This window comes from Lactuca saligna, chromosome 5 (genome assembly GCF_052625555.1).
Source record: "Lactuca saligna cultivar CGN05327 chromosome 5, ASM5262555v1, whole genome shotgun sequence".
In the NCBI taxonomy this organism is placed as follows: domain Eukaryota; kingdom Viridiplantae; phylum Streptophyta; class Magnoliopsida; order Asterales; family Asteraceae; genus Lactuca; species Lactuca saligna.
In genome coordinates this window covers 266,711,617-266,783,705 of record NC_136421.1, presented here as the reverse complement: position 1 = coordinate 266,783,705, position 72,089 = coordinate 266,711,617, and the positions used below count along the sequence as shown (strand labels likewise).

The 72,089-nt window shown below is 36.8% G+C and overlaps 4 protein-coding genes and 2 pseudogenes across 5 annotated transcripts in view; 4 read left to right on the top strand and 2 right to left on the bottom strand.

Moving 5' to 3' along the window:
* Positions 1-18,517, top strand: part of LOC145047723 (vacuolar cation/proton exchanger 3-like) — a 24,329-nt gene extending 5,812 nt beyond the window's left edge. Inside the window, exons 6-12 of one of the 2 annotated variants that reach the window (XM_078996062.1) lie at positions 1-30; positions 108-224; positions 336-389; positions 467-583; positions 713-803; positions 911-1,014; positions 18,436-18,517. The exon at positions 1-30 is cut by the window's left edge and continues 81 nt beyond it. In XM_078996062.1, the coding sequence (XP_078852188.1) occupies positions 1-30; positions 108-224; positions 336-389; positions 467-583; positions 713-803; positions 911-975 (474 nt within the window). In that variant the 3' untranslated portion in view covers positions 976-1,014; positions 18,436-18,517. Of the gene's footprint in view, positions 31-107; positions 225-335; positions 390-466; positions 584-712; positions 804-910; positions 1,034-18,435 lie in introns of those variants that run through there. The other variant, XM_078996061.1, reaches the window with a different exon arrangement.
* Positions 18,518-35,669: 17,152 nt separating this feature from the next.
* On the bottom strand, positions 35,670-35,787 carry LOC144999360 (5S ribosomal RNA; annotated as a pseudogene).
* Positions 35,788-36,041: 254 nt separating this feature from the next.
* On the top strand, positions 36,042-36,159 carry LOC144999358 (5S ribosomal RNA; annotated as a pseudogene).
* Positions 36,160-50,392: 14,233 nt separating this feature from the next.
* On the top strand, positions 50,393-51,962 carry LOC145047722 (37S ribosomal protein S27). Its single transcript, XM_078996060.1, has 3 exons — positions 50,393-50,560; positions 51,301-51,518; positions 51,636-51,962. The coding sequence occupies exons 1-3, from the start codon at positions 50,393-50,395 to the stop codon at positions 51,724-51,726; spliced, it is 477 nt and encodes a 158-aa protein (XP_078852186.1). The 3' UTR covers positions 51,727-51,962.
* A 1,206-nt stretch (positions 51,963-53,168) lies between these two features.
* On the top strand, positions 53,169-55,460 carry LOC145047721 (uncharacterized). Its single transcript, XM_078996059.1, has 8 exons — positions 53,169-53,338; positions 53,831-53,980; positions 54,135-54,317; positions 54,412-54,500; positions 54,601-54,665; positions 54,820-54,922; positions 55,009-55,119; positions 55,194-55,460. Exons 1-8 carry the CDS (start codon positions 53,185-53,187, stop codon positions 55,317-55,319), a joined length of 981 nt encoding a protein of 326 aa, XP_078852185.1. The 5' UTR covers positions 53,169-53,184; the 3' UTR covers positions 55,320-55,460.
* Positions 55,461-60,004: 4,544 nt separating this feature from the next.
* Positions 60,005-63,472, bottom strand: LOC145047720 (wall-associated receptor kinase 2-like). The gene is made up of 4 exons (XM_078996058.1): positions 62,904-63,472; positions 62,434-62,811; positions 62,163-62,333; positions 60,005-61,399 (listed from the first exon to the last, which is right to left on the bottom strand). The coding sequence occupies exons 1-4, from the start codon at positions 63,436-63,438 to the stop codon at positions 60,174-60,176; spliced, it is 2,310 nt and encodes a 769-aa protein (XP_078852184.1). The 5' UTR covers positions 63,439-63,472; the 3' UTR covers positions 60,005-60,173.
* Positions 63,473-72,089: the final 8,617 nt, after the last annotated feature.

Sequence of the window (72,089 nt, the reverse complement as noted above, 5' to 3'; positions counted from 1 at the left end):
TTGTCTGAATATTTAGTTGACACTATTGAGGTACATTAATTTTGTGGGTCCCATTGATTTTTTTAAAAAAAAAGTTGTAAATAATTTGGATTATATTTGTTAAATAGGCGGCATCAAATTCATGGGGAATGCCATTGAGCTTCACTAGCATCATTTTGCTACCAATTGTGGGAAATGCAGCTGAGCATGCTGGAGCTGTCATCTTTGCTTTGAAGAACAAGCTGGTAGGGTTCCTTTTTTTTTTTTTTTTTTTTTTTTTTTTTTTTTTTTATCATTGTACTTTGAAACTAAGATTTTATAATAAGATTTTATAAAATTAAATGTTATGAATATAGGATATAACTCTGGGCGTGGCACTAGGTTCCGCAACTCAAATTGCTGTTTTTGTGGTAAGTGTCACGAATTTTTGAAATTGTTTTTGTTTTAGGAAATACAATTTTAATCATAATGTGTACATGTACTTTAGGTCCCACTGAGTGTAATTGTTGCATGGATAATTGGTGTGAACATGGATCTTGATTTTAGTCTTCTTCAAACCGGATCACTTTCTCTAGCAATTTTAGTCACAGCCTTCACGTTGCAGGTATTTCTTTTTAATTTGCTTTTTTAAGCAAGATAATTATTTAGTTTGTATATCAAGCTCAAAGCCTCTTCAACAAATTACACTACAATAATGTTATGAAAAATAAATATTATATGTTCTTTTTTTCAGGATGGGACTTCTCACTACCTTAAAGGGGTGGTTCTGTTGCTGTGCTACATAGTTATCGGGGCAAGTTTTTTCATCACCGATTTCCCTAATGGTAGATTTTACAATGCGTTTTTAACCTTTTTTTCTATTTATTTTTTAAATTTTAGATTAAAGAGTGTAAAAAGTTTATAACTTGTTCCTTTCATGTTTTTATAATAGAGGACATGGATAACAATATGGGTGTGGGACTTGAATCATCAAAACTACAAATCTCTAGAGTATGAAGGAACAAGGATTTGTTGTGAAAATTTTCAAATACAATGGTTAGAAAGTTAGTTTTCATTTTTTTTCTTCAAATTTACTTAGTTAGGCATGTTAACATGTATGTCATCTGATATATCCAGTAACATATAATATTAACGTATGATAAAAAAAAAGTCTGATTCTCTCTCTCTCTCTCCCTATATATATATATATATATATATATATATATATATATATATATATATATATATATATATATATATATATATATATATATATATATATATATATACGGAGAGAGAGAGAGAGAGAGAGAGAGAGAGAGAGAGAGAGAGAGAGAGAGAGAGAGAGAGAGAGAGAGAGAGAGAGAGAGAGAGAGAGAGAGAATCAGACTTTTTTTTTACCATACCTTAATATTATGGGAAAATATCACTGTAACCCAACGAACTTTCAGATTTTGGTTTAAATGGTCCATTGTGATATTTTTTTTTGCATTATAAGGGAACGAATTCATGTTTTCTAGATTTAAAATGTCATTATCAAGAATGTGAAGGGGTCACCCAGTGAACCCCTTCCTTTTAATCATGTACCATTAGACAAATCGGCCACTTCACTTGCCACTTGTCTAAATATTTAAGACGTCACAATGACCCTCTATGGGATCGATGGATTTCTCTATATTGCAACCTCTATGAATCAGATCTAGGTCAAGAAACCCTACCAAAGACGTGAATCGACTCCAATGTTTCGTTAACCTCCCGTGATTGTGATCTCGAGCGTCCTCAACCGAATTTTTTACGAGCATATGATGGATAGTTCTTACAAGCCCTCAATTCAACATTGTAGTGTTCTTCTAAGCAGGGGCGGAGACAGTACAGGGACTACCAGGTGTGCTGCCCCCTCCAACATTTTTCATTTTACTTATATACTATTAGTTATAATTATAAACCCTATTAATTACTTTTATCCAACTAATCCAAAGCCTATCGCCCCCTTAGCCCAATTTCCTTAATATTGTTGTTGGACAATTATAATTTGCATATTCAATAACAAATATATCAATTACAATTTGACCGCAGTTAAAAATCATCGGCAATTGGCAAAGGGACTATATTGCAAATTACATTGGCCTCACTTTCTTTTACAAACTTCAAAGTTCAAGAAAATATAATTTCTAATTATTACTTTACTAGTTAATACATATTTACGTTATTTTTACTTATGATTAACATTTTTTAGCAATATAATTTGTAATTAATGATAATATTATGATTAGTTGATTAGTTTCAAAATTCTTATAATAATAGGGTAAACCATGTGTAAAAAAATAATTATTGAATTTTTTTCAATCGAAAAAGAAAAATAATTCTTGAATTCTTGAAAAAAATCGATGTAGTTCCTATTTATTCTATTTTCTCTTTATCATTCTCCCTTTCAATCATACAAAGTGGATTATGTTATTTGAATAATTTTTTTAATATATATAAGCCCCTTTTATCCTAAAATCCTAACTCCGCCCCTGCTTCTAAGAACCATTGCAGGCAACATTTCACGAAATTTTGATCTTGTTTTTCGGATAGTAAATAAATTTGAAGCCACAGGAAACTCTTTCAAAAAGCGTTTATGATGGTATTCATAGATCATTAACAAGTGTAGGTCAAATTGATGAAGCCAAGAAGATGATGACAGCCATGAAAGATGCAGGATACGAACCCGATAACATAACCTACAGCCAATTAATCTTTGGTCTATGTAAAGCCCGAAGACTAGAAGACGCAGCCAAGGTGCTCGATGAAATGCAAGCAAATGGTTGCAATCCTGACATCAAGACATGGGCGATTCTAATCAAGGGACATTGTTCAGCCAATGAAGTTGACAAAGCTCTGATCATTTTCGCCAAAATGATTGAGAAAGGTTGCGAGGCTGATGCGAACCTTTTGGACGTTTTGGTAAATGGGTTCTTGAGTCAAAACAAGGCTATTGAAGCACACCAGGTGCTTGTTGAAATGATTGAGACAAGACAGGTGGGTGAAACCATGACAGGCGACCTATAAGAATTTGATCAAAAAACTGTTGTTAGAGAGGAAATTAGAGGAGGCCTTAAAGCTCGTAAGGTTGATCAAAAAACTGCTTGTAAGGACTATCCATCATATGTTCGTAAAGCTATACTGCTTCTTTCTTGAACATTCAGGACGTTGGGTTTGATTTAGGCTTAGTTTCATCTGGGTTCATTTTTAATGGTGGGGGTTTGATTTAGGCTTAATTTCATCCTCCATCCATAAACACATGATCTTCATCCCCGGATCTCTCCCAATCTTGATCTGATTTGGGCAGTGGGGAAGGGTCAACTAGTGAGTAGAAGGGAGGGGAGGGCTTTCACCGGCTGGTGGCTGAAGTAGAGATGAAGCAGAGCAACGACAAAAGGAGGCATCGTCGTTCACGATAACCAAAGCAACGATATATAGGGTTCGGTAAACAGGGCGGTCATAGGTTTCAAACCTGTGATGTTTTTTTTTCTGAAGTAATGGTGAGGTTTGATTTGGGTTTAATATTGACGGAAACATGTTCATCTTCATTTTCATACCCAAGATAAAATAAATGCTTTCATTTATCTTAGAAAGAAAACCAGGGTGGAAGGAGGTAATGAGAGGATCTGAAGAAGGAAATAAGGGAAGAAGGTGGTGGGGACCAATATTTGTTGACTAGGACCAACATAGAGGTATATAATTACAAATCAACATATTATTTCCTATGTGACACTCTTTTTGACATCAGTAACCAATTATTACAGGTAACTTGGCCAAACTAGCCGGTAAGGATTGAATTCGTTCCCTTATAATGCAAAAAAATATCACAAGGGACCATTTGAACCAAAACCTGAAAGTTCGTTGGGTTACAATGACATTTACCCTAATATATATATATATATATATATATATATATATATATATATATATATATATATATATATATATATATATATATATATAGCGTACCCGCGCGATGCGACGGTGACGATTTGTTACATTCCGGCGATTAGTTTCAGTACGAATGTTAGTGTCATTTTGGCGGTCGTCAAATTGTTTTCTTTCGATTTGTTTTATTCCAACGATTCGTTCCTTTCGGGAATCAGTTGTTTCTAGACGGGCAGCAAATAATAATTTTCGTCTATTACTCTTTATCTGGCAGCAGCGCCAGATAGTTTTTATGCGTCGATTAGTTATATTTTTGTGTTTGATAGTTCGTTTCAGCATTCTGACAAATTGTTTCTTCGGCGATTAGTTTTCTTTGGGCATGTTGTTGTTTCAGGATAAAAAAACAAAGTATGTTGTTAGTTTGCAATGTGACATCGTGCCAGGGCGGTGAATTGTTTATTTTCAGCAAATAGTTTCTTTCGATGATTATGGTTTTCGGTTTCCCATTAATTCCTTAATCAGTTTTTAGTCAGTTCAGTTCTGGTGGTGGACATAGAAAAAAAGTATGAAGGTTGCACAAATTTTTTAAGGGTGCACTGCTAAAAAAAACTTGTTTTCATCATAAAATTCGTCACTAAAAGAGTTACATCGACATATTTACATTAAATTTACATTTATTACTAATTAATTTGATAAATTTGTGACGGATTTTTGATGAATTTGTAACGGATTTGTGGTAGATTTCGACGAATTTACATTAAATTTTGCACTTACTGGTAAAATTTGAGGGTTGCCCGTGCACCCCGAGCACCATATAAATCCGCCCCTGGGTTGCAGTCCGAAATCATACATCCTAGCTCAGCGGTACCAGGTGGTGTCCTCCTTCCTTGAGCTTGAGGGTTCAAGTTGCGTCCAGGACATAGGTAGTATTAGAAGTAGTTTGGTAGAAGTAGGTTATATTTGACGTTAAAAAGCAGGTAACGTATTGTTAAATAACAATTAGTATTAAAATGTATTCATAAACAATATTGTTGTATTGATTAAAAATTTTAAATATGTATTTTTTTATAATAAATATAAATATATATTTAAATATGTATAATTAAGAAGTATATGAAAATAAGTTATTGTTTTGTTGTTCGTTAAGAGTTAGGGTGTATTCGGCACGCAGTGTTTAGGAGCTTCTAGCTTCTAGCTTTTAAGAAAACGCTAATAAAAAAAAAAGTTTCGTTCGACAACATGAGCGTTTAGCTTTTAACTTAAACAAAACGTTCTAAAATCAAAAGTTATATGGAGTAACTTTCAACAAAACGCTCTAAAATTAAACGATATCTACTACCAGCTAGTTTTATCGAACACATCATTAATTATTTATGCGGTTAACTTCTATAAATGACTAAGCATAAAAATAAAAAACTACTTTATTTTGAACGTTGATATTATAGTTTTCAAAACTAATATCTAAGTAAAAGTTTCAAATTATTATATTTAATTATGTTCGCCAATTTTTTGTGAAAACTAAAAATGAAATTAAATGCATAATTCTTGGATTCTTCCAAACACATGGCACACGTTTTCCTTTTTATGTTTAGGTGCAAATTATATATATATATATATATATATATATATATATATATATATATATATATATATATATATATATATATATATATATAGGTTCAGGTTCATTTGAGACCATTCTAATTTTGTGAGACCGTTAGACCAAATCTAAAAATAATTTTAAAATGCAAAATAAATGGAAAAATCGAAAAATTCTTTTTTTAAATATTATTTTCGAAACTTGAATTAACTAAAAAAAAATAAAAATAAAATAAAATAAAAATAAAAATAAATAAAAAAATCCCGTTTTTGTTTTTTAAAATATGTGAAATATTCTAAATAGAATATTACACTGACATATTCTAAAAAATAATTTTAAAATGCAAAATAAATGGAAAAATCTAAAAATTCTTTTTTTAAATATTATTTTCGGAACTTGAATTAACTAAAAATAAATAAATAAAATTCTATTTTTTTTGAAAAATACGTGAAATATTCTAAATAGAAAATTACACTGTATATATTCTAAAAATAATTTTAAAATGCAAAATAAATGGAAAAATCAAAAAGTTCTTTTTTTAAATATTATTTTCGGAACTTGAATTAACTAAAAAAATTTAAAATAAATAAATAAAATAAAAAAATGCGTCTCACGGTCTCACAAAATTAGGCCGTCTCACATGAACCTAACCCTCTATATATATATATATATATATATATATATATATATATATATATATATATATATATATATATATATATATATATATATATATATATATATATATATATATATATATATATATATATATAAACCTTGTTTTCAGCTCTTTACAAAAATTAATTTGCAAACATGATAATTAATAAAAAAAAAAAAGTTAAGATATGTTTATGTAGCACACCCTTTATTTCTCTTTCTGGAAATCCATACCCTACAAATCGAGACAAAACCCCATTCCCACTCCTTCTTGACATCTCCTTCCAAAACTATCATATATTCATATCTAATTTTTTTTTGACTTCCGAACCTCACTGCTTCACCGCATCAGTACCCAGTAGAAATACAAAAACCACAAATCAAATTATTTAAAATCATCAAAACTAACATGGCACAAAAAACTAATAAATGCAATTTTTCTAAACAAAATAACTTTCTAGAAATTCTGATATACAAACATCTAACCACAAATATACATATGTGCAACAACCTTTTATACATCTAGTTTATGATTCATGTTCTCAATTTGAAGTTCCAAACAAAATATAGCTTGCTCTAACTGGTTGGCTTTATATTTTCCTACGTTCATTCATTAAAATTTTAATAATATAGTATATGATTTCAGAAACATAAACATAATCCTAACCTTACATGGACACACATATCTAATAAACACATAACAGATTTAAAAAATACACACATCAAATATATATATATAAGCAAATAAACACAATCTGAAATCAGAGTAAATACACTGAGATACAGCAACATTAAAGCAACATAATAATCATAATATAAAAACAAAAACCAAGGGCAGGTCGATGCACATTGAGACCAAAATCACAACCATAATTTATAGGAAATAGAAGTGTTTTTACCGAAGAACGTAGATTAGGTTTTCATAGCCTCGCAAAGCAAGAAGAAAGCCAAGTATTTGAGATCTATTTAGAACTAAAACCTGCACATGGAAAGAGAGTTGCATGTTTGTTTAAATCTAGGTGTATGTATGTGAATTTAAACGTAAACTAGAAGGAAAGAAAGAGGGAGAGACATTGAGGTTGTACGATGGTGTGTTTGGTGGATGATGGCGGCAATGAGTGGCTTTTGGCAACGTTAATGTAGAGCATCAACGGTGAGGTTGAGGGACAACGAAAAATGGTGGATTTAAGATAGATTCAAAGAGGTAGACGGTTAGGCATGTCAGAATTAGAATTTTATGGGGGTGAAGGTAGGATGATGAAGACGGGGGTGGCTTATTAGTGGGATTTTTGTGGTGGTTGAAAGTTGTAGATGATAAATGAGATGACTAAAGGTGGCGACGATGGACAGTTTTTTGGTGGTGCATGGTTGCAACGGTATCGGTGATAATTGTCGGTGGTGGCATCTGGTGCTCGTGGTTGTAGTTAGGGTTTCTAAGAAAATGTGGTATCAACAAGAAATGGATTCAAAATGAGAAGGTACATTAGAGTATATATCAAAAATTACGCGTGTTTCTACATTAAAGCATTAAAAATTGTACTTTAGGATTTAATGATAGTACATGTGTTTTGATTGGTTTAATCTTATTCACTTGGATCACCATTCACTGAATCTATACCATTCAAACTTATTTCAAGGGATGTGATTTTTACCTCCTTGTTTTTAAGAGTTGGTCTTAAAAATTGATGGACCTTACATTATTTATGCATTATAATGTAGTATGTATGTATATATATATATATATATATATATATATATATATATATATATATATATATATAGAGAGAGAGAGAGAGAGAGAGAGATGTAGGTTCATGTTCAAAAACCTACAAAAGAGTACTTTTGTAATCTTATCCTTAATTATTAATGGTAAATTATCAAATTAATTATATCCCCTAAAATAGGAAATCGGTTTTAATCTCGCCTCATGCCTCTTCATTAACCTTACACACCCACAATCTCGCCTCAAGTATCTTCATTAACCCTACAAATAAGAAGACCAAGAGAGCAGAAGCTCGTTGGATTTCTCCTCTTCTTCCTCTAAACATTGCCGACCTTATAATTGCTTTTCCTACTCATTTTATTTCATTCCATCCACATGCATGATCCCTAGATCAATGAATCTATTTATATGTCAATAGAGAAACACAACAATTTCTAGTGTTTCAACTGTACGTTTGAATCGATTCAATCTACCATGGCCAAAAGTTTGAGCTTGATTCATTTTCCAAGAATAAAGCCAAAGTCAAGGATAGGGTCAACGTTGATCACCAGGGGTTTAATCAGAGTTATGGGTGGTTTCGTCTACACCAAGATATGATGGTATCTTCTCTGAAGATGGTGATTTTACAATCAAGGGTTTTCTTTTATCTTATGAAATCAACCTGAATCGATGATTTTACATATGTGGGTTTTGTCCAACCACATGTACATCTTGCTATATATTGGTGGTAAAGTGACTTGGGAATGTATGTTTGAAGTGCATTCCTCACATCTTCACTATGCTTCTTGTTTATAAATTTCTTCCTTTTTTTTTATCTGATGATACAATAGTGCGTCTTATTGCTCTTGTAGTCATTTCTTAATACGTATAATTAAACATGAAATTGGTTTTATCTATTAAGTCTAATGGTTTGATTTATTTTTATAACACATTATAATTAAGTTTACATTTGTAATATCCTAATGTTAAGGTACTTCTAATCTTGGGCTTTATGATTTTAGTACATTGTATTTTGGTCCATAAGTTGAGAAATGGTGAAAAGGGGCCCAATGTGGCTTTTGGTGGGTTTTGGGCCGGATGAGTACGCCATGCGTACGTGGGTGTACACTGGGCGTACGAGGGTTGATGGGTTTTGAGCATTCTAACACTTCCTAAGTGTACATGCAACCCTAATAACCTTGGATCTATGTTTGTCTAATTGTCATGCAAAGTTGAATTCCAAGGTTATATTCCTATCTAGCATACATGGGGAACAATTTTAACATAAAGTATAGATAGAATAACTTACCTTGTTGTTGTTTGTGTTCCTTGAAACCTTGTGAGCCTAGCACCCCAAGTGTGATGCCTCAAATGCTTCACACAACACCAAATGCTCTTGGAAGAACTTATGAGAGAATACTCACTTCTCAAAATCGGCCAAGCCCTCTTGATTCTTAGTGTAGCCGATTTTGGGTGGAGAACATGTTACTTATATAGTGTTGACACATCTAGGGTTAAACCCTAATGTGTCATGACTCTTCATTTCCATGACCCATGGGTTTGTAACTCCCATGGAGCATCCATGGAGCATCCTATGGGTGGAACCCAACTTGATAGTCCATGGAGCCTTTTAGCCCACTATACAAGATATGGATGATTTACATAATCAACCCATATATTTAATTAGTTATCTTTTGATCACTTAATTAATTCTAAATTAATTCTTGATCAAACTAATCAAATAATATTATTAATATATTAGAACTTATAATATATTAATAATCTCCAAGTGTTATTTCTCTCATTTAGTCTATCCAATTGCATGGTGCCATGCAACCCAAATGGACCATGCCGGGTCGGGTCAAGTACATACCAGAAATAGTTATGGACTTAGACACCTTATCCGACAGTCTCCCACTTGGATAAGTCTAATAACTATTACTGCAAGTATGACTTCAGGAACCGATCGGCAATCGTAGCTCTTTTCAAGGTTTCTCGAAACTGAGAAGATGATGGTACGCCATTTAAGATAAGTGATCATATAATCCTCTGTTCTAGATATCAGTCGGACAAATACATGGAACAATGTCTTACTTATTGTCCAACATTTGTTTCCCGATTTCCGATTTGTTTGACAAAGAACTTCATTGAACACATCAATTTAGTTCTGACCGGGCCCGGTACATAGGTCAAAACAAAATCATCGAGGGGCCCAGATATCAACTTCTAATCCAAGAAGGAACAGATAAACTTCGACTCATATGTTTGTTCTACTACTCATTGAATTACACATAAGAGCGCGATTTTATAACATCGAGTTACCAATGTGTTTTTCGTACAATCAATGCATAACCAACTTGTAAGTAACAAATCATATCTCTAGGTTTAAAGATTTATATGATATTACCGTCTCACGATCACTCGAGATAGAATTCCATGAAGTGATTCCAGTGAGCGTGGGTTGAGTCCAATGCTCAGAACTTATGAGCACTCATGATTGTTGTAGCCTTGTCCCAGACCTCTACAACCAAACATGACAGTCTTGATTCATACCTACTTCCGACATATGACCGACTGTGGAGGTTTGAATAATATGTTATACCAAACAAAATTATTCTGGAAGTCAAAACATGCAAAAGAAATATAGTAAACGATCGACAAGAGATAGCAACACTTTACTCATAAATAAAACACTTTTATTCATCATCAAATGTCAATTACACTTTACAAATTTCGAGATTATCTAACTACTAAATCTAATATCATCCTTCAGCCCTATGCTCCGAGCATGATGGAGATGCTTAATCCGAGTCAGTCCCTTCGTGAGGGGATCTGCCGGATTCTCATCTGATGATACCCTCTTTGCCACGAGGAGTCCTTCTTCGATCCGATGTCTGATGAAATGGTATTTTCTGTCGATGTGTCTGGATCTCCCGTGATCCCTTGATTCCTTGGCTAAGGCAACAACACTTTCACTATCACAGAAAATTTCCATTGGCTCTTTAATAGCTGGTACAACTCCAAGGTCTCCAATGAAGTTCCTCAGCCATAACGCCTCCTTTGCCGCTTTACTAGCTGCAATATACTCTGATTCACAAGTAGAAACTACCACTGTCTCTTGCTTGGAACTCTTCCAAGAAATTGCTCCTCCATTTAGGGTAAAGACCCATCCCGACTGAGAGCGGAAGTTATCCCTATCAGTCTGGAAGCTAGCATCACTATACCCTACAACTCTCAAGTCATCACTCCCACCGAGGGTAAGGACCCAGTCCTTAGTCCTTCGTAGGTACTTGAGAATATTCTTTACCGCAGTCCAGTGTGCCTTGCCAGGGTTCCGCTGAAACCTGCTAACCATGCTTAAGGAAAAGGCTACATCAGGTCGAGTACACGTCATAGCATACATGATCGAACCTACAGCCGAAGCATAAGGTACTCGACTCATTTCTGCTATCTCAGCCTCAGTGCTAGGGCTTTGTGTCTTACTCAACTTGGCGCTACTCTGGATGGGCAACTCTCCTTTCTTGGAGTCTTGCATTCTGAATCTCTTCAGAACCTTCTCCAAGTAGGTACTTTGACTAAGTCCAATTAGTCTTTTACTTCGATCTCTCAAGATCCTTATCCCCAAAATATAGGCAGCTTCACCAAGGTCCTTCATAGCGAAACACTTTCCAAGCCAGGACTTTACTTCCTGCAGGGTTGGAATGTCATTTCCTATGAGTAGTATGTCATCCACATACAATACCAAAAAGCTAACTATACTCCCACTATCTTTGACATATACACAAGATTCATCTTCACTCCTAGAAAAGCCAAATTCCTTGACCTTTTCATCAAAGCAAAGATTCCATCTGCGAGGTGCTTGCTTTAATCCATAAATGGATTTCTCAAGCTTACACACTTTATTAGGGTACTTGTTGCTGACAAAACCCTCTGGCTGACTCATGTAAACATCTTCAGCCAACTTCCCATTAAGGAAAGCGGTTTTGACATCCATTTGCCAAATTTCATAGTCATGAAATGCGGCTATGGCTAACAGAACCCGAATAGACTTAATCTTGGCTACCGGAGAAAAGGTCTCATCATAATCCACTCCAGGAATTTGAGAGAAGCCCTTTGCAACCAGTCTAGCCTTATAAGTGTGTACTTTACCATCCATGTCGGTCTTCTTCTTGAAGACCCATTTGCACCCTACAGTCTTTCGACCTGGTACATTCTCAACCAAGTTCCAAACTTGATTGTCATACATGGATTGTATCTCGCTATCCATAGCCTCTTTCCATTTAGCAGACTCGGGGCCTGCCATGGCTTCCTCGTAGCTGTTAGGGTCATCTTGACTTACTAGTGTCTCATCACTAATAAGTGTCTCACCTTCTGCAGTAATATTGAATCCATAGTAATACTCAGGTGCACTCCTAACTCTCGTGGAACGCCTCAGAGGTACAGATTCATCAATTGGCTCAACAGGAGTTTCCTCCTCAAGTTGAGGGCTAGAGTTTGAAGTTCCTTCACCACTTGACTCTTGAATTTCTTCAAGATCAACTTGCCTCCCACTGTCTCCTTGGCTTATAAACTCTCTTTCTCGAAAGACTCCTCTTCTTGCTACAAAGACCACATTGTCACTAGGTCTGTAGAAGAGGTAACCAAAGGATTGCTGTGGGTAGCCGATGAAAATACACCTCTCGCTTCGGGGTTCGAGCTTATCGTGAGTCTCGCGTCTCACGAAAGCCTCGCATCCCTAAATCTTGATGTGGTCTAGTTTTGGTACTTTACCAGTCCACATCTCGTGAGGAGTTTTGGCAACTTTCTTTGTAGGGACTAGATTAAGGATATGGGCGGCAGTCTCTAAGGCATACCCCCAGAATGAGATTGGTAGCGAAGCTCGACTCATCATGGAACGAACCATGTCCAACAAGGTTCGATTACGCCTCTCAGCCACACCATTCAACTGCGGTGTCCTGGGAGGTGTTAATTGTGAGACAATACCACATTCCTTTAGATAGTCGAGGAACTCTGAACTAAGATACTCACCACCTCGATCGGATCGAAGCATCTTAATGTTCCTGCCCAATTGATTCTCGACTTCCTGTTTAAATTCCTTAAACTTCTCGAAAGTCTCTGAATTATGCTTGATTAAGTAGACATATCCATATCTACTGTAATCATCAGTAAAAGTCAAATAATAACGATTAGCATCTCTTGTGGCATGTTTGAATGGTCCACACACATCCGTGTGTATAAGGTCCAACAAACCTTCACCCCTTTCACACGAGCCTGTGAAGGGTGACTTTGTCATTTTTCCAAGTAAGCATGATTCGCAACTATCATTTGACTTTAGGTCAAACGACTCCAAGACTCCATCCTTTTGGAGTTGGCCTATGCGTTTCTTGCTTATATGTCCAAGACGACAATGCCATAATGATGCTTTATCCAAGTTATTATTATTAGTAGAATCAATACACAAAACATTATTTCCTAAGTTATCTACAACAGATACAGTTTCATACACACCATCACAAGGTAATGCTTTAAAATAAAGTACATTATTAAAGAAAGCATTAATCGAACCAACTTCATTATCAAACGAAAAGGTGAAACCTTGTTTGTACAATGCATGAAAGGAAATAATATTTCTTGCCATTTCTGGCGAATAACAACATTTATTCAAATCTAAATTTAACCCACTACTTAGCGATAAAGTATAAACTCCAATCTTGGTGACAGGTGTAACTTTCCTATTCCCCATGATTAAGTTTATTCTTCCTTGCTCCACATTCTCACTTCTTCCTAGTCCCTGCAAGTCACAACAAATATGAATACCGCAACCGGTATCAAGGACCCAAGATTTCGAATGGGGTGAGTTATTAGAAATGATAGTGTAAATACCTGCATGGTTGGGTTTGACTTTCCCATCCTTCACATCTTGCTGGTACTTTGGGCAGTTTCGCTTCCAATGAGCTTTTTCATGGCAATAGAAGCATTCAGCCTCTTTTGGGTCAGAAGAAGGAGTAATGAAACCTTTCTTGGTTCCACTTGAAGAAGAGCCATTAAGGGTCCGAGCCTTGGTACCCTTTGAAGATCTCTTTCTCTTCCTCCCTCGACTTTGCCCGATTACCAAGACCGGAGTTGAGTCTGGAGTAGGAGTGATAGCAACCGACTTCCCCTTAAGACCTGTTTCTGCGGTCTTGAGAAGTCCCTGAAGTTTGCTGAGGGTGACCTCTTCCTTGTTCATGTGATATGTCATGCGGAATTGATCATAACACGATGGTAAGGAGTGCAAAATGATATCTATTGGAAGCTCCTCAGGGAAGTTCACATTAAGCTTCAGCAAACGATCCACATACCTTTGCATTTTCTGCATGTGGCTCGTGAGGGACTCTCCGTCCTTCATCATGGTTGTTATCATGGAGCAGATGACTTCGTACCTCTCTTGTCGTGCACTTTGATGGTATCTTTCCATCAAATCTTGGTGCATTTCATAAGGGTAGAAATCTTCATAAGACTTTTGGAGTTCAGCTGTCATGGTGGCCAACATGATGCAAGCCACCTTGGTTGCATCTCTTTCATGAGTATGAAAGTTAGCGATCTCCTGGGGAGTTGCAGTGGACTCGTCAATTTCCTTAAGCTCCTTGTCAAGGACATATTCTTTGTCCTCGTAGCGAGTAATCATCCTGATGTTTCTGATCCATTTATTGAAGTTGGATCCATCAAAGGTGACTTTCCCACACAGACTCATAAGAGTAAAGGAGCCATTAGGATTCAAGCCAGAAGCATTATTTGAAGACATCTGAAAAAGAAGAGCAAGTTTAGTTTAGATTTAAGAGAGTCCTTAATAAAACACCCAAATGTAATATTAAGGCTAGGATCCAATCACAATATAATATAACTTAGAAGAGGTATGCCGTAATCTAAGCTATACCATATTTGAAAGGTAGGTGAATGACGATTCACCAATTTCCACCACGAAAACCGAAATATTAGATATTTATTTTTTATTGGTTTTAGAAATTCCTAGATTCTTTGAGATCCAATGAACTTTTCAAAGGCATGTTTCAATCTCGGGAGTGCCCTCCAGGTTTTGTGACTGGGATGCCGAGGATCACAAAACGAGGTGTGAAGTAACCATGCAAATCACTTGGTACCCTTAAAGTTTATCACTCAATCGATATGCCGGTAAACCACACACGCTCCACCGATACTATAATAAACCTTAAGTCACCCTTTACCTACCTTGTTAAGTCCAAGTTAGTGTGCCGGTTAACCACACACGCTCCACCAACGACTTAGACAAAGTGTAAAGTGTAATTTCATGGATTAGCACCTTATTCACATTTTTCCTAAAGTAACTAAGATTGGGAATTTAATAAACATTTAGTTACTTTATTATATTCATCATACTTTGAATGAGAATTTATAAGTCCTTGTCTTACCCGTTCGGCTAACGACCCTCCACCAGTCAAGCAAGCGGTGGGTGAGAATATTCACCCATTAAGTCACCATTTTATAGGCAACAACCTTATACCCACCTTATAGACCGGCTTCGTGAATGAGGCGTACTAGCGGTAAGACGACTTTATTCTTATACATATATATATATATATATATATATATATATATATATATATATATATATATATATATAATTATTAAATTATCATAATATAAGTATAAGGGTTGAATTTTAACTTTTAAAATTCTAGGGGTTGGAACTTAAAGTTTTAACTTAACTTTACTTGTTCCAAAACTTGAGGGCAAGTTTTGTAACTTTCAAAACTTTTCATTTCTTGTAACTTATGAGTTTAATAGAGTAATAAAATGAAGACTCTTCATTTTTCTAACTCTTGTGTTTTCTTAATGGTTTTAACTCAAGTGACTCTTGGTTTTCCATAACTTAAGGATAAGTTATGGACTCCATTAAAACACATTATGATCAAGAATTAAACTACCAAATAGGTTACAAATAATTCATATGATCATCTAAAACATCATAAGAACAAGAACATGAATATGAACACAATCAAAAATTACATAAAACTTTGTAATTTTGATAACTAGTTGTTGTAAATGAATTAGCAAAGCAATTACACCACCAAAAACAAGTTTTTCAATTACCAAAACAGTTTAGGGTAATGTTTCTAATTCATTTTCAGCAACTGAATCGAAAATCTGCACTCAGTCGACCCTACTCGCCGAGTGCATAAACTAACTCGCCGAGTTGGTTGAGGATACTCATGGACTCGACGAGTCCCCCCTATGGACTCGACGAGTCCATTCGCAGACAGCAAGATTTCCAATTCTATTTTCAACTTTTAAGCACAAATAAGAGCAAACAAGCCTAGGCTCTGATACCACTGATGGGTTTTGAGCATTCTAACACTTCCTAAGTGTACATGCAACCCTAATAACCTTGGATCTATGTTTGTCTAATTGTCATGCAAAGTTGAATTCCAAGGTTATATTCCTATCTAGCATACATGGGGAACAATTTTAACATAAAGTATAGATAGAATAACTTACCTTGTTGTTGTTTGTGTTCCTTGAAACCTTATGAGCCTAGCACCCCAAGTGTGATGCCTCAAATGCTTCACACAACACCAAATGCTCTTGGAAGAACTTATGAGAGAATACTCACTTCTCAAAATCGGCCAAGCCCTCTTGATTCTTAGGGTAGCCGATTTTGGGTGGAGAACATGTTACTTATATAGTGTTGACACATCTAGGGTTAAACCCTAATGTGTCATGACTCTTCATTTCCATGACCCATGGGTTTGTAACTCCCATGGAGCATCCATGGAGCATCCTATGGGTGGAACCCAACTTGATAGTCCATGGAGCCTTTTAGCCCACTATACAAGATATGGATGATTTACATAATCAACCCATATATTTAATTAGTTATCTTTTGATCACTTAATTAATTCTAAATTAATTCTTGATCAAACTAATCAAATAATATTATTAATATATTAGAACTTATAATATATTAATAATCTCCAAGTGTTATTTCTCTCATTTAGTCTATCCAATTGCATGGTGCCATGCAACCCAAATGGACCATGCCGGGTCGGGTCAAGTACATACCAGAAATAGTTATGGACTTAGACACCTTATCCAACAAGGGTACCATGTAAAAACCTAATTTTGGGGACCTGGATCATATTTAAGTATCTTTATGTACATAAACCCTATTATTATCCAGCCTTTTTCAGAGCTTTCGGACCTCAAGCAACCCTAGAGAAAAAAAGCCAATTTGTGAGCCTTGAAGAGAGTTTGTGGGGTTTTGAAGAAAGAAGAAGTTGGTGTGAAGATCTTGGAGTGGAGTGCATTGTAGATCTGAGATTTCTAGCTTGTTTACAACCTCAAAAAGGTATAAAGCTTGCATCGTTTCCACTCCATCTTGTAGATCTAGATTTTTGGTCTTTAAAGTCTCTTTTTGGTCACAAAATGACGATTCTTGAACAAAGCATGTTCTTGACCCATTAAGTCGTCCTGTCAGAACTTTGGAAGGGCCCTGAGTCATAAAAATGGGTTCTAAATGGTTAGCTTTGCTCCATGCATCATGTGGAAGGTCTTAATGGATTAAGACCTTGAGTTAAGGACTTATTGGACATGCTAAGTCATAAATTCGGAGACTTCATGACTCCTAGGATTATTTTAGCTATGGATTTGCTATTTGGATGTAAAAGCTTTATCCATTAAGCTCTTAACAGAAGTTTTGGGGTTCTGGTAGTACGCCTTGCGTATGAGGTTAACCACCCCGACGGTGGTCAACATGCGAGGACTCGAGTACACCTAGCGTACCTTCGGTGTACGCACCGCATACTCACTTTGAGTTGACTCGGCTGGGTTAACTCAGTTAACTTAGTTGGTTGACCAGTTTGACCTTAAGTTTGACCAAGTTTGACCTGAAAGGTATTTTGGGATTTTGATTGAGATTGGTCATTTGGTTGGAATAAGAGGCGGTTGGAGCTGAGATTTGGAGTCGAGACCTCATCAACTTTTTTCCAGTTAGCAAGGTGAGTCTTCTTCAATGTACTTACCGGTCGAAGGCACCAAGGCCGACCCATTGGTTTGATATTCACTGATAGGCTGAGTATGGATAAGATATGCATGATTATGCTAGTTATTGATATGCTAGTCTGGTAGATCTGTAGGACTACGTGTGATTCTATTTGCATGATTATCTATATATGTTTATTATCTGGTATATGTCGACATATTGTGTTGGGTTGAGGTTGTACTGCTCCGTGCGGTAGCCAACAAACCTTGGAGCATTCCATATATAAGTTGAAGGGTGGGTGGGGCATGCCAGACTCATACTGAGGGCTCATGGGCATTCCATATACGAGTTGAGGATCGGTCAGTATGGAAGACTCATATTGAGGGCTTGATGGTATTTCATTCTGAGGACTCATCTGGTCAGGGAGCAAGCCAGACATAAGTTGTGGTCTCCAAGGGCAAGCCAAACTTATGATGTGGCCTTAGGGGTAATACAGTCTTTTAGTTGTGGACCCATTGCATGTTGTTATTATATATGTTATTTGGTTATGTGTTGGCACCTTGGGGGAACTCACTAAGCATGAGCTTACAGTTTTGGGTTATGTTTCAGGTACTTCGGATGACAGCGGGAAGACGAAGGCGTGACCGTACTCATCCTCTGTTTATGATCTATGATTTTGGGAAACTTTAATGTCGGAAATGTTTTGAAAACTATTTTGTAAACACTTTATGGATTTGGGTTGTATTTTAAATGTTTAAATTTATCATGATTTTTATGGATGTTACAGGTTGGTATCAAAGCCTTGGTTTGAGTGAATTGGAGGAACACTCATGAATCCAGTGTCTAGCTAAGGAAAAAGATTTTTTTTAAGAGAAAATAAAAATTTTCAAATTTTTTTCAAATAATCAAATAGGACGTGATGTGTACGATCAACCAGAGCCAGTAAGTAGACCCCAAATTACCACACTGTTATTTGATCTTGTGATATGTTAGAACAACATGCTAGTGATAGGCTAGGGATCTTCAGGATTTGCATGAAGAATTGTCTGATTATATGATGCCTCATAGTCTAGGGATTTCCTTATATGAAATTGACACCATTAATATAGTGTTATGTATGATTAGCATACACGAGTGATGCAGGGTTGGTGGACGTTTCATGGATGTGTTGTGTGGGGTCAGTCGGCTAGTTCCGTAATGTTTAGCCTTCCTCTAGGAAGTGAGGATTGAGTGTATGTGTATGCTAGTGTGTATTTTTAGGGTTGTTGTGATGATCCTCTAAGACAAATACAAGTAGGTGTGGAAGGTAGTTTGTGCCCGTACTACTGGAAGCACAACACCTGTACGCATAACAAGGAAGTCACAACCCCTAGGGATTTGTTGGAAGTTGGTTCCCATGGTATGATATGCCTATTATATGATATCTCCCTAGTTTACTTTTAGTATGGTGATGACGCGACATTTCAAGGCAGGATCCGCATCAGCATCAGGGACAGGTGGCCAGAATGGGTTGACTATGTCCAAGAATAGGATTAGGGAGATCCTTCAGGGGGAGGTTGTTGTTCACTTTAGGGAACAGTTTCAAGAGATGTTTGGGTCTATTAAGATCACCATGGTGGAGTACTTTGATGAGCGATACGCTGCCCTCTCTGAGGTTTCCACTGTTGCAGCCACTACAGTCATTGTCGCTACTTGGGTTGGTGCTGGGAGGGTCTTCCGGTATCGAGACTTCAACAATACGAAGCCCCCGACTTTCTATGGAGTTCAGGATCTGATCATGTCCATGAGGTGGATGTCTAACATTGAGGGGTGCTTCTTCACTTGCTCTTTCCTAGCTAACCAAAAGTTCAGGTGCACTCTGAACCTTCTAAGGTTCGGAGCAAAGGATTGGTGGAGACTTTACTAGCTCGTATTCTCATGAGTAGAGGAATGCAGTGAATTGGGAGCAGTTCGCGGAGATGTTCCATTCTAGATATGTTCTGCTGGTAGAACATGAGAGGTTGGCTTAGGAGTACTTGGATTTGAGACAGGGGACGGAGTCGGTAATGAAGATCACCAAGATGTTCATGGAGAGGGCCATGTTTTGTCCTGAGTTTGTTGCTTCCGAGCAAGCTCAGATGACATGTTACTTGAGCATGCTCAAGACGGACATCAGGCAGTTAATATCCACTCAACGTTATGGTTCATTGTTGGAGTTGTAAGAAGCTGCCAGGTGGTGTAAGATTGAGATGGAGCTCTAGACGAAGGAGCGGAGACTAGCCCCGGTATAGTTGCAGCCTGCATCGAAGCAGTTCAAGGTCGCTGATGTCAGATCTCGAGGTCGGAAGGGCTGCACTTTTGGGAAGTGAGAAAAGGTTCATGAGAGTACTTTCCGATCATCTTCTAGATGCCACAATTGTGGCCGGCAGGGCCATATCGCTAGGGATTGCTGCCAGCAGGCCCCAACACTTAACTCCAGGATTTGTTACCTCTGCGAACAGGTTATACATGTGAAGGCCAACTGTCCCTTGCTTACTATTAGGTTGGTGTATGCTCTAGCTCCAGCTACTCTAAGGATCATATATAGGATTCAGGACAGGCCAGAGCCCCCGAGGGCTTGAGGTCGCGTTTTCCAGCTCACTGTAGAGGAGGCCAGGTCGGCACTAGACTTCGTGACCGGTATGTTCTTAGTGAACTATTTGCTTGATCTTGTGTTATTTGACTAGGTTGCGAGTCGCTCCTTGGTATCTTGATCATTCAGTAGGGAGTTTGATACGCCTATTGGGAAAGTTAGAGTGTCCGTTGCGAGTTGCCATCGCCAACGAGCATGGGGTTTCTGCATCCACAGTGTATCCAACTTGTATATTAGAGATCTTTAGGGTGCCTTATCTAATAGATTTGATCCGTATCCCCATGGGGGATGTATGAAAGATAATGGGTATAGACTGGCTGAGCAGGTTTGGTGCCATGATTGATTGTGAGGGTCAGCGAGTGGTAATTCAAACCCTAAGTGAGGGAGAACTGGTTATCTATGGGGAGGGCACTAGGGTTGTTTTAGGGTTTTGTTCGACAGTCAGGGCTCATCAGTATATTCAACATGTGTGTGCAGGTTATTTGGCTTATGTGGTTGATACTCGGGTTAGGGACCAGATTTCAGTTTCAGAGGTTCCAATTGTCAGGGATTTTGCAGAAGATTATTATTGTGAAGGTCTTTTCTTTCATTCCAACTGAGGATTTCATCAACATTATGTTCAAAGGGTTCAGACGAGCAATTCGTGTTGAAGATGATTTTACACTTGCTGATTTACCATGCATGAATCCACATGATTGGATTTCCTTGTTCTTAATCTTGTCAAAAGATGAAAAGAAGTATGAGCCGATCATATCTCATCTGAAGAGGATGCTTGTTTGTTACGTTCATGAGATCAAAAAAAATGGATGTAGAAATAACATCTATTCTGAAAAAGAAGCTGATTTTGAAACCTGAGGAGGAATCGAATGATCTCAACAAGATGAAGCTGGGCAAAATAAGAAAGGGCCATTAGAGTGTGGTGTACCAAAGGAAGACTGATCAAATGGTTCAGAGGTGTATGCTTTTCTTGGTGGACAAAAATTTGCACTCAACTTCTGCTCTGAACTACATTGTGGGATTGATTGAAGCTTGTAGAGCAAACAATGTTGCTGATAAAAAATGCTTTTCAGATATGATCTGGTGGTATATAATGGTCAGAAAAACCCTTATGAATTTGATGCCGAAGCTGTTCAAGGTTCAGAAGAGGCAACAACAATAGAAGACTACTTCCTTATTTGACAAAAATTGGGGATACTGTTGGGTTATAAATTTATTGTGTCAAATTATATGTACTAGAATAGTCTTATATACCGGATTGGTCTGTCCCATTAACAATCTTTGTGTTGCTAAGGTTAGACTATTTAATGTGCATGCATGTATCCTTTTAGGGTTAACGATTGTATCGCCCTACCTAGCTTTCATATAGAAGTTCATGTTGAAATCTTCCAAAGCTATTCAATATAAGCATTCGACATTATTTGATCTTCATTGTTCTTATTATTTAATTCACATCGTTTATAGAATTTATCGATCTTAGTAGTTATTCTTTTCAACAAAGGTCCCAATCTATGCATTTTTTGTTATTGACGTTTTGAGCTGTCCTTTCAGACCCTGGGAATGGTCCTAAGCCATAAAAATGAGGTCCAGATGGCTAGAAATTTCTCATGCATCTTGTAGAGGGACTTAATGGATTAATACCTTATATTAAGGACTTTATGGACGTGTAAAGTCATAAAGTTGGAGACTTTATGACTTTAGGGTGCATTTAGACTATAGATCTAAAGTATGGGTTTAAGTGCTTAATCCATTAAGCACTTAATGAGGATTTGAAGTCTGCGAGATTACGCCTTGCATAGGTGGGAGTACCCCCTGCATACTCGATTAGCCACCCAGTAAGCTGGTCAATGCGAGGCTTCGCGTACGCTTAACGTACCTCTGGGTTACGCTCCACATACTCGCATGAGTAAGCCCTTGTTGAGTTGACTCAGTTGGTTTAGTAGGTTTGAACAAGTTTGAATTTGAGGGCATTTTGGGTATTTCAGGATAATGATGGAATTGGTCACTTGGTGGATGTAGGTATTGAGTAGAGAGCTAAGATTCGGAATCGGCCTTATCAGTTTTGTCCAGTTTGTGAGGTGAGTTTTCCTCATTATACTTTCGAGTCAAAGGCACCAAGGCTGAACTATTGGTTTGATAACCTAATTCGTTGATATGCTAAGTATGGAATAGATATGCATGCTTATTTTGATATGCTAGTCTGGTAGATTTGTAGGACTATCTGTGATACTGTTTTTTTATCTGTGTATGTTACTATCTACTATATGTCGAAAATTGTGTGGGTTGGGTTGAGGTTGTACTGCTCCGTGTTGTAGCCAACAAACCCTGGAGCAAGCCAGATATGATTTGAGGGCCATGGAGGACATGCCAGACTTATACTGAGGGCTCATGAGCATTCCACATACGAGTTGAGGGTCGGGAAAGGCATGTCATATGTAACGCCCGTGTTTCTAGGCTTGCCATTTTTAGCAATGTAATAGTCTAGGTTAACCTTGTAACTCAACTTGAAATAATAAGAATGTATTATTTGTGAATTATTTGAATTATGTGATTTATGTGTGTATTTTCTTAATTTTTATAATTTAATGAATTAAGAATAAAATAAGCGTCAAAATTAAAGTGTGAGATAAGCCCGATATCTTTGCATAAAGTTGTAGTGGTTGAAACAAGGATTCCGGAGATATAAGGAATGCCAAAATCCGAGTTATAACGAAGAAGTTATGACCTGTCGAAGTTTCGCGACAGAACCGACACGACGCCGAGTGACGTAAGATATGAATTTAAGATAGAGCGATATTTAGCCTTAGCGATCTAAACGAAAGTCGTAGATTTCGTTAAACCGGGAGCGTGCATAAAAGGAACGCCCAAATCTGACTTCGTATGAGGAAGTTATGATTTTATGAAGTTTCGACTTAGCAGTATACAGCCTGAATACTCGATTTGAGATCGAGCGGTTTTTAGCCGAAACAATCTAAATGAGAATCGAAGATCTTGTTGTTAGTAGCGAAACGATGAAAAGTTAGGCGAGAACGGACGTCAGACGAAGAAGTTATGAATTTATAACGAAGTTTTTCTGTCCCGGCCTTCTAAAAATAAATAATAAAAATAAAATTCAAAATTTGCCGACGGAGTCTAAATGAAAGTTGTAGAGTATGGTCTGACCTTCACGTGGATATAAAGAACGTCGAAAACGGAGCTCGTATGCGAAAGTTACGCAATTTAGAAGTTTGACAAGTCAATTACGCCCCGCGTACTCAGTCGGATGCAACTTGTCTGACCAATACTCGAGTGCCACCAGTCGACGCACGCAGTGACGTCAAAGTACGCCCCGCGTAACCCGAGTACGCCCCGCGTAATTTGAGTACGCCCCGCGTAATCCTAGACCCAGCAGCCTATAAATAGAACTCGAATTCAGCCATTTTCTCTTGTTCAAACTCTTCCCTCTCTCTAAGTTTTGCCTCGTTTTGCGTGTCGTTTATACCCCAAAGCCCCGGTAATATTCCCGAGCCCCGAAGTAAGATCCGAAGCCCCGAGGATCCCGAAGAGCGTTATTCCCGAGCCGAAACGCTGCCCGCGAGGAGCCCGGTTTTGTGAAGATCTTCCAGATCTACGGAGAAACACCTCTTCTGCAAGCCATAGTGCTGCCCGATCATCTTTTGATCAAGTGAGTGTGTAGTTATTTTCATTCCAACGCAATATTATGAAGTATTTCATATAAAATACGTGTTAGGTGTATATATTTGGTTGTTATACGTGTGAGTGTATATTCACTCTCTTCTATCTTATAGATATGATGTATTCTCTATGAAATACGTGTTATGTGTGTATGCCTCATCTGTTATGTGGAATATGTATTGCTTAAAGCATGTTATACAGGTTTTTAAACTATGTATAAAAACGTATATTTTTATCTACTAATATGTTGGGTAGAACATGGGTAGATAATTGGTGTGTAATAAACAGATGAGAGGCCTCGGTGTTATTGGTGTTATTCTAGTCATTCAGCAGAGTATGGATGACGACCACAGACTATTCTAGACTGTCCTGTGGAACACTAGCAGGCTCATTACCTGTAGGTGTTGTGAACGACGTGTTCACCGGTGTACTCTATCCCCCACATGGTTGCCTTTAGGATACTTATTGTTGAGGAAGCCCCTCTGCAGTAATGTCCGTCCCGATGAAAAATCCTGAAATAGGTTCCTTATAATAGACGTTATTTTTAGGAACGTAAGGTGAGGATAACGGGAATGGGTAATCGGGTTTATTGTTGATTGTTGAAATTAAATATAATTATTGTGGGTTGAAAACCCTATATGCTCACCAGGCTCCCAAGCCTGACCCACTCAATTGATTTATTTTACAGGAAGTGGCGCAAGAGCTTAAGATGGGCGAACATCAAGTTGTTTTGTTTACAAGTCTGTATATGTATATATTTGTTGAATGACTTGTAATGCTATCGTTTATGCTTTATGATCTGTATCGGAACATGACATCCCGACTTTTGATTGTGAAATGAAATCATATTTCTTTATGAAATGTTTCGATAAATATCTATTTTATAATTTTTTTGTTTTTGGGAACAAATTTCGCATCTCTTTTAAAATTAAAAGGATTTACTCTGAAAATTATTTTAAAAAGCATAAATGAAATCGGACTTTTCTGGCCGAGATTTTGGGGATGTCACATCATACTTGTACTGAGGGCTTAGTAATATTCAGCCCGAGAACTGATCAGGTTGGGGAGCAATCCAGACGTAAGTTGTGGGCCAAGGGAAAGCCATAATTATGTTGTGGGCTCATAGGTAATCCAGTCTGGTAGCTGTGGACTCATTGCATGATGTTATTGTATATATGTTATTTGTTGTGTATTGGTATTTTGGGGGAGCTCACTAAGCTTTGGGCTTACAAATTTGGATTATGTTTCAAGTACTTCAGAGGATCGCGGGAAGGCGATGGCGTGATCGTACATGTAGCACCTGGTTCTTGGTATGCATTTTTATTTAAGTATTTTGCATTTTTGGCATGGGACTCGTTGAGTTGAAGGACCAACTCGCCGAGTAGAAGCGGGATGGGATGCGGGATTTAAGTGATGGACGCGTCGAGTCGGGTCCCGGACTCGACGAGTAGACTTTGACTAGACAAAACCCTAATCTGAGGGTTTGCACCCTATTTAATCATCTCTTTCAGCCACCACTCGTCCCTATTGCTCCCAGAAACCCTCCATAGCAAACCCTAAGTGTTTTAGTGCAAGATCTAAGGCTTTTGAGTGATTTTTGTGGGTTTTGACCTCAAGGAAGAAGGAAGAGCATAGAAGGATCAATAGGAAACTAAAGGATTCGAGTTTGGTTCATCATTTGTAGTCTTTGAAAGTCGGAGGATTTCCGGAGCAGCAGCAGACAGAGGTTTTCCGCATGGATTATCAGCAGCTACTCGTACGAGGTGGGTTACCTTCCAGTAGCAGTGTCTGATAGTATGTGATGATATGTTTATATGTGATAGTGGTAGTAGGAGGGGAATAGTCCCCAAGTTCGGTTGTTAGGACCGAAGGGTAGTTCGGACACCCCAGATATGTCTGATCATATGTTTATGTTATGATATATGTAATAGTAGCAGTAGGGGTGGAATAGTCCCCGAGGGTCGGTTGTTAGGACCGACGGGTAGGTCAGCACCCCAGAATGGCTTGACATGGGTAGGTCAGCACCCCAGAATGGCTTGACACAGGTAGGACGACACCCCAGAATTGCTCGATAGTATGTATGCTATGTGATTGTATGGTATGTGGTACGATGTGTAACACCCCCCTCTGGCACGTATCACAATATTGTCCGCTTTGGGCCACTCGACACGAGAACTTCCCAGGGGGTCACCCATCCCGGTAATACTCCCGCCCGAGCACGCTTAACTGCAGAGTTCTTATGGGATCTGCTGCCCTCACGGCTTTAAAACGCGTTGTGATAGGGAAGGTATCCACACCCCTTATAAGGAATGCTTAGTTCTCCTTCCCAGCCGATGTGGGATCAGATTTAACCCACTTTCACCCCCCATTATAGGGTTCGACGTCCCCCCATTATGTGTGTATGCCTCATCTGTTATGTGGAATATGTATTGCTTAAAGCATGTTATACAGGTTTTTAAACTATGTATAAAAACGTATATTTTTATCTACTAATATGTTGGGTAGAACATGGGTAGATAATTGGTGTGTAATAAACAGATGAGAGGCCTCGGTGTTATTGGTGTTATTCTAGTCATTCAGCAGAGTATGGATGACGACCACAGACTATTCTAGACTGTCCTGTGGAACACTAGCAGGCTCATTACCTGTAGGTGTTGTGAACGACGTGTTCACCGGTGTACTCTATCCCCCACATGGTTGCCTTTAGGATACTTATTGTTGAGGAAGCCCCTCTGCAGTAATGTCCGTCCCGATGAAAAATCCTGAAATAGGTTCCTTATAATAGACGTTATTTTTAGGAACGTAAGGTGAGGATAACGGGAATGGGTAATCGGGTTTATTGTTGATTGTTGAAATTAAATATAATTATTGTGGGTTGAAAACCCTATATGCTCACCAGGCTCCCAAGCCTGACCCACTCAGTTGATTTATTTTACAGGAAGTGGCGCAAGAGCTTAAGATGGGCGAACATCAAGTTGTTTTGTTTACAAGTCTGTATATGTATATATTTGTTGAATGACTTGTAATGCTATCGTTTATGCTTTATGATCTGTATCGGAACACGACATCCCGACTTTTGATTGTGAAATGAAATCATATTTCTTTATGAAATGTTTTGATAAATATCTATTTTATCATGTTTTGTTTTTGGGAACAAATTCCGCATCTCTTTTAAAATTAAAAGGATTTACTCTGAAAATTATTTTAAAAAGCATAAATGAAATCGGACTTTTCTGGCCGAGATTTTGGGGATGTCACAGTTGGTATCAGAGCATTAGTTTAAGCGAATTAGGAATTTGTAGGATTTCTAAACTTAAACTTAGGATGCTAAATGGAGATTGCGAGGTGTGTGTCTGTTGGATCTTAGACACAAGCACTAGTTTATTTTAGGAAAGTTGCCTAAAATGCTTTTATGTGCTAAATGTTATATGTTGCCATATATGATATTATTTGTTCGGATCTATGGTTTGTTGCCAACCGGATCTGAAGGTTTATGTGTTTTGGATTCTAAGCGTATGTATACGATATTAGAACTAGCATTTAATCGTTTGGAGTAATAAGGTGAAATTATTCGGTGTATAGATCAAAATGGTGAGAACAAGAAGCGGAGTTGGAAATGCTAATGAAAACAGGAATCAACCGCCTGTAATCGAGCAAGTACCTGTCGTAGCTGCTGCACCTGAGCCGATAACAATGGTTGGTGTACAAATGATGATTCAAATGATGTTGGATCGTCAGATGGAAGAAACAAGACGCCTGCTTAGGCAGAATCGTGAAGAACCGTCAATTCAAGCGGAAGAGCCCGAGGAGAATGGAGGGCAGTCTGAAGGAGAAAACTTTAGTGGGATCATTGGTCAAGACGAACAACCAGTGGTTAGACGCAATAACCAGTATGGAGGAAATGATGGTCGTGGGTGCAAGTATAAGGATTTCATGGCATCCAAACCACCATGCCTATCCGGAAGCCCGACGCCGGTACAAGTTATGGACTGGGTCTCTGAAATGGAGACTATGTTTGAAAGTTGCGAATGCAGCAACAGGCAGAAGACCGCTCTTGCGATCCCTCTGCTAAAATCTGGCGTGTTGAGTTGGTGAAGCTGTTAGCTGACTCTATGCCCAAGGGAGAAGCAAGCAAAATGTCTTGGGAAGACTTTCTGGAACAACTAAAACTGCAATACTGCTCTGAGCAGGACCTTCTGGAAATCAGTAATGAGTTTCAGAATTTGAAGAAAGGGAAATTGAGCGTTACTGAATACGCTACAAGTTTCACGGAAAAGATGAAGTTTATCCCATATTTGGTGCCTACAGAACTGTCTAAGGTCAACAAGTTTGACCTTGGACTACCAGCGGACTATGGTCCAATGGTTAAGCAAGCAACCACATTGAAAGCCGCCATCTGGGCTGCTAGAAATGTTGAGACCCAGATCAGGGAAAAAGGTCTGGAAAGGTCAGAGGTTGGTGAGAAAAGGAAAATCGATGGATTTTCAGGGTCCAGCAAGAAAAGTAAATTCTTGAAGTCTAGTTCGAGAGGAAGTGGAGGAAAGGTAGAGGCGAAATGGTGCGACAAGTGCAAGAAGAAGCATCATGGGAAGTGTGGCGGGGAAACCACATGCTACCAATGTGGAAAGCCAGGGCATTATGCCAACGAATGCACCTTCACCAAGAATGTTTGTTATGGTTGCGGTGAGGAGGGGCACATCTCAAGAGATTGTCCGAAGAAGAAGGAGGCAGCAAGACCCAACATTCCGCCAAAGCCAAAGGCGAGAGCATTCCAGATGACACTGGAAGCCGCTAAAGATGAAGCTGATGTCGCTTCAGGTACCTTTCTCGTTAACAATTTGCCTGCCCAAATTTTATTTGATTCTGGAGCCAACTACTCCTTTATATCGCATGAATTTGGTAGAAAACTAGCTTTGCCTATTGTGAGACTAGATAATGCTTTATTAGTCGAAGTTGCTAGTGGCAAGATTGTACCTGTTAGCCATCGTATGAAAAACATTTTAATTGATTTGAATGGGAATAAGTTCCACGAGGAATTATTACCTATAGAACTTAATGGTTTCGACATCGTTTTGGGAATGGATTGGCTTAGTGCCAATGATGCCGAAATTTTATGCAAGAAGAAGATAGTGAAGGTAAACCCGCCTGGAAAAGAATCGTTTATGGTGTATGGGGACAAACGCCGAGTAAATTCTAGAATCATTTCTCTAATGAAAGCCAGAAAGTGTTTGACCAAGGGATGTACATCATATTTAGCATTCGTGATCGATGCTAAGAAGGAAAAGAAGGTGATGCAAAATATTCCTGTTGTGTGTGATTATCCAGAAGTATTTCCCGAAGATCTTCCTGGATTACCTCCCGATCGACAAGTAGAATTTCGTATTGACTTGTTGCCCGGAACAACGCCAATTGCAAAAACACCTTATCGATTAGCATCGACGGAGATGAAGGAGCTAATGATGCAACTTCAGGAGTTATTGGACAAAGGTTTCATTAGACCTAGTTCATCACCCTGGGGAGCTTCGGTGTTATTCGTAAAGAAGAAAGATGGAAGCATGAGGATGTGCATTGATTACCGAGAGCTGAATAAGGCAACAATAAAGAATAGATATCCGTTGCCGAGGATTGATGACCTATTCGATCAGCTACAAGGTTCAAGTTATTTCTCAAAGATCGACTTGAGGTCAGGATATCATCAGCTAAAAGTAAGAGAGCAGGATATAGAGAAGACTACATTCAGAACCCGATATGGACACTATGAGTTTTTGGTTATGTCGTTTAGACTAACCAATGCTCCAGCAGCATTCATGGATTTAATGAACAGGGTTTGTAATCCGTTCCTTGATAAATCTGTGATAGTGTTCATTGATGACATTCTGATTTATTCAAAAAGCCAAGAGGAGCATGGCAGACACTTACAAGAAGTTTTGGAAGTCTTGAAGAAGGAGAAGCTGTATGCGAAGTTCTCTAAATGTGATTTTTGGATTCGAGAAGTCCAATTCTTGGATCATGTGGTCAACCAAGAAGGTATAATGGTTGATCCAGCAAAGATTGAAGTTGTAATGAAGTGGGAACAACCGAAAAGTCCCACGGAGATTCGAAGCTTTTTAGGATTAGCCGGATATTACCGAAGGTTTATCCAAGGCTTTTCTTCGATTGCTAGTCCATTAACAGCTTTGACCCACAAAGGAGCTACTTATGCTTGGAGTGATAAGCATAATGAAGCATTCGAGAAGCTAAAGAAGAAACTATGCGAGGCACCGATACTTTCTCTACCCGATGGAGTTGAAGACTTCGCTGTTTATAGCGATGCGTCTGGTGTTGGATTGGGTTGTGTTTTGACCCAAAGAGATAAGGTGATCGCGTATGCATCTCGACAGCTGAAAGAGCATGAAAAGAACTACCCGACTCATGATTTGGAGTTGGCAGCGGTAGTTTTCGCTCTGAAAATATGGAGGCATTACCTCTATGGCACGAAGTGCAAACTTTTCACTGATCATAAGAGTCTCCAATATCTCTTTAGTCAGAAAGAATTGAATATGAGGCAATGACGCTGGCTGGAACTACTTAAAGACTACGACTGTGAGATACTTTACCACCCCGGTAAAGCCAATGTTGTCGCTGATGCTCTCAGTCGGAAAGTCAATCTTGAAAGGAGAAGGCCAAGAGCGTTGAGAATTAAAGTTGTCTCAACCATTTTGGAAAGTATAAAGAAAGCTCAAGAGGAAGCTTCGGAGAAGAATGACCGGAAGGAAAAACGTTTGAGCAAAACGTTGGTGTTCGGTGTAAACAGTCACGGACTGAAGGTGTTCCAAGATCGGATTTGGATACCTAAGACAGGAGGAGTCAGAGATCTTCTGATGGAAAAAGCTCAAAAGACCATGTACTCAATTCATCCCGGTAGCACTAAAATGTATAGGGACCTGAAACCCTATTATTGGTGGCCGACGATGAAGCTCGACATTGCGAAGTATGTGGCCGAGTGTGTGACTTGTGCAAGAGTCAAGGCACAACATCAGAAACCGTACGGGAGTTTAGAACCATTGCCTGTGCCTATGGGTAAGTGGGAAGACATTACTATGGATTTTGTCACTAAACTGCCCAGAACAAAGAATGGTCACGACATGATTTGGGTGGTCGTCGATCGATTCACTAAGAGTGCGCATTTCATAGCAGCCAATGAGAAATGGTCTATGGAAAAGCTTGCGAATTCTTATGTGAAGGAAATTGTGAGACTTCACGGTGTTCCGCTAACAATTGTGTCGGATCGTGATAGTCGTTTCACCTCAAGATTTTGGAAAAGTCTACAAGAGGAATTGGGTACCAAGTTGTGTTTAAGTACAGCTTACCATCCGCAGACTGATGGTCAGAGCGAACGGACGATACAAACACTTGAAGATATGTTGAGAGCGTGTACCTTGGAATTCCTAGGTAATTGGGATGAACATTTACCTTTGGTAGAATTTTCCTATAATAATAGTTTTCACTCGAGCATAAAGATGGCACCTTATCAAGCCTTGTATGGACAGAAGTGTCGTACGCCGTCTTGTTGGCTTGAGGCTGGGGAAAAGCAGTTTATGGGGCCGGAGATAGTCCATCAAACTGCTGAAAAGTTGAAAATAATTAGGGAGAGAATGTTAGCAGCTCGGGACCGTCAAAAGAGTTATGCTGACAAAAAGCGAAGACCGATGAATTTTGAAGTTGGAGATTCGGTTTTGCTTAAAGTCTCGCCGTGGAAGGGACTTATAAGATTTGGAAAAAGGGGAAAGTTAAGTCCAAGGTTTATTGGACCGTTTAAAGTTCTTCAGAGGATTGGGAACCAAGCTTACAAGCTCGAACTACCAGAAGAACTGAATGGAATTCATAACACTTTCCATGTGTGTTATTTGAGGAAGTTCACGGGAGAAGTTCCCGACATAATTCCACTTTCAGAGTTGAGAATCGATGAGAACAAAAGGTTGATTGAGGAACCGGAAGCAATTGTTGACCGAAAGACTAAGAAATTGCGACGTAAGATGGTGGAGTTAGTGCTTGTCCGATGGAAACACACGAATGGGCCAAATCTCACCTGGGAGACGGAGAGTGACATGATGAGTCGCTATCCACATTTGTTTGCTGGTGTGTGATTCCGGGGACGGAATCATTCTAAGGTGGAGAGAATTGTAACGCCCGTGTTTCTAGGCTTGCCATTTTTAGCAATGTAATAGTCTAGGTTAACCTTGTAACTCAACTTGAAATAATAAGAATGTATTATTTGTGAATTATTTGAATTATGTGATTTATGTGTGTATTTTCTTAATTTTTATAATTTAATGAATTAAGAATAAAATAAGCGTCAAAATTAAAGTGTGAGATAAGCCCGATATCTTTGCATAAAGTTTTAGTGGTTGAAACAAGGATTCCGGAGATATAAGGAATGCCAAAATCCGAGTTATAACGAAGAAGTTATGACCTGTCGAAGTTTCGCGACAGAACCGACACGACGCCGAGTGACGTAAGATATGAATTTAAGATAGAGCGATATTTAGCCTTAGCGATCTAAACGAAAGTCGTAGATTTCGTTAAACCGAGATCGTGCATAAAAGGAACGCCCAAATCTGACTTCGTATGAGGAAGTTATGATTTTATGAAGTTTCGACTTAGCAGTATACAGCCCGAATACTCGATTTGAGATCGAGCGGTTTTTAGCCGAAACAATCTAAATGAGAATCGAAGATCTTGTTGTTAGTAGCGAAACGATGAAAAGTTAGGCGAGAACGGACGTCAGACGAAGAAGTTATGAATTTATAACGAAGTTTTTCTGTCCCGGCCTTCTAAAAATAAATAATAAAAATAAAATTCAAAATTTGCCGACGGAGTCTAAATGAAAGTTGTAGAGTATGGTCTGACCTTCACGTGGATATAAAGAACGTCGAAAACGGAGCTCGTATGCGAAAGTTACGCAATTTAGAAGTTTGACAAGTCAATTACGCCCCGCGTACTCAGTCGGATGCAACTTGTCTGACCAATACTCGAGTGCCACCAGTCGACGCACGCAGTGACGTCAAAGTACGCCCCGCGTAACCCGAGTACGCCCCGCGTAATTTGAGTACGCCCCGCGTAATCCTAGACCCAGCAGCCTATAAATAGAACTCGAATTCAGCCATTTTCTCTTGTTCAAACTCTTCCCTCTCTCTAAGTTTTGCCTCGTTTTGCGTGTCGTTTATACCCCAAAGCCCCGGTAATATTCCCGAGCCCCGAAGTAAGATCCGAAGCCCCGAGGATCCCGAAGAGCGTTATTCCCGAGCCGAAACGCTGCCCGCGAGGAGCCCGGTTTTGTGAAGATCTTCCAGATCTACGGAGAAACACCTCTTCTGCAAGCCATAGTGCTGCCCGATCATCTTTTGATCAAGTGAGTGTGTAGTTATTTTCATTCCAACGCAATATTATGAAGTATTTCATATAAAATACGTGTTAGGTGTATATATTTGGTTGTTATACGTGTGAGTGTATATTCACTCTCTTCTATCTTATAGATATGATGTATTCTCTATGAAATACGTGTTATGTGTGTATGCCTCATCTGTTATGTGGAATATGTATTGCTTAAAGCATGTTATACAGGTTTTTAAACTATGTATAAAAACGTATATTTTTATCTACTAATATGTTGGGTAGAACATGGGTAGATAATTGGTGTGTAATAAACAGATGAGAGGCCTCGGTGTTATTGGTGTTATTCTAGTCATTCAGCAGAGTATGGATGACGACCACAGACTATTCTAGACTGTCCTGTGGAACACTAGCAGGCTCATTACCTGTAGGTGTTGTGAACGACGTGTTCACCGGTGTACTCTATCCCCCACATGGTTGCCTTTAGGATACTTATTGTTGAGGAAGCCCCTCTGCAGTAATGTCCGTCCCGATGAAAAATCCTGAAATAGGTTCCTTATAATAGACGTTATTTTTAGGAACGTAAGGTGAGGATAACGGGAATGGGTAATCGGGTTTATTGTTGATTGTTGAAATTAAATATAATTATTGTGGGTTGAAAACCCTATATGCTCACCAGGCTCCCAAGCCTGACCCACTCAATTGATTTATTTTACAGGAAGTGGCGCAAGAGCTTAAGATGGGCGAACATCAAGTTGTTTTGTTTACAAGTCTGTATATGTATATATTTGTTGAATGACTTGTAATGCTATCGTTTATGCTTTATGATCTGTATCGGAACATGACATCCCGACTTTTGATTGTGAAATGAAATCATATTTCTTTATGAAATGTTTCGATAAATATCTATTTTATAATTTTTTTGTTTTTGGGAACAAATTTCGCATCTCTTTTAAAATTAAAAGGATTTACTCTGAAAATTATTTTAAAAAGCATAAATGAAATCGGACTTTTCTGGCCGAGATTTTGGGGATGTCACATCATACTTGTACTGAGGGCTTAGTAATATTCAGCCCGAGAACTGATCAGGTTGGGGAGCAATCCAGACGTAAGTTGTGGGCCAAGGGAAAGCCATAATTATGTTGTGGGCTCATAGGTAATCCAGTCTGGTAGCTGTGGACTCATTGCATGATGTTATTGTATATATGTTATTTGTTGTGTATTGGTATTTTGGGGGAGCTCACTAAGCTTTGGGCTTACAAATTTGGATTATGTTTCAAGTACTTCAGAGGATCGCGGGAAGGCGATGGCGTGATCGTACATGTAGCACCTGGTTCTTGGTATGCATTTTTATTTAAGTATTTTGCATTTTTGGCATGGGACTCGTTGAGTTGAAGGACCAACTCGCCGAGTAGAAGCGGGATGGGATGCGGGATTTAAGTGATGGACGCGTCGAGTCGGGTCCCGGACTCGACGAGTAGACTTTGACTAGACAAAACCCTAATCTGAGGGTTTGCACCCTATTTAATCATCTCTTTCAGCCACCACTCGTCCCTATTGCTCCCAGAAACCCTCCATAGCAAACCCTAAGTGTTTTAGTGCAAGATCTAAGGCTTTTGAGTGATTTTTGTGGGTTTTGACCTCAAGGAAGAAGGAAGAGCATAGAAGGATCAATAGGAAACTAAAGGATTCGAGTTTGGTTCATCATTTGTAGTCTTTGAAAGTCGGAGGATTTCCGGAGCAGCAGCAGACAGAGGTTTTCCGCATGGATTATCAGCAGCTACTCGTACGAGGTGGGTTACCTTCCAGTAGCAGTGTCTGATAGTATGTGATGATATGTTTATATGTGATAGTGGTAGTAGGAGGGGAATAGTCCCCAAGTTCGGTTGTTAGGACCGAAGGGTAGTTCGGACACCCCAGATATGTCTGATCATATGTTTATGTTATGATATATGTAATAGTAGCAGTAGGGGTGGAATAGTCCCCGAGGGTCGGTTGTTAGGACCGACGGGTAGGTCAGCACCCCAGAATGGCTTGACATGGGTAGGTCAGCACCCCAGAATGGCTTGACACAGGTAGGACGACACCCCAGAATTGCTCGATAGTATGTATGCTATGTGATTGTATGGTATGTGGTACGATGTGTAACACCCCCCTCTGGCACGTATCACAATATTGTCCGCTTTGGGCCACTCGACACGAGAACTTCCCAGGGGGTCACCCATCCCGGTACTACTCCCGCCCGAGCACGCTTAACTGCAGAGTTCTTATGGGATCTGCTGCCCTCACGGCTTTAAAACGCGTTGTGATAGGGAAGGTATCCACACCCCTTATAAGGAATGCTTAGTTCTCCTTCCCAGCCGATGTGGGATCAGATTTAACCCACTTTCACCCCCCATTATAGGGTTCGACGTCCCCGTCGAACACATCGACCCGTGCCCTAGCTCTGATACCATTTGTAACACCTTATAAGGAGAACTAAGCATTAGCTCTGATCCCACATCGGCTGGGAAGGAGAACTAAGCATTCCTTATAAGGGGTGTGGATACCTTCCCTATCACAACGCGTTTTAAAGCCGTGAGGGCAGCAGATCCCATAAGAACTCTGCAGTTAAGCGTGCTCGGGCGGGAGTAGTACCGGGATGGGTGACCCCCTGGGAAGTTCTCGTGTCGAGTGGCCCAAAGCGGACAATATTGTGATACGTGCCAGAGGGGGGTGTTACAAATGGTATCAGAGCTAGGGCACGGGTCGATGTGTTCGACAGGGACATCGAACCCTATAATGGGGGGTGAAGGTGGGTTGCACCTGATCCTACATCGGCTTGGAAGGAGAACAAAAACATCTCCTTATAAGGGGTGTGGATACCTTCCTTGTCACAACGCGTTTTAAAGCCGTGAGGGCAGCAGATCCCATAAGAACTCTGCAGTTAAGCGTGCTCGGGTGGGAGTAGTACCGGGATGGGTGACCCCCTGGGAAGTCCTCGTGCCGAGTGGCCCAAAGCGGACAATATTGTGATACGTGCCAGAGGGGGGTGTTACACGATGGGGGGGCTCACTAAGCTTCGTGCTTACAGTTTTCAGTTTTGTTTCAGGTACCTCTTCAGCGAAGGGGAAGGAGCCGACGTGGTAGCGGCATATCATACACAAACCTCAGATTCCACATTATGAGTTTTCCTTGGGATTGTATTATCACTATTTTATGATTTGGATTTTCAGACATTATACACAGTTTTATGAGATGTTATGATTTGACAATGTTTTCCTACGAACGTTTTAATTAAAGTAATTTATAAAAATGAAATTTTGGACGTGAAAATTGGGTTGTTACAGTGCACCTCCTCGTTCTTTGTTTTATGATTTTGTGGAAAACTCTGATATTAAACCTGTTTTGAAAACTATTTGTAAATAATGATGCTTTATGGGTTGTTTTAAAAGTTTAAAATTTTCATGAAATTTATGGGTGTTACAGGAATGCACACAAATATTTGTCAAACCATGACTTATGACTTTAAAAAAATAGTAAATATAAAAACTAAGATTTGGACCGTCCGCACGACGATGTGGAAACCTCGGTATGTTGAAAAACACAGCTCGACACCATATATACAACGGAGATGTTTAAACCATATAAAGTGGAACACAAAAATATCAATATAAAATGTGGATACAAACAATTATGTACGGATGAGACGGACAAAAATAAGACTTGAAAATATATCCTAAAGAAATTAAGAAAACAAGATTATTAAAAAATTATGTAAATAGTCAAAATGTAACTTTAAAATATAGTAAATGACCAAATCGTAAGTATAAAACACTACTAATCTAACTTTAAAACTATTAAGGGTGAAAATTGTTAAATATAAAATAATTAAGGGGAAAAAGTATAAATATGAAAATCTTCTATTACCATAACCTAATTGGTTTATTTCTAGAAAGACTGCTGTTTACATTTTAGAGTACATGTTTGATAATATATAACATGATTTGGTTTTAATAAATTTATTAGAGTTGAAAATAAAAAGATCAAAGAAACAATAAAACCTCCTCACAAATCATATTGGTATTTATATATATATATATATATATATATATATATATATATATATATATATATATATATATATATATATATATATATATATATATATATAATTTGGATATTGATAAGTGGTTATTTAAAATTACTTATAAAATTTAAAGGGAAATCTTTGAAAAAGTTTTAAAATTTTACTCTAATTTACGTAAAATTCTCAAACTAAAATTTGTTTACGAAAAATATGAATTATCGGTAAAAATGACGATTTGACCTATTTTTCTCGGTTTACCGGTTTCATTACTTATTTGATTTCATTAAAGTCCCGTTATTTTACCATAATTTACGAATAAGTCTGAAACTAAAATTTAGTGATGATTTTGCATTTTTCTTCACGTAACATATATTTTACCAGTTTCATTGTTAACTTGAACGCCTAGTTATTAAATGTGTTGGGTTTTTATTCAAAAATCTGGTTTCACAACCGGTAAAATTGACAACGGAAGCTTTAAAAAGGTTGAATAAAACTAAAACTATTTTACCCACCAATGATCATTTTGCAAGAGTTAGAAAGATTAAAACAATCATAGAAGGGAAAGCATAACAACCTTTGATGACTTTGATCCTCATGGGAGGTTGGAAGTTGATGAAGTGTGACATGAAACTCTAAAGCAAGAGTTCTCTACAAGTATCCACCAAGCAAGAGTAGAACCATCAAAACATGCTAGCATTCACTTGTAATTTGTTGTTCATAAGCCATTGAAATATATAACAAATATATGTTCAAAGGTGAAACAACAAAGGGACTTTCTTCTACATCAAAATGCAAGAGAATGGAGGAGAAGAAGAGGACTTATATCTCGAAAATTTGGCAACCCTACATGAGCACCATGCTCACTGTTTTGCTAGCCAAGAAGAAGAAGAATGAAGGCTTTCAAGTATCCCATCTAACCTTCCATGTCCTCCCTTATATAGAGGCCAAAAAGCAAAGGGAGGAGACACAAAAGTGAAAGGATGGGACAATACTCTTCCAAGGCATGGTACATACTTTAAACAAAGTAAAAAGTGTGCCATGCTTTTGTCTCCTCTTCAATTTTCGAGATTAGCTAAGCACGAGGCTTATATTAAACAATGAAAAAGATATCTAACCTATATCTTAAGTCAAATCGGCCATAAGGTCAAGGAGACAAAAGGTGGTGGCTAATTTCTTTATTCATGGCTAGTTGAGTGTTTATATAAATATACCAACTTTATATAAAAGTCTATCATTTATATAAATGGTTTCTAATATTTATATAACATATAACTAGTCAGATATGTATGAATATCGCTTTTATACAAAACTAACTTTTATATAAATAAACTCTAACTAGTTTATTAATATATAAATATAACTTAGAAATAATCATACTTTATGATATACTTCATAAGTTGTTATTTCCACAAATAATAAATTCTCAATTAGTAAAAATATTATTTCCATGAAATATTAATTTTCCAATTAAATACAAGTGTTGATATATTTATTAATAATCAAATTATACTAATAAATAATCAATTGATGGTAACCTGCTATATGGTGTGACCCTATAGGATCATATATATTATTAGCAATATCATTCTACAATGACTCTAGGGCATACTAGATCTTTCAATCTCCTACTTGCATAAGACTCATCATAGATTGATATAGACAGTGTTGAACGTCTAGCAACATTTCACTGCCCCCAATAACATATGACAAAGAATGTCATTCATCAACATCCAATTCCCAAAAGCTCTAAGCTTCAATTAATGTATTAAGGTAAGTTTATCAATTATCCCTTTGTTACAGACATCCTATTGAAACATGAGCCTTGGATTGCAATCAATCTCATTTGTAATTCAACTTTGGGTAACGTGCGTTAGATGTCTAACTCTCAACGAATAAGAGGAACAAATCTCATCTTGACTACATAAGCCTCTTGTATAGTTCACACCATACCCGAATATGACTTTTATAACAGCTTGGTCAAGGAACAATATTTGGCCATATCAAAGCATAATACTCGCTATACTTAAGTCCCACTATGTATCCCAGGTTAATGATACAAAGAGAGTACATTTCAATCAAGTATTATTCACAACTACAATCTATGAGTTGATCTTGATGCGGGTCCGTTCAGTACTAGTTCTCTAACAAGTACCTATGAAACTTGATTACACCCACTTGCCTACTTTCATCTAGTGAGAGTCAACAAATCCATTTCATATTAGTCTTACTTCATAATTGCTCCCACAATTATGACCAAATATGAACCTTTAGAATAATAAGATTATTCATGGATTAAACATGTTAATATAGAACACAACAAATATCAATGTAATGATCATATCCCAGTATATCAAAACATTATTTAATAGTTGTTGTTACAATGTTCTGTTAGATTAGTGTCTAAGCCCGTAACTATATTTGGTATGTACTTGACCCGGTTGTGCATGGTCCTTTTGGGTTGCCATCACTAAAGCAACTTGACAAGGTAATTTATGGAGAGAGAGAGAGATAGAGAGGATATTATGATTTATTAATATATTATAAGATTAATACATTAAAAGAAAAATCATATTATTTAATTAATATTAGTCAAAATTTAATTAGGAATTAAGTTGGTGGCTAAAAGAGATTAACTAAATAAAGGGGTTTAAACTGTCAAATGTGTGATAGTTGGATTTTGGGCTGGGAAACCTAATGGATCAAAGGGGGAACAGAATTATGATGAGAGTCCATCAAAATTTCGTCCACAAGCCTTATTCCAGAAGGTTCCATGGGCAGTTTGGTGATTAAGTTGTCCATTAGGGTTTTGACTGAAACCCTACCAGCCAACAGTATAAATAAGACCCATAGCCTTCAAATTTCAGAACTTGCTTCCAAGAGAACCTTAAGGCCGAAATTTAGAGCCTCCTCCCTTTCACATAATAGCCTTCTTGCCTCTTGGTGTTTGTAAGCCATTAGAGGAGTTACACTTGTGACTCTAAGCTCAACAAGGAAGAAAGATCAAGCATTCTTAAAGAGGTAATCATCTAGAACTGATATTTTATGTCAATTTTGATTTATGTATGCTAGATCTAGGGTTTCAAATCTTGGATGAATTACATGTACAATAGAGAAACCTAGATCCAAGTATTTAGGGTTTGCATGATCACATAGGAAAGTTCTTGTGTATAAAACCCATCAGTGGTATCAGAGCCTTGATTGGTTTCTGTTGTATGTGATGCAATGATCGTTTGTTAACTGAAAAATCGTTTTTTCTACCTCTGCTCGACTCAACTCGGTGAGTCGGCCCAACTTAGCAAGTCCAAGTAGTGACTCGGCGAGTCTGATCGTCAGATAGAGGAAAACTCAGGATTTTATGCTGTTTTGCTGAAGGATAATTTCCAAAATCGTGTTTGAATGATAAAATCCAAATTTTTTTGTAATTAAGAGATTATCCTTACCAAAACAAAAGATAATTAACAATTAATTAAATAATAAATTCCTTATATAATAAAATTTGATTATTTGAATTAGTTGATCAATTATCTTGCATGAAATTGTATTATGTCAAATATAGATAATCACTAAATTATTTGTTTAATTTAAATTATTTATTATTTGATCCTTTATGTTTTGAAAAGTTCAATGATTACCCTCACGTCTTGAAATTTAAATTTTGATTAAAAGTTTGATTTTGAATAATTTAAATTTCAAACCTTTAGAATTTTACAAGTTTAAAATTCAACCTTATACTTTATTTATTATAAGATTAACATATATATATATATATATATATATATATATATATATATATATATATATATATATATATATATATATATATAATAAGAATAAGCTAGTCTTATCGCTAGTAGGCATCATTCACGAAGCCGGTCTATAAGGGGGGGGGGGGGGTATAAGGTTGCTGCCTATAAAACGACGTTTAATGGTGTCCACTCTCACCCACCGCTTCCTTGATTGGTGGAGGTTCGTTAGCCGAACGGATAGGATAGGACATTTAATTCCTCATTATAAGTATAATGAATATTACAAGTAACTAAATGTTTTTCAAATTCCCAATCTTAGTTACTTTAGGGTAAAATGTGAAAATGATGTTATTCTATGGAATTACACTTTGTACCCTTGTCAAACGTAAGTGGAGCGCGTGTGGTTAACCGGCACACTAATTTGGGGTTGACATTGGTTGCAATGGGTGGGTCGATGTTTATCATAGATCGATGGAATGTGCGTGGCTAATCGGCACATTGATTAGGTGATAGTGACATTGAGTGCACCATGTTGATTCGCAGGTCCTCGACAAGGAGCTTGAAAAGATCGATCCAAAAACTACCACCGCAGAAGAAATTGCTGCCTGCGACGCACATGAACGTGATGCTACGAAGGTCCATTGCATCATGCTCGCGACTATGAATGCAGAAATCCAAAAGTCCTACAAGGACATGTATCCATTTGAGATGCATCAAGATTTAATGGATAGGTATCACCAAAGCGCGAGGCAAGAACGCTATGAGATCAACACTAACATGATCACCACTAGGATGGGGAGTGGAGAATCCCTAACCTCGCATATGCAGAAGATGCAGAGGTATGTTGATCGTCTTCTAAAGTTAAAATGTTAACTTTGATGAGGATTTGGCTATCGACATCATCCTCCACTCCTTGCCTCCATGCTACAACCAATTCAGAATGACCTACCACATGAACAAAGAAGAAGTCACTTTGAGCAAGCTTCAAGGGTTGTTGAGGACTGCTGAGAGCAACCTAAAGGATAAATCTATTGCATCAACTCCTACTGATTCGCCCCTGTGTTGGCAATTGGGCAAGGAAAAGGTAAGAAGAGGAAGACTCCTTCTAAGAGCCACCCAAATGGAAAGTCCCATGATGGTTCCTCTTCTAGTGGGACCAAAGTTAGTTCCATTAAACCATCTTCTGACCCTAAGGATGCAGAGTGCTTTTACTGCCATGAGAAGGGCCACTGGAAACGAAGCTACCCTAAATATCTGCAAGATATTAAGGATGGGAAGATAAAGCCCACCTTTGCAGGTATGTATTCAATTAAATCTAATAACTCCTCACTTGCTACTTCATGGGTTCTTGATACTGGATGTGGTTTCCACATTGTTCTAATTTGCAAGGCCTAAGAGAAAGTAAGGAAGTGAAGCATGGGAGGATAAACTTGGTCATGGGAAATAGAAGATTGTCACCCGTCACCAAGATCGGAGTTTATTCCTTAGTGTTGAGTAACGGGTTAGGGTTAGATTTAAACAATTGTTGCTATTCACCAGATATGGCAAGAAACATCATTTCTTTTCATGGATTATATAAAAAAGGGTTTAGATATTCATTTGATAATAGTAATGGTTCGATTAATGTTTATCTTAATGGTGTTTTCTATTTTAATGCACTACCTTCTAATGGTATATATGAATCTGTGTTGGTTGTAGACAACTTAGGTTATGATGTGTTGAATATTGATTCATCCAATAGTTTCGACAAAGCATGCTTGTGGCATTGTTTCCTTGGCCATGTGAACAAGAAACGCATAGCCCAACTCCAAAAGGATGGAGTGTTGGAGTCATTCGACCTTAGGGACGATGACACGTGTGAGTCTTGTTTACTTGGGAAGATGACCAAGTCACCCTTTACTAGCACTTGTGAAAGGGGTGAGGGTCTATTGGATCTCATACATACAAATGTATGTGAGCCCTTTAGATCCACCACAAGGGATGCTTGCCGCTTCTACGTGACTTTTACAGATGATTATAGCAGATACGGATATATCTACCTAATAAAGCACAAGTCAGAAACCTTTGAAAAGTTCAAAAAGTTTAAGAATGAAGTGGAGAATCAACTGGGCAGGAAAATCTAGATGCTTCGATCTGATCGAGGAGGAGAGTATCTAACTCTTGAGTTTCTCGATTAGCTAAAGGAATGCAAAATTGTTTCTCAATTGACGCCTCCTAGGACGCCACAATTGAATGGTGTGGCCAAGAGATGTAATCAAACCTTGTTAGACATGGTTCGTTCTATGATGAGTCGGGCTTCGTTGCCAATAGATTTCTGGGGGTATGCCTTAGAGACTGTCGCCCATATCCATAACCTAGTTCCTACCAAGAAGGCTGCCAAAACACCTCACAGGATGTGGACAGGGAAAGCTCCATCGTTGGAACATATCAAGGTTTGGGGTTGTGAAGCTTTTGTAATACGAGAGACTCACGACAAGCTCGAACCTTGTAGTGAGAAGTGTTATTTCATCTGCTATCCACAGAAGTCCTTTGGATATCTCATCTATAGACCGAGTGACAATGTTGTCTTTGTTGCGAGGAGAGGGGGTTTAAAAGAGAGAGAACTCATAAGTCAAGGGGGCAGTGGAAGGCGAATCGATCTTGAAGAGCTTCAAGAGTCGAGCGATGAAAGAACCTCTAACATCGGCAATCAACCTGAGGAGGAAATTCATGTTGAACCTGTTGACGAGTCCTTACCTCTTAGACGTTCCAGTAGGGCTAGTGTTCCACCCCGGTTGTATGGATTCCATATTACTACTGAAGGGGATACATTTATTAGTGATAGTACACTAGTAAATTTGGACGAACCTAGCAGCTACAAAGAAGGCATGGCAGACCCGGAGTCTGCTAAATGGAAAGAGGCAATGGACAGTGAGATTCTGTCTATGTATGACAACCAAGTTTATAAATTGGTTGATAATGTACCAGGTCGAAAGAAGGTCGGGTGCAAGCGGATCTTCAAGAAGAAGACGGACATGGATGGGAAATTACACACTTATAAAGCACGATTCACTGCGAAGGGCTTTACTCAAACTCCAGGAGTTGACTATGATGAGACCTTTTCACCAATCCCAAAGATAAAGTCTATTAGGGTGATGCTCGCAATAGTTGCGTTTCATGACTACAAAATATGGCAGATGGACGTAAAAACTGCTTTCTTTAATGGGAAGTTGGCTAAGGATGTTTACATGAATCAACCACCGGGTTTTGTCGATGCGAAGCACCCCATAGAGTGTGCAAGCTTGAGAAATCCATTTGTGGATTAAAGCAAGCGTCTCGCAGACGGAATCTTTGTTTCGACGAGAAGGTCAAAGAGTTTGGTTTTTTGTGAAGCGAAGATGAGTCATGTGTATATGTCAAATCCAATGGGAGTATAGTGAGGTTCCTCGTATTGTATGTCGATGACATACTACTCATAGGACACAACATCCCAACCTTACAGGAAGTCAAGTCCTGGCTTGGGAAGTGCTTCGCTATGAAGGATCTCGGAGAAGTTGCATATATTGTGGGAATAAGGATAGTAAGAAACATGATTAAGAGACTGATAGGACTCAGTCAGGATACATACTTGGATAAGGTACTAAAATGTTTTAGTATGGAAAATTCCAAGAAAAGAGAGTTACCAATCCAAATCAATACCAAGCTAAGTAAGACTCAGAACCCGAGTACAAAGATAGAGATAGTTGAGATGAGCCGAGTACCTTACGCTTCCGCAGTTGGCTCAATAATGTACGCTATGACTTGTACTCTCCCTGATGTGGCCTTTGCCTTGAGCATGGTCAGCAGATATCAGGGAAACCCTAGTAGAGCTCATTGGATTGTGGTTAAGAATATTCTTAAGTACCTTCGGAGGACCAAGGAACGGTTTCTAGTCCTCGGTGGGAGCGATGACTTAAGGGTACGAGGGTATAGTGACGCTAGTTTTCAGACAGATCGGGACAATTTCTGATCGCAGTCTGGTTGGGTCTTTACCCTTAATGGAGGAGTAGTGACTTGAAAAAATTCCAAGCAGGAGACTGTAGCTGATTCAACGTGTGAATCAGAGTACATTGCGGTGAGTGAAGCATTAAAGGAGGCAATATGGCTGAAGAACTTCATTGGAGACCTTGGAGTTGTTTCATCCATAAAGGAGCCTATGAAGATTTTTTATGATAATGAAGGTGCGGTTGCCTTGACCAAGGAACCAAGGGATCATGGCAGGTCCAGACATATCGACAGAAAATATCACTTCATAAGACATTGGGTAGAAGAAAGACTCCTCGCAGTAAAGAGGGTATCGTCAGAAGATAACCCAACAGATCCCCTTACAAAGGGACTGAGTAGGGTTAAGCACTTGCAGCATGCAAGGAGCATTGGGATGAAGGATGATATAAGTTTTGATTAGATAGATAAGAAACGTGTAATAGATAATTTGTACTTGACATTTGATGAATAAATAAAGGTGTATTATTTATGAGTAAAGTTATTATCATGTGTTGATTATTTATCTGTTGTTTCAATTTTGCATGTTTTGACTTCCTGAATAATAATATTATTCAAACGGTCCACAGTCGCTCATATGTTGGAAGTAGATATGAAAGAAGATTGTCATGAATTTATTTGTAGATTGTCTAAAAGGTTTAGGCATGGCAAAGGTTTGTTGCAAAGTTTATGAGTGCTTATGAATTATGATTTGAGCATTGGAATAAACCTGCGCTTGTTGGTATCACTTCATGGAATTCATCACGAGTGATCGCAAGATGATAATATCATATAATCTTTAAACTTAAAGATATGGTTATTGTTTGTTGGTTGGTTATGCATTGATAATGCATAAACATATCAGTAACTTAATGTTATAAAATGCATTGTTGTGTATGATTTAGCCAGTGGATAATAAAAGCATATAAGTCGAAGTTTATTTGTTCCTTTTATTCTACGAGGATAAAAGCGATATCTGGCCACTTGATGATTTGGTTTGACTTATGTGCCGGTCCCGGTCAGGACGAAGTTGATGTGTTCAACTAAGTTCTATGTCAAAAAAATCAGAGATCGAGGAAAAATATGTTGGACAATAAGTATGACTATGTTCCATGTGATTGTCAGCTTGATATCTAGAACACAAGATTAGACGATCCCTTATCTAAAGGACAATATTTTGATTAGAGTTGAAAGCAGCGTATAAGAGCTACAATTGCTAACCGGATCCTGAAGTCATATGTTATATATAGTTATCGGACTTATCCAAGTGGGAGACTGATGGATTAATGTCTAAGCCCATAACTATATTTGGTATGTACTTGACCCGGTTGTGCATGGTCCTTTTGGGTTGTCATCACCAAAGCAACTTGACAAGGTAATTTATGGAGAGCGAGAGGATATTATGATTTATTAATATATTATAAGATTAATATATTAAAAGTAAAATCATATTATTTAATTAATATTAGTTAGAAAATTAATTAAGAATTAATTTGGTGGCTAAAAGAAATTAATTAAATAAAGGGGTTTAAACTGTCAAATGTGTGATAGTTGGATTTTAGGCTGGGAAACCTAATGGATCAAAGGGGGAACGAAATTATGATGAGAGTCCATCAAAAATTCATCCATAAGACCTATTCCAGAAGGTTCCATGGGTTGCTTGGTGATTAAGTTGTCCATTAGGGTTTTGACTGAAACCCTAGCAACCAACAGTATAAATAAGACCCCTAGCCTTCAAATTTCGGAACTTGCTTCCAAGAGAACCTTAGGGTCGAAATTTAGAGCCTCCTCCCTTTCACATAATAGCCTTCTTGCCTCTTGGTGTTTGTAAGCCATTAGAGGAGTTACACGTGTGACTCTAAGCTCAACAAGGAAGAAAGATCAAGCATTCTTAAAGAGGTAATCATCTAGATCTACCAAAGGGCCAATGGCCTAGCGGTATGGAGTGACCATCTCATATGAGTGGTCAGGGGTTCAAGTCTATATGGAGACATAGGTGGTTATTTAGGAGTAGATTAGTTAGTTTGCCGTTTCAAAAAAAAATCTAGATCTGATATTCTTATGTCAATTTTGATTTATGTATGCTAGATCTAGGGTTTCAAATCTTGGATGAATTGCATGTACAATAGAGAAACCTAGATCCAAGTATTAGGGTTTGCATGATCACATACGAAAGTTCTTGTCTATAAAATCCATCATGTTCTAATATCCAAATACTAAATCCAAATCAAAATCTCATTTCTAGAATAATAAAAGTCTTATGGCTTAAGCGTGACCACTCATACATAGCTTAAAAGGAAAGACTTTATTAATGGGTTCGACTAAATTTAATTTGTGTGAATTTCGCGAATACTATATCTCCATATTTGACTTTTACTCTAGGTATGATTAAATATCTTGGAGAATATGATTGGTGTTCTTTGGTGACATGGAGTCCCTTAGCTTGATTAAGTCAACTCTCAAAGTCACTAAGATTTCTATGTGATCCGTGACTGGCAGAAATCAACATAGTTTTTCAATGAACTCGTTCATCCAATTATATTTGATTTCACCTTTAAAAGTTGTGTATGAATATTTTGTAGTAGATTGGGTCATTATGTTTTGCTTGGACGTCATTCCAACTAAACTTACTCTTCATTCCAAAATGAAGTCATAATCTAATTATAATTCACAATTATCTATATTTATTTAGAAATCAAAATCCTATGTAGCTCTTTACATTAAGGTTTTATTCTAAACTAATTATCTCATACACATTCTCTTAGCTCAGCTTAAGTAATCTTAGAATGTTCTCCCAATCATCTAGTGACTTAACCATGTATTAAATTTTGTATCTCATGAAATGACATTAATGATGAATTCATTTGTTAAGCAAATAGAATATAAATCATTTTATCTAGCTCAAACCTATGTGCTAGATCCATTTGAGACAAACTCTAAAATGGAGTCATGTAACAATGTCAAGAATCTTCCAAAGGATTATTGTATCTTGACCTCTTTCAAGATATTGTCATTTCATGCAAAAGAATTTTAAAACCTTTAACATTCATCTTTATCTATCTCTTATAGATTTTACATTCCAAGAATGTATCTTTTCATTCCTAAATTTTTCATTTTAGAAATACTTTCCGAGTCAAGGTGAAAACCACCTTGCATAGTCGGAATGACATTTCAAATGATTAAGTATGTATCTTTCATACAAGATTAGGAATATCACTATCCTCCCACTAGATCTTAGTAAACACACACGTTCGTTTTCATTTTGATATAAAAGCATACCTTGTATCTTTATATTAAAATGACTATTCCAACCTTGAAATGTTTGTTTTATATCCACAAGTGGATTTTAAGCCTTACAAATTTGGTCAGGAAAACATGGATTAGGAAAACCTCCAGCTAAGTTATATAGGTATCTTCTGGTAGATGTCTATTAAGAAAAGCGGTCTTTCTTTAAATCTATTTGCTTTATGTCATATTAAGAATATAAAGTTATAGTAAATAATATCCTTTCATAGCTACTTGTGTAAAGGTTTGATCATAGTCAATGTCATGAGTATGATAAGTACCATAGTCAATGATATGAGTATGAGAAAAAACTTTATATAACAAGTACTATTAAAATGTATAATTATCCATGTATTTATTCTTCCTAGAAGAATCTCATACTCCTTCAAGCCTTGCTATAGAAAGATTAATCAAGCCCATACTTGATTATTAAACATGGATTACATCTCAATGTTCATAACTCTAAGTCATTGGTCAGATTCAAGATCTAATATAATATTTTGGTAGTTGATGGTTTAACTAGAAGCCATCAAGAACTCATTAATGAGAGATTCCACAATTCTCAAGTCATAGATGATTTCTACCATTATTGTGAACAATTTGTGTTTATGAATAACTATTATTCATATTTAACAATTTCTAGTGCCAACAATTGTTACATCAGGCTATGATCCTTGAACTACTTCAACTTCCATGTGCCTCCCACTTGCTTTGTCATTAGAAGTTTGCTTTCTGCTAACTCAAATTTCAGAGGAATAAATAAACTTATTCTTGGTGGGTTTATATATAATAATCTAAATGCCCTTTTAGAATATTCTACAATTATGTAATTAGTTGGAGTTTGTATTCTAGATACAATTAATAGTGATTGAAGTATAATCCAGAAAAAGTTAAAAGGACATTTCTACCGATTAGAAAGTAAACTATATCAAGTAAAGTTTAATTTACCCTTTATCATCATGAAGGCTTTAGATGGTACTAGTAGGTTGGCGGGTCAAAATATGTCAACCCAAACACGACCCATTTAAATATACAGGTCACAGGTTGGCGGGTTTGGAACTTAAACCCATATATGACCCGTCAACCCATTTATTTATACGAGTTCATGGGTTGGAGGGTTCGTGAGTCAGATTTAGGTTTGCGGGTTAGATTCCATAAATAAAATTGACAATTAAACATGAATAAATTCTTGATGGTTGATGCAAACATATCTGAATTTTAGACATTTAAGTTTTAAACATCCAAATGAAAATTAAAAGCATTCATAGATAAATATTACAGACTTAGCCTTATAGGTTACGACTTACGATCTTAGACCATCCACCACGAGTCAAAATTTCAAAACAGACAATTGGTCTATGAATCAGTGGTATATATTGTATAATACTTATTAAATACTAATATTTGATACATAAATACAATTTAAAATAATATATATATATTTTTATTATGAATATAAACGGATTAGCGGGTCATCCCGTTTATTTTTTGAGAAACCCATATATAACACGTTTAATAAACGAGTTGGTGGGTTGACGGGTTGAAAAACTCAACCCAAACCCATTTAATCCGCGTCGTGTCGCGTATCGTATCGAGAATTGTCAGTCCTAAGGTAAGTAATGAAACCAATAAACCGGAAAAAAAATGGAAAAATCACCATTTTTACTGATAATTCATGTTTTTTCCTAAATAAATTTTAACTTTCACATTTTTTTTTTTTCATAAATTATGGCAAAATATTAAGATTTTTTTGAAAGATTTCCTAAACTTAAACCCCTCAAAATACGGATGACTTCTTAAGGAGCTTGTAAAATGACATTAATGCCCCCAAAACCTATACGTCGTTCACAGTTCCCCTCGTTCAAAGCAGCCTCCACAACTGCAATTTCTCCCCCACCTCACCGCCGACCCTTCTCCGATCTCCGCCTGCAGACCTCCGCCTCGGCTCCAGCTACAGTATTCGCCTTCTCCGATCTCCTGGTAAGTCACTTTCTTTTTTTCTGGTTCTGTAGAGCGTATGCTTGTCTGATTCGATGAAGCCGCTGCAATTAGTTGTTCGATTGGTGTCTAATTAGTGTGTGATTCCTGTGGTAACTCTCTTTCTTTTTCTGAATCGTGAAGCACATTGACTTATTTTTCTGGTTCAGTTTTTCTGGAATCGATGAGCTTCTCTGTGTGTGTGATTTCTAGGTTTAGTAGAAGAGGCAATGTCTCAAAAATTTCTGGAATCTGTTAAAAGTTCAACCCTACATATTCAGCCTTTGTGATTTCTGTTTGAATTCTGTATCATTTCTTCGTTAACTAAAAGATCCAAATATCTCAATTTTTTTTATTGGAATCTGTTATACACATTCAGCCTTCACATGCCATATTGATATAAGAAAAAGAATAAACCATTGTTGTGGATTGTGTGATTATCTGTGTGATTTATGTATATTTGCATCAACAATAAACACCTATCCTAATATCAAGGGCTTCGGTTTGGAAGTCTCTTAAAGGATTGAGTGGGGTGTATAAGGAATTGAATGCAAAACTTGAAAATGAAGCATGTTTATGCTAATAAGCACTTTTATCATAAAGTGCTTAATTGGTTAATAAGCAAAATCCCAAACGACATTTAGAAAGAAGATGAGCTTAAGAAGCATGTTTATGCTAACATTATTGTTATGAATTACTGAATGTTGAGTTTTTTTGTTGTTGTTGTTGGAATTGGAATGGAGATAGGAAAGATGAGCTTAAGAAGCATGTTGGCTGAAGCAGCCATTAGAGGAGTAAATGAAGCAAGAGCAAAGATATTTGGTCATGTACTTAACACAACTGGTCAAAGATCTGCTCATAAAATTTTAAGAAAGAAATTCATTGGTGAAAAAGTTGCTTCATGGTATCCAAATGACATCCAGAAAGAAGACCCCATGGTTGTTGCACGCAAAGAACAAGAGTAATATTTCTCAACCTCTTACACACACACACACACACTCTTCAATAACAATAAATATTTATATAATTTAATTTTGTGAGAAGTGAGAATATTTGTTTGTTTAATTGATTGATGCAGGCGTTTATCAAAACTTGAAATGTTGAAGCGTCGAGGAAAGGGACCCCCAAAGAAGGGGCAAGGAAAGCGTGCTGCTAAACGTAGTAAATAGAAATAAAAAATGAAATTAGGTTTTATTGCAAATGCAAATGCAAATTTATTTTCAGGGATTTCAATCATCATTAGAAATGAACGTTGAAATGTTTAAGCCTTTTTGAAAATTTTATTGGCTTTAATAAGGTGTATGTTGTTCTTGGCTTGTTTCTTAAAAGGTATTTTGTAAGGTTAATTATATGTAATTTCATATTTTTGACAAATATTGCCCACAAATTCTTTTACATTATCTAACTCCATTTGCCTATTTACATCTCACCATTTACACAATCTAAACTTACATGTTTTTTTGTTGTAAGTTTATTTGTAATCCAGATGCCAAATAAAACCAAAGAAGTCAAATATCTTGACTTGCCCAAAAAAATAATAATAATAATAATAATAATAATAATAATAAAATAAACTCATCACATTGATGTTACATTATTGTCTAGATTCAAAACCCATTAAATCCAATATTTCAGTAAAAGTAATATATCTCATCCAAATAAAACTTTCTCAGAGGATTTATAGTTCATTAGCAATGTAACACACAAGCCTTTTGTTAAATAATATTATCTATAACTAGTTTTGTTTGAATTTATGATAAGAACTAGTCTTGTCATTCAAAAAAAAAAAAAAAAACTATCTATTTTGGCTTTATTTTATTCATAAATGTTTGTTTTCAAATAAGCACCAATATTGACATGATTGTATAAATTTTCTGGATTTGTAAACATATATCCCGCTTATCTGTTCCTCATTGGTTATTTTTTATTGTGCATGTTGCAATAACTTTCAAAGTGGTCTTTTATTATATTGTTTGAAATTAACCCCTTTTTTATAAGTGTGTTATTAACAAAATATATCAAATAGAAAAAAAACAATAATATAATAAAAATATATTATAGTTTATTTGTTTATTTATATATTTTGTCTTTAACTCAAGCATTTGCAGAGTTTGCAAAAATAGTTACGAGGATGCGTATGAGGTTTTAAAGCCTCGGCAAAGACTTCTAGATTCATTGAATGGTGCGACTGGATTCTGTTATGCATCGAATTTTCATTTCCATTAATAAAACTAAATGAATCTTCAACAAAGCAACATTTTATGTAATAACATTTTTTTATTAATTAATTCATGTACTAACACTTTGTTCTATAGTAACTCCTATAAATAAAATAAAAAAATTTAAATACCCTTTTATATTTTCTTCTAATCTATCCTTTATCTATATAAAGTGTAATAACATTTTAAAACATTTGTTCGTTGTTTTATATGAATAGAAAAATAAATAAGAATAATTATTTGTTTTATATGAATAAAAAAATAGATAAGAATCATTACTTTACATGAATAGAGGAATAAATAAAAATAAAAGAAGGAAGATATTTAATTTCTTAAATATGACATGTTTTATACAAATATATTATTTTATTATATAACTTAACAAAATTTTTATTCTGTACTACATAAATGCATCTTCTTCTCTACCGGATCAGGTTTAATCGTCGTTGTGTCTTAAACGGAGCTATGGCGGAAGCAGCAGCCACAGTGAAATCGATCTTCCTATATCCAATCAAATCTTGCAGGGGTATCTCTGTTTCAGAAGCACCCGTTTCTTCCACCGGTGAGTTTAATTCTCCTCCTTCACTTGTACATATAATTCACCCAATCTCCCCTTCTCGTTTCATTACATGGCGTATTCTCCGAATTGAATTAGGTTACACTTAAGTTCATCAGTACCTTTCTGTAATTATCTCACTCATTTCCATTAACATGACTTTCCTTTGCACTACAATCTCCCGCGGAAAATGAAAATTTGGGGCTTAAAAATCACAGAAATTAGATTTTGTCAGCATGATTTTAAACTGAATTCAGGAGTGACATTCCTCGAGTTATCATGATATTTAAGGGTATAACATTCTCCTGAGAGATTTCTACATGTCATTCTATGTTTAGGTGTTGAGGTCATGTGTAATATGATTTCTCTTTTTGTTCTGAAACCTTTGTTGAAACGTGTATCTAATTCTCTTTTTACTGGAAACTTGTGGTTTTGAATATGTAAATGAACTGATCTAGTTTGAATCTAATTTTGTGTTAATATTATTATCATATACAGGTTTTATCTGGGATAGACAGTGGGTTGTTGTGAACTCGAAAGGAAGAGCTTGTACACAAAGAGTAGATCCAAAGTTATGTCTGGTTGAAGTAGAGCTACCTCAGGGTTCAGTTTCAATGGGTTGGACCCCAAACAAGACCTCTTACTTGGGTAAATAACACTAACACTAACACTAACACCCTCTCATCATCTTATTTTTCTCTACTTCTTTTTCAATCTTAATTTCCACTATTTTCTTTTTCATCATAAACCCAAACATGTTGAACAACATGAAGCATTGATCAATGATGTAAAATTAATTCAGTGATAAGAGCTCCTGGGATGGATGATCTGAAGGTGCCATTGTGTAGACCACCTCAAAGTCAAACATGTGATGATGTGTCAGTTTGGGAGTGGTCAGGATCTGGTTTGGATGAGGGAGATGAAGCGTCCAAATGGTTCACCAATTATCTTGGCAAACCTAGTCGCCTTGTACGCTTTAATCAAGGTACGTAATTCCATTTCCATTTCTCTTAATGTTTTTCTATTTTCCATGATGATTTAGTAATAAATAAATTAACGAAAGTTTTATGTGTATACAGAATTGGAGACTAGAGTGGTGGACCCCGATTATGCACCTGGATTCAGAGTTATGTTTTCTGATGGATATCCGTACCTTGTAGTGTCCCAGGTTAATTTTCAAGTTACTAGTATTTAATTATTTATATCAAACTTTTATTAAATTTGATTTCTAAATTTTTAACGTATTTTTTTTTTTTTTTTTTTGTCAGGGATCCCTAGATTCATTGAATGATGTTCTCAAGGAACCTGTACCCATAAACCGTTTTAGACCGAAGTACGTATCATATTTTATACATTCAGTATGGGAAAAATACAAAAAAGAAAAAAAAAATACTTGTATTTTCACCATTTTATCGATTTAGTCCCTTAACAAAAATTTGTATTTTCAACGTTTCATACCCTTATATACATATATTTACATATTTCAGCATTCTGGTTGATGGCTGTGAACCGTTCTCTGAGGACTTTTGGAAAGAGATCAAGATAAAAAATTTAACATTTCATGGTGTCAAACTTTGTTCCCGATGTAAGGTAAAACAATACACCTGTGTTTTCTATCGCAGTGGACCACTGTGTATCTGATTTATTTACATCTGATAAGATGGTTTTCTTTTCAGATACCCACAATTAATCAGGAAAATGGAGTTGTGGGTGCTGAGCCGACTGAATCTCTTGTAAAGTTTCGGTCTGGGAAAGTCTTGTGTCCAGATCGAAAGGGGCAAGGGAAGGTAACATTTGTTATGAAATATTTTTTGTTGATTTTTTTTTTGTGTGTGATCTTTAAAATGTTTTTTTTACATAGGTGTACTTTGGACAAAATATGGTATGTGCCAATGTACATGAAGAGGGAAATGAAAAGATAATCAAAGTGGGAGATCCGGTGTATATCATCAAGATGTTATCATCGTATGATGGTACATCAACTTAAACTCTGGCCTCATAACGAAAACGATGTCCGAGTTTGGGTTCAAGTGTGTATTGGGTAATTTATGTTATGTCAGCCACTTAGTTGGTGGTTGTGTATTTGATTTATATCTTGGATGATATTTTAGAATAACCCATTTTACAATGTTAGTGAACTTAAAGACCTAAAAGTATACGAAAGTTAATTACATTAGGTGAATAGTACCTTATTAACTTCTACGTTTATGGAAAGTAAAAAATTTATGACTATTTAACTATCGTATTTTAGTGGTTGGTGAAGATTATTAAGCTCGCCAAAGCTCCAAATTATTACATATCGACTACAATGTTTATGACACATTTATTATAATATTTATTAGGGGTGAGAAGTGGTCGGTTTTGGGGTAAAACCGAACCCAAACCGAAAAGTTCAGTTTTGGGTTTCGAAACCCGTTGGGTTCGGTTTCGTAAGTTGGTTATTCGGGTTTAACCAATGGGTTGATGGGTTTTGGGTTTTAACCTATTTTCAGAAATTCTAAATAAAATGAAAAAATATTCAACCAAATTTAATATCAAACAAAAACACTAAAATCAACAAACTAGTTTACAGAAAATAAGAATGATTAAAAGCCAACTAGTTTGAAGAAACTAAGAAAGATTAAAAGTTAAAACTGGTTGTTGGGTTTTGGTTTAAAGTGGGTTTCAGTTTTTATTCGGTTTTAAATCCATTTGGTTGGTTCGATTTTTTTAATTGGTTAGTTTTAATGTGCAAACCGAACATAAACCGAATTTTTCGATTTGAAAAATCTAAACCCAAAATCAACGATTTGAGTTCATTTTCGGCTTTATCCGTTTTTAGGTTTTCGGTTAAACGCTTTGCTCAACCCTAATATTGATAGTGAAAGGTCGAGGAAGGACATTAAACTCCATTGACTGTGTTATAAATTAAACTTCTGGATCCGGAAAAAGTAACTCATAACGTTCTTATTTCTTTGTAATTTAAACATTTGTAAAAGTAACTCATTGATACCAACCATGAAGGTTGGTACCATTCAACTTATATCAGGTTACCTATTCCCATACCATTATTGAACTAGTGTTGTAATGGAGTAAGACACCGTTTGATACGCATCTTTTCAAGTCCAAACAGATCTTTCTAGCTGAATGGACTGGAAAAATTGTTTGATTTGCACAAAAGAAGGGATCTTTCCCTGTAAGATATGTCTTTTCCAGAAAGCTCCAAAAATCATATTTTTCTGACTGAATGGGCTGGAAAGACAATTATACACTAAATTCTGCCTCTTTCTTTCTTTATTGGATTATTAATTTTTTCTAAATAACTTTTTTTTTTAATTTATTTTTTATTGAATTACTACTTTTTTTCTTCATTCAGCACAATCAATCAGATGTACAATCAAACAGTATGGTTTCTTTTCTAGTCAGAAAACTTTCTCAGACAACACTTTACCGGACATCACTTTTCCAGACAGAAACTATCAAACGGGACCTAAGACTCTCCAACGATTAAACTAAACTAGGAAATATATTGCTAGAAGAGAAGAAGATGGAGTGGTGGGTTAGAAACAGTGTTGGAAACCTAGTCTCTGATTAATAATGGGAAAAGGCCTCTATGAATGAGAGAAAGGAAATATATTGCTAGAAGAGAAGAACATGGAGTGATAAGTTAGAAACGGTGTCGGAAACCTAGTCTCCGATTAAGAAGGGGAAAAGGCATTTATGAATGACAGAGAGAAAGAGAAGGAGGAGATATATAGACGTAGAAGTGGTGGTGGTGGTTGGTGTGGTATTTATTTTGTTTATTACTTTTTAAAAACAACTATTAGTTAATAAATCTAAAAGAAAATAAAAAGAGTAGTTAAGTCAATTTATATGGGTGAAAGACCAATTACGATAGAAATTAAAACTATAGGGATAAGACCGAAAAAAATTAGACCGGTGGTGGTGCAAGAGACGCATGAACCCCAAAGGATGCCTAAACACCACCTTATGGATCGGTGGCTTGTACATCTGTTTTTCGTATGTTTATATGTTTTGCTAAATCTTGTATTTTATTAATAATTGTCATTTAGGCTTATTGTTTTATAGGAAATTGTGTCTTGCAGAGAACTTATATTTAGTGTTGAAGTATTTTTTGAATATGTTTATATTATGTTTAGTGTTAAATAAATCGATGGAAACATAAATTTGAATAAACTTTTTTTGATGTTAAAGTTTGAGAACATTTTCTTCCAATTTTATGTCTTCAAATTTATTTAGCATTTGAATATATATTTGTGACTCTTTTGTTTGGGACATATTTTTTATGAGTAGGGATGTAAACGAAAATGAATGAAGGTTCTTCATGTTCGTTCGTTTAAGTTAGACGAACAAACGAACGAAAACAAACAGATAAATAAAAAAGTTTTTTTTGTATAAGTTCATTTTTTTAACAAATTACATTATTTATGTTCGTGAACATGCTAAAAAAAAGCATAAACGAACATAAATAAACAAATATAATTAAACATCTATGAATATAAACAAATATATATATATATATATATATATATATATATATATATATATATATATATATATATATATTTACTATCTTATAAAAGAAATCCCACTATTTCTAAAAATACATTGAATATAATAATATTATTTTTTTAAGACGTTCAAATGATTAAGCTAATAATACAAGTAGTCATCAATAAAATAATATTAAATTTTAGCTTGTGTTTTAAATCCTTATATTTCTCAACAAATTCTATCTCCTTCCCTGAATTTCGGATGATTCAAAATTTGAAACCATCAGAAAATACATGTTGATTCAAATATCCCTCTTGCTGATGACTCTTTCTTAACAGGTTTTTATTTTAATCCTTACTTGTAATTGATTTCATCATTTTTAACTTTTTGTATTTTTATCTTATAAATATATTGGATGAATGCTTTATTATATCAGTTTTGTTCTTAAAAATGTTTTTACTATGTTTGTTTAATGTGTTGGTTTTGCAGGTTCAAATAACTCAACCAAGAGGGCCAGTTAGAGTATTGTATTATCATTAGTTTGTATATTTTGGCATCTTACTTTTGCAATAAAGAACGCTTAAACACAAGATTTGACATGATTAAGGTAGTTTGTATATTTTTCATCTTGTTTAGTCTAAAAATGAAACCTTTTTCATCATTGATCCTTATAATATCAAGTTTCATCACATGGACTTCCTGATTACAGTGATTATTGTCCTTATTATAAGGTTCTATCTAGATTTTGTTCAATATTTTAAGGTTTGGAGAACCTAAATCAATATGAATCCTTGAATTACATACCATCGTTGAAAATGTTTTAATGTGTGACCAAACTTGGTTTAAAATCACAATGAACAAGTTGATACCTGAGTATTTTGGCCTTCTCAAAGGCCTATTTATCGAATTTTGAATCACAATACCTAATATTCTAAAGGTTTATTTTTATAAACTATTATTTATATATTTTAGCATTTTACTTAGTAGGACATTAAATTAATAGAGGAATTAAGGAAAACGAAACAAAAGAGGACGATAAACAGTACAAGTGGTTTGGGTATGTATAAATGGAAGTAATAACCATTTAGGCGGTGTTTGGCAAAAAACTTTATTGCTTATTAGTTTATTAGCTTATAAGTTAATAAGTAAGTGTAGGGTAACTTATGAAAAAAATGACCTATTAGAGGTTCCCCACCGGAATAAGTTATTTTAATCCAAATACTTTTTTAACTTATAGTGATGCGGAACCTAATAAGTTGTTTTAAAAAAAAACTTAGCCAAACACCCCCTTAATATGGTATGGTAATGCTCTTGAAAAATAGATGTCATTTAATATTCGTTTCTCGAAGTGAACGCAAAATGGTTTTAACTCTAAAGATATCAAATTATTCGCCGCCCGCCGTTTTGCACGGGTAGACAGCTAGTGTGTATATATATATATATATATATATATATATATATATATATATATATATATATATATATATATATAAGGAACTTAAATGAAGATATAGTCAAACATAACCGAACATATATGAACATGAAAGGTACTTAAATGAATGAACATAAATGAACAACATAAACATAACCATTGCTCGTGTTTGTTCATTTATTAAATAAACGAACATAAATGAACTTCCTAATAAACTGTTCACGAATAGTTCATTGACGTTCAGTTCGTTTACAATCCTAAGAATGAATTACGAATTCATGAGTTATTCATTGCCAATTCCGTTTGCTTAATTCAAGTTTTTTCCTTAAAATCTAAAATGCCCAAAAAACTCTTAAAAACTTGTTGCCAATACAGATAATTTGTTACAAATGCAGGAGTAGAATTAGTGGGATATTTATTGCCAAATCCATCACTATTAATTGACATAATAGTTTGCCATTTTTTGTAATTTTGGATAGTGCAAACAAATTAAACGAAGGCCTACTTATAATATTTCAACAAGCACTTCGGGTTTGAACTCTTTTACAGGGCAAACCCAACCCCTATATATAGAAATTTCAGAAAAATTCTCCACATGTGGCACCATAAGAGGGAGTTTAAGATAATCGAACTCCCAACCTCACACCCCATATGGATATAAAACCCTCTACATCAACAGTTAGGCTGGATATCACTTGCAAATAGTCCAAACGCTTGATTTAGTTTTTAGTTCAACATTTTTAAAATATATAAAAAAAACTATATTATCAATAACCATTTGTAACAAACCATTTGTAACAAGTACAAGCTGATAAAAGTTATGGGTGAAACCAATAAAAAATTAGTCTGATAATTAACAATCGGATAACATTGTAAGAAGCATACTGATTATGCCATTCGTCCAGAAATGTTGGATCATCTAGGTTCATCAATAGGGTATAACGAACGAAATTGATCAGAGCTATAGAGACTAGATGCCTCTACCGAGTCCATAAATGGATTTATGGAAACATCATAAAGGTCCGAGTGTTCCCCCTCACTCATTCTGCTCAAACCATCTTCACTACCTCGTTGACTATTAACCCATGGTTGCTTGGTGAATTTCCTTAAACCCTCTAGTTGCATAGCCACTTCCTTCATCGTTGGTCTATCATATCCGTTCATATTGAGGCATCGCTTCACAAGTGAAGCAATTGCTTGGAGTTGCTCAAGTGAACCCTCTCTAACAACTCGAGGGTCAAGAATTTGAAACAAGCTATTTGTTTTCATAGAAACGAGGAAATAAGCTGCTAAGTTTCTTTCGGCTTGAATCCGCTCCATGGAAAGGGGCTTCTTACCTGTTAGAAGCTCTAGAAGCACAATTGCAAAGCTATAAACATCACTCTTATCTGTTAGTTGACTTGTATGAAAGTATTCGGGATCAAGATACCCTAATGTCCCTTGAACTAATGTCGTCACTTGTGTTTGATCCAAGGGTATCAATCTTGAAGCTCCAAAGTCGGAAATTTTGGTGACTAAGTTGTCGTCTAATAATATATTGGCTGATTTCACATCTCGATGAATGATTGGCTTTGAAGCAGCTGAGTGAAGGTACGCAAGTGCTCCAGCAGATTCAATGGCTATTCTTAAACGATTATCCCATGATAACCAAGCCATTCCACCATTGGTGTGGATATGATGGAAGAGAGTGCCATTAGAAACACATTCGTAAACTAGCAATGGGACTTCACTCTCCAAGCAACAGCCTAAGAGCTTCACAACGTTCCTATGGTTGATTTGAGTAAGAATGACAACTTCATTGATAAACTGCTCGATCTGGCTTTCATCCATAACTCGTGACTTCTTTATTGCAACAATATTTCCATCAGCTAAGATGCCTTTGTATACAGTCCCATAGCCACCACGACCAAGAATGCGATCTTCTGAAAAGTTTTTTGTCGCCTTTTCTAGCTCTTCGGTGGTGAAAATCTTTGTTGATTGATTCACACCACCACCTTCGTTGGTATCTATTTGTTGTTTTAACAACATGCCACCATTTTTTAGGAAGTATTTCTCCCTCAGTTTGATAACCTTGCGTCTCTGATGGCTGAAATATAGCCACCCCACTCCAATCAATATAGACATGAATCCGAACCCCATTCCTGTATTTATTGCATATATAAAAGTCATCAGTCTTAATGCATCATTAAGCAATATAAAAAACATCTCCTTTAATTTGAAAAATCTATTCAACTATAGATCTAGTATGATTTGACTATAGATCTAGTATGATTTGATTACACAGCAATTTTCACTACTATAATTATATTGAGGGTCTCTTTCTTATCATAACACCATGGTGATGGTAGAGTTTTCAAAGTATAATATGCTAATAAGAAAAATAAAAATAAAAATAGAAGTTACTACTATGCTATAATTAGGTAACATTTCAAAATGTTACAAATGTTTCAATAAATAGTAATAAAAGTAAAATGCTATATAGTATTACATAAGAGCATCTACAATACATGATTTAACAAAGATTTAAATCAGGTAGGAAACCTAATTGTCATTCAATAGATGAAATCATGAAATACTACAATTATGAAATAACATCTTGACATTAAGTAGATTTAAAGTTGAGTAGCCATTGAATTCTTCAACACGAAAGAAATTAAGCAAGTTCTCTAATTCTTAAATAAATGTTTAAAATGTGTTTGATTGAGCGCACTTTGTAGAACTCGATGCGTGAAAAAAAAATTGAATTAGTTTTATGAAATAGTGAATGATTATATGGTAATTCATTAAACCCTATGGAGTTCAATGCATTGTCAATATCATAAATGAAAATTAAATACATTGTTATTTCTCAAATTTAGCCAAATAACAAAAAAAGCAAACATAATTATATATGAATTTCCTCACCAAGAGACAATTTGAGGACTGGGGATTTCGAATTCGTGGCCCTGCAACCGCTCCCATCCTTTGTCCCATCTCCTTCGTATCCATGAGGGCACGAACAATTGAAACTTCCAGGAAGATTTGTACAAGTCCCGTTACACGGGTTATTGTTAGGATCCGAACATTCATCAATATCTACAATTAAAACAAATATAATTAATTAAAAAAGGGGAATATAAATGTAAGCTTATATGTCATGGAAAGGCAATATATGTACATAGCAAATGTTACTAACCATGGCAACCAGGAGGAAGATAAGGATTGCCTTCATAACCACTCTCACAAGAGCACCTATACCCTCCTTTCCCACTAGTAAAATCCACACAAACACTATTCTGTTGACAATAATAATCGGTTGTCGTTTTATAGTCCTTACAACTCCTACTTCCGATCACCCAATTCAGCACCACAGGGACAGTTTCAGCAGTCCTAGTGACAAAATCAGGATCCACAAAATCTGAGGCACCACGAAACGTAAATGCACTTTCCTCTCCAAGAAAAGTATAGCTACATTTGTTGAAGGACCAGATTTGTATATGAGCATTCAGTGTGAATACGTTTGCGAGATAAGTCGTTAAACCATTTGGCACACTCGTTGAGCAACACCCCATGCCTGAAAAAGAAAAAATGGAGCTAGCTCTTTAATTATTGGATCAAGAACACAACACATGATTAGATTTATCGGAAGTGATGAAAAACGAAAACCTGAACATGAACCAACGGGAACATCTTGAACGTTAGAGCAAACAGACACGCATCCACTGCTGAAATTCTTGCCTTCGATCCCTGAGATCGGAGATACGAAGGAGTAGTCGTCGCATCCAACGGCTATCACTTTGTTCAGTTCCGATATCGTGAAGTAGGAGTTTTGTACCACAAGCCCACTGGCGCTATCTTGAATCACCGAACCCGTTTCATTGTAGCACTTGGTAGCGACGATGTTTTTGACTCTCACGTGTTCATCGGAGATATCTACCACCTCTACGCGGTGGAACTGTGAATCGCCGGAGTAAGAAAATAGTTCGGCTGCCAAGAAGGGTTTTGGGGGATTGAAGGATGTGTTGCAGGTGATGTCGAACCAGGGTCCAACGGAGCAGCCCGAAGCGATGCCAAATGGGTATGGTATGGTGACGTTGCCGCATTTACTTGGGCAGCCGGGAAGGGTGATGTTGTTACCGGTGGTTGCCGCCGGCGAGAATGGGATAGAAGATAGAAACAAGAGTAGAAAGACTGAAAGCATTTTGGTTGTTTGTGAATGGTGATGATCAAATTGAAAGTCGTTGACGTGAAGGTTTGCATTATAATTTGCTTTTCATGATTTTCATATCCCTATAGCTTGGTCAAAGTTTTTTTTTTTTTTTTCAAATTTATTTTCATGATACTTCCTATCTTTTCGTTATCTTATTATATGTTTTTTAATGTATTTTTAAGACTGAAAAAAAAGTTTAACATATAAATTAATTTATAAGATAGTTTTTTTTTTTTTTTGTTTGTAATTTACTATTTATAAAAATAATTTATTTCACCTTTATGAACTAATAGTTTTTGATAAACTATTTTAAAAATAGCTTTAACAAAAATTACTAATTTTTTTTCTTTTAAATATTCCAAATATGCTATTAATGTTTTTTAAGTTATGTATCTAAATGATTAAATATATATTTATGTCATTTTACATTTCCCATATAGTTTTTATAAACTATTTTTACCAAACACTATTAATTTATGATCTAGATATTAGTTATCCGTTAATTATCAGTTAATTTCCAGTTAAAAATTAAATTTTTAGCTCGTTTACAAATTGGACCTAGATTGTGACTTTGTTTCAACTTTTGGTATTATACTTTTACATTAATTTTTTTTACTAGTTGTACATTATGTATGTATAGTAGGTTGTGCATGATGAAAATGTTAAAACAAGTTGACGATTAATACGTAGACGACCGAATAACATCAGCTTGTCATAATATAATGTCAACTAGGCCATGTGGCACGAGTAGGTAGTTGACTTTGCATCTCAAAGCAGCATTATTTGTATTTTCCGCTTACGAATTGGTCAAAGTCGCTCATTGTTTGATCTCGGTGATATACAAAAAAAACATGGCTTACATTTGATATTTTATTACTTTCGATAATGTATTTAAAATATTGTAGTGATATTATTTATATTTCTCATAGAAAAACAACAATTTTTACTAATTAAAACAAAAAATATTTTATCATAAAAAAATCAAAGAACTTAATTTAAAAAAATTATGAATACACGTTCCACATTTTTATTTGAGTTACTGTAGGGAAAATCCTTCAATTTTCGCCTTCTATGAAAAAACTTCACTTTTTCATAATTTAATACCAAATAATGTACGAAAGTTTTCACCCTTGGGATTTTTCCCGGTTGCAAACATAGCAAACGATTACCTTTTCATACAGGACACAAATGTCTTAAATGAAATCATGACAGCATAAATGATAAAATAGCATTCAAAATCAAGTGTTTTCTTCCTAGTTGACGACCCAAATTGTTTCTGTACAGTATACGTAACCCAATTTATATTATTGTATAGCTTAGCCCATTATATTGTATAATCGGCCTACGGCCCATTTCTATTGTATTAATGTATGTAGAAGTTGGAAACAACACATCAAGTTTGGTTTACCCTAGAGAAATTGTTATGCAACAACAAGAACAAACGGGTAATACAACATGATTGTGAGCTTCACAATATTTTCATGGGGGATCTATATGTCATGATGTTTTACTCGAAGATAAAAGGCATTGTCTATCTCCTTTGAAAACCATGATTCCAAGTTCGCGGTCTCGAACAAACATGTTGTCATCTAGAGTATCAACAGACTTTCTTCTTGGATTGACTATGTGGCAAAGATCATTAGACGCGTCTGACACTGCTCACCCTCACCTACTTCTGCGAAAGCCTGGTCCATGCTCTTGATTGAAGAGAAACATTTCATGCATTCTCTCTCCCATACAATCATCGGCTCACATCAAACATTCTTCGTCTACAACAATCCTCCATGTCAATATTAGCCGGATAAATTATCCTAACACAGGTGAATGGGTTGTGGTAATTGGCACGACTGCCCACGTTCACACTAATGCATGTATACTCGATTCCATCCTTGATAATCATAATTCACGTTCTTCATTATTGTCTTGGTGGAATAACATTTTTGCCATATGACTGGTGGAACTTCAATAAGTGGAGCCAATATATATATTTTCAACTTCAAAATAAAAACAAACTTGATACCAAAGACATAATTATCATACCATGGCTGCTTTGTTTATTAACCATAAGTACATTTCTATAAGTATCTTTAATTACATAAACTAGTATCCTTGTTCATAAAGTGATCTAAAGTTATCTTAAACATCATTAACAAGCTATTTGAGCATCTACTTGATCGTCCACATAACCTTCTTCAAAAATATGTTCTTGTACAACCGCTCCCGCTACTTCTTAATCATCAATCCTTCTTCAAAAACAATTTCTTCCATATCCTCTCCCACTACTCCTTAATGATGTACACATTAATGAAAAGGTTCTTTCTCAACCTATCCCACCACATCTTTATGCTAAAATAGGTTTTTCTATACCCTTTTCCAACCATTTCTTAATAATAATCACTTTCTTGATTTATAACTACACTCCTACTATAACACCCAAACTTGTAACATAAGGTACACCTAAAATTTTTCACTAATATTTATAAAAGAAGCACATTGGTGTATGCTTACATTAATAATCCAGTGTACGTAATTATCAACAAGATCGTTTCAAAAAAAAATACAATGATCCTAGCCAGGTATAATTATCTCTCTTCCTTGATCCTTAATGATGATACACTTAATATTTATGTTATATAAATGCACCGATTGTCAGGTGTATAGTTACTTGAAACTCATTTACCAATTAAGATTCACAATTTCTCGTTACTTAACTCATCATACTCTCTTTCTACACTTACTCTCTCTCTCTCTCTCTCTCTCTCTCTCTCTCTCTCTCCCTCCACCCCCCTCTCTCTACAATCTTTATACTTCTTTTCTTTCTTTCTCCTTAATCTCTTTATGCTCATTCCATTGATCTCCCACTCCCTCTCTTTTTCTCTCTTTCTGTATATGTATTTCTTTATAGTTGTACTTTCTCTTTATACTCATTCATATTATATATATCTCTCTCTATACTTACACTCTCGATATCTCTCTTTCTCTATACTCACACGAGTTCATTCTCTTTCTATTTTTATATTCATACTCTCTCTACACTCACTCATACATAAACACACCCATACTCACACTTTCTATATCTTTATACTTACACTCACCCTCTCTCTATACACATACTCTCTTTATCTCCTTATACTCACACCCACTCTATCTTTATATTGTTGGTGATTTTAGTGTCGCTGAGAATTTTGGGTAATTGGAACTAACATGTGAGCTAATGGGCTTATTATTTGTACTCTAGATTATATATTCGGTGAATGCAGAGTGCATGCATATATAAGATCGAATTATATGTGGGTGTGATAGAATGGTGGGGTCAAAGGGGTCGTTCCCCTTTGTAGGGTCCTAGGGGAGCACCCATAGCAGGGTCTAAGGGGCAGAGTAGGTATAATAGTAATCCCAGTAGTCAACATTGGCAAGCGGTTGAGTTACTTAAGAAGTCCATCAGTCTTAGAAGGACATTCGGATGCAAGTTGGATAACCAATATGGAGGATCATTCCTCAACAACTTGTTGGGTGTTCTTGATTGGGGGAGGTGTCATTTATTGGGCTTACAAGAAGTAATCTTGCATTGCAAACACGAAAATGAAATTTGCGCTCCTCTCGAGCCTCCGTGCCTACAACTTACAACCGGCGTGCACCTAATATCTTGGCTTACAACACACAACAGGACCGCCTCAACCTCATCCACTACCATATGTCGAAACATACAATTAAAGATCAAGTAGGAACATAATACAAGCAATTATCAATCATACAACTCATTATCGCCTACTAGACCCCTCACAGCACACTGCTCCGCTACTCACTAACCTCCATGGAATGTGTAACCATAAGTAACCAGAGGTAAGATAGTCACCCGAACATATGATCCTACTCTAGAGCCACAAAAAACAAGGAACGTACAAGAAATCCTAGATCAAGAGTTCTCAGGCTATTGTACATGACTACATACAGACCATAGTGTATTCCACCAGACGATAACCAACCTACTGGTACTCTAACCAACATACCACTACTGATGCATCCTATCATACAAGGATATATATAAATCTAGTTAACCACTACAACACAACAACATCATATACACAAGGATACATAACCAACACTCCAAGGAATGCATAACCATATGTACGTAGAGGTGAGATAGACACACGGACGGATGATCCTACTCTAGAGCCACAACCAAACAAGGAACATGCAAGAAAGCTTCAAGAGTCCTCAGTCTATCCTAGGTGACTGCATACAGTCCCAGTGAAACTCTTTTACTAAATGATAACTGTAACACCCCATTTATTTAAATAAGTTAATAATTGTATGTCCCAGACTAAATTGAGAAGAATTTTAGAAGTTGGGGGTTAAAAGTGTAAGTTTCAGATTAGTTTTGTAAGTATTTATGAAAAAAGGGACTAAAGGGTAATTTATGGGACTTCTTTGGAGAAGATTTTTGAGGTCATGGGGCTAATTGGTAAATTTTGGAGTTGATTTGTAAAGAATTTAGAGGATGGAGTTAAAAAGGTAACTTATGGACTTAGATTGAAAGGAATAAGAGAAGGAAGGGCTGAAAATGTAATTATGGGGAAATTTCTAAAAGGCTGGGTATATATGCATTGTGATGACTCATTGTGACCTAACCCTAATTAAAAACCAGTGGTCACCCTCTCCATCTTCACTACCGATAGCCGCCATCACCATGGAACCCTCATCAGCTGCCGGTTGCTACACCGAATCCGACAGCTCAGTTCATCCGCCACCACAGCCATGTCACCTTATTATGGTTGCTGTTATCATTCCGACGAGAAGAGAAGTTGGGTCGGAGCACCATCGTCCCACTGTTACATTGCCGCCACACCATTTCTTCGTGCATTTTCCGATCTGACGAGTCCGAGTCGACCGTCGCCATCCCACCTTTTATGTTGTTGAGCACCGGCATGCACAACCTTACTACCTTCACTTCTTCGCCACCGGAAGCGCCACTGCTGCATCCATTTTCATGATCATCGAAGCGTCGTTGTCGCTTAGTTCTTCTTCTCCGCCCCGTGCCCGTCGTCATTTGCTAATCCGAAGAGGTAGTTTTGGTGTGTTTCAGCTCGTGGGTTGCAAGCATGGGGGTGGGCTGTGGTTGCTGTTTTTTTGCTCGACTGAGGGACAAGAAAGACCACCACCACCACAATTGGGTGGTGGCTAGCATTGTAACCGCCGTTGCTGCTACCTTCTTAGTGCTGCTGTCGTCACTGTGAGCCACCAAGGGGGGTGACTGGACCTTTGTGCAAATAGAAATCTTGTAGGTGTGTATGTGTGTGTTTTGTTGTAGAAGGTGTTAATGGCCGGAAAATGGAATACATGCCCACCATGGCCGCCAGCCATGGTGGCTACCGCCACGAGCTGCCGCCGGCCACCATGGTGTGGCTGTGTGTGTGTATGTTAGTTAGTTAGTGGTGTGTGTTTATTTTGATTAAAGCATTGTAACTGTATTGCCAAAATAATAATGAAAATAAATGGAAAACCACCACCGTAAGGTGGTGGCCGCCACTGTGTGCCGCTATTGACCACCACTACCCGAGGTGGTAGTGGGTGGTGCCCCTCAAGCAAGCGCTAATGGACCAAGCAAACCCCTAATGGGCTTATGGACTAGATTTGGGCCTATTAGGCCATGTTTGACTTATTGGACCCACTTTTGGGCCATTAGGATTGGATTGTGTGTTGATAACTATTTCATATAGCTTATCTAGTAGAGTAAAGGACTTAATGGATTAAGTCCTTAATGGGCTAATTGAGAAAATACTAATATTTGAGAAATTATCAGGACACACACGAGAATTATTTAATAAGTGAAATATTAAATAATAATCATTGGCAGAATTTAATCTAAGCAATCATGGACTTAATGAATTAAGTCCTTAGTAGATTAAGTCCTTAGTGGGTTAATCCCTTAATGGGTTAAGTAAGAAACACTTAACCCTAATTGTCATTTTATGTGAAACCCTAATTTCACTTGGGCTTTGTGTTGGGCCATCCAAGAATAATCAAATGGACTAGAGTAATTAGTTGGGCTTTAGGGTAAGTCCCATATGAAGGATTGGGCCCAATTTGGAAAATTAGGCCATAGATGGGCCATAGTTTGGGCCTAGATGGTTGTATGATATTGGGCACTTAGAATGAGACATGTTAGATTGGACTAAACAATTGGGCCTTAAAGGAAGTCCATGTAGAGGTTTGAGCCCAATTTGGAAAGTTGGGCCATATGTGGACTTTGATCCCTAGTTGACTTTAGGCCTATGGATTGGGCCTTGGGCTTGGGTAAGCCAAGATAGGGGTAATGTAGTAATTATCCAAAGCATGTATTTATAGTTATGTGTTAGAACCCAATTATTAATTGGGTGTTATTTTGGTGTTGACAGTTCGTGAATCTATCATCCAACAGCTGGGGTTGAGTCTGCGGGACTTCAGCAGTGTGGGATTGTGTCTACGGGATTTCAGCAGTGTGAGGTGAGTTTCCTTCCAGTAGGAACGGGTCTACGGCCACAATGCCGGCCCGTTTAGTTAGCAGTAGTTTTGGACTCTAGTCCGATGCAGTAGTTCATTATGCTTGGTGTCTTTGTGATACAGAAGAGTTATGTGTTCCGGACTATGGTCCGATGCAGTATGCAGTATATGTGTTTATATTATATGCTATGATTATGTTATGCTATGTTCAGTTAGTTCCGGACCTCGGTCTGATGCAGTAGTTACAGTGCTTGATGTCTTTGTGATTCAGGCATGTTTTGTGTTATGTGTTCCGGACTCTGTTCCGATGCAGTATGCACTATATGTATTCATGCTAGTTGATATGTTTACAATATGCTATGTTCAGTCAGTTTTCGGACTTTGGTACGATGCAGGGGACGGGGTCCCAATCAGTTCCGGACTTCGGTCCGATGCAATTAGTTCCGGACTTCTGTCCGATGCAGGGGACGGGGGCCCAGTCAGTTTCGGACTTCGGTCCGATGCAGTGGGCAAGGCCCAACATGTGTTTATATGTTATTGTATGGTATATGGTAGATTGGGGGAGCTCACTAAGCTTCGTGCTTACAGTTTCAGTTTTGTTTTCAGGTACTCAGTTTCCAAAAGAGGAGCTTGGGAAGATTGCAGTGCACACACCATTTGTTCAGCCTGGGATGTTTATACTCTGATATATTTGACAGTTGTTATGATATTTTGATATACACTGTTTGTGATTCTTATATGGCGTTGATGAATATGATTTTATTATTGATTTAAAACGAAATTTTCAGACTGTATTTTTGGGATGTTACAATAACCAAGACTAGTGAGTCGGCATTGGTGCCTTCGACCTATAGGTACAGTAAGGAAAACTCAACTGAAACGAAGAACCCAGAAACACTGTGTTGCACTTCCCTTTCTATATTACTTGCTCCCATGAGCTCTCTATCAACAAAACATGGAAGAATCTTAATCAAAAACTCAAATCTGTAACACCGTAAATTTTCAAACCAAAATTTTCATTTTTAAAACACATGCATATACTATTACAATATTTCATAAAACCACAATTGTCTCAAAAGTCAACATAAATCAACAATAAAAGTCAAATCCCAGAATCCTCAACATAGTCTCGGACATGTGTGTACAATCATGTCGGTGTCTTCTTGTAGTCCTCAAAGGTACCTGAAACACATACACATAACACAGTAAGCACGAAGCTTAGTAAGTTCCCCAAATACCACATACACAAACAATAAGCCTCTCATGGATATAACTCGGCATGGTCCCTTCGGTCTCATGCGTCTCAGTGTGGACCCTCCGGTCACGTGTCTCAGTGAGGACCCTCCGGCCCCACAACTTGGTTTGGACCCTCCAGTCCAGTATCTCAGTGAAGACTCTCCGGTCCCACAACTCGATCTAAACCCTCCGGTCCTATCTCGATAAGCACAAAATATAGCATATATATCACACAGACAAATGCATAATATCACATAGCTCAAATAAGCACATAAGACCCTCCGATCACATAGACACGCCACTCATGGTAAATATAGTGAGAAGACTCACCTCGTATGAAAAGCTAAGGAAATGTGTACTCCTCGAACATGAATCACCGATCTTAGCCTCTGCCTAGTCACATTTGATAATTATCTTTAAGTAACACTTAAATCACAAATTCTAACAAACTAAGTTATGTTTCCCTCTCTAACTCTTGGATTAAGAAAAATACCATTTTACCCCTCCATGGTCACCATGACTCATGATTGACCAAACCCTAAAGTCAACATAAGTCAAACTCGAGTCAACAGTCTCCACTGTTCCTCATAACGTCACGAAAACCCAACTTAACTCGTCGAGTTGTCTCATCACTCGCCGAGTCACCTGTATCTAGACCCATCGAGGAAAACCCTAGCCGACTCGTCGAGTTAGTTCATTGACTCGTCGAGTCTCATAAGTCAAAACTTCAATCTTTACGTTCATGCATGACATATTTGCTCCATAATGCCACTAAAATCTCTAACTAAGATGTTTAAGCACAATAAATCTCTCATGGCTGAATAAAATTAGGATCTTTGGACTCTATAGACGTCACAAGGTCCATATTTGATGTCTCCATGCGTGGCAAACACAAGTCATACCAAATCTCAAGGAAATATGGA

What these genes read in the sequence shown, in the direction of transcription:
- LOC145047722 (XM_078996060.1), top strand. Translation starts at nt 50,393, where the DNA reads ATGACATTAATGCCCCCAAAACCTATACGTCGTTCACAGTTCCCCTCG. An exon ending in TCGCCTTCTCCGATCTCCTG is followed by an intron (nt 50,561 to 51,300) that starts GTAAGTCACTTT and finishes ATTGGAATGGAG; the next exon opens with ATAGGAAAGATGAGCTTAAG. An exon ending in GTTGCACGCAAAGAACAAGA is followed by an intron (nt 51,519 to 51,635) that starts GTAATATTTCTC and finishes TGATTGATGCAG; the next exon opens with GCGTTTATCAAAACTTGAAA.
- LOC145047721 (XM_078996059.1), top strand. Translation starts at nt 53,185, where the DNA reads ATGCATCTTCTTCTCTACCGGATCAGGTTTAATCGTCGTTGTGTCTTA. An exon ending in AGCACCCGTTTCTTCCACCG is followed by an intron (nt 53,339 to 53,830) that starts GTGAGTTTAATT and finishes TATCATATACAG; the next exon opens with GTTTTATCTGGGATAGACAG. An exon ending in CCTTGTACGCTTTAATCAAG is followed by an intron (nt 54,318 to 54,411) that starts GTACGTAATTCC and finishes ATGTGTATACAG; the next exon opens with AATTGGAGACTAGAGTGGTG.
- LOC145047720 (XM_078996058.1), bottom strand. Translation starts at nt 63,438, where the DNA reads ATGCTTTCAGTCTTTCTACTCTTGTTTCTATCTTCTATCCCATTCTCG. An exon ending in TCTTCCTCCTGGTTGCCATG is followed by an intron (nt 62,334 to 62,433) that starts GTTAGTAACATT and finishes TTTTAATTGTAG; the next exon opens with ATATTGATGAATGTTCGGAT. An exon ending in AGTCCTCAAATTGTCTCTTG is followed by an intron (nt 61,400 to 62,162) that starts GTGAGGAAATTC and finishes CAATAAATACAG; the next exon opens with GAATGGGGTTCGGATTCATG.